This window comes from Melanerpes formicivorus, unplaced genomic scaffold (assembly GCF_026170545.1).
Source record: "Melanerpes formicivorus ecotype bairdi unplaced genomic scaffold, bMelFor1.0.p_v2 SCAF_5, whole genome shotgun sequence".
Lineage (NCBI taxonomy): Eukaryota > Metazoa > Chordata > Aves > Piciformes > Picidae > Melanerpes > Melanerpes formicivorus.
The window spans coordinates 27149504-27221592 of NW_027142357.1; the positions used below are offsets into that span (position 1 = coordinate 27149504).

The following is a 72089-nucleotide window of genomic DNA, read 5'->3' on the forward strand; positions in this document are numbered from 1 at the left end:
AATTGAAACTTTGCCTCAATTTTATTTTTTGTGAGGACCTAGAGCCAAGATTCCCATCTTTCAGTGTGCTAATGTTCAGGGATAGACTCCAGAGCAGAAATCCATGATTGCTTTGCTAATGCAGTGAGGTGTCCTATGAGAACTCACCTGTCAGTCCTAGACTGCCAGAAAAATAAACTATCTTGTCATGGATCCTCACAGTTTAAAAGTTATCATAGTCAATATTGAATTAATTCTGAGACTTAATAATTCCATCACTAGGAGGACTCTGCTTGGAGGAAGGTTTTGACCTCAGACATGAGCAGGATATGCATATTCTGGCATGCACTAAGTCCAGAACTCACATTTCCAGAAAACAGAGCCCTAAATGCCAATAAAACTTTGTAAACAGTTGGGGTGTTATTGAGAAACCAACTGAACCTATCTGTCACACAGTGGTGTTTATTGAGCCATTAAGCCTATGTTATGAAAAGGCAGGTCATTAGCAGAGCGGGTGCCCTGCCGATAAAAGAAAATGCGTGAGAGGTGGTAATGGCTGGGGAGCAAAGCTACATTTTGGGTTATTTTTCCTGTCCTAAACAGAAAAAAAAAAAAGTGTTTAATTAATTGTTTGCTCTGCATTTAACAACTTTCCATTAGTTCATTTGCTTAAGTGCAGCAGCAATCAAGAACACATTAGCTAATGTTGCAGCTCAGCAAGGGAGGAGGCTAAAGGCAGGTGCTGGGGTCAGTGTATGCAGAATCAAAGGACCATTACTCTCCTCCAGCTTTAATTTGTCTGCAGGAGCTTTCTAGAGTCAGAGTAGCACAGCTGGAATCACCAGCCATTTCCAGCTGGAGCTTTGAGGTTTTTTATGAGTAGATTCAGCTGTAAAAGGTCTGTAGTCAAAGCAATGGATATAGATGACTGACACATTGCACTGCTGTTCCGTGAGCCTCTCTTAATTCTGTTGATCTCTTCATCCCCTGCCATGAAGGATGGTAAAGAAATGATGGCACTGAGCAGGAGCCATGGAGACTTGAATTCATTTATTTCTCCTTCCCAAACTCTATTGAACAAATCATTCATGACAAGATTTGAGAAAGAACGTGAAGCTATGGGTTTGAATTTTCAAAAGGCTTTAAGAGAAGTCATTGCATTGTTTTACATTGGCTTCACTTGGACCAAGGTTCACAGTCTCACACAGTTTTCAGATGAATAATGTGAGATATTGGAACCCAGTATGGCTCTGTCAGATGCATTGCAAACTACATTTACAAGAACTCAATGAAAAGGAACCTTTAATAGAGGTCTGTGAAGCCATATGTGTCAAGGGAGTTTCTGAGAGATTTTCTTCTGGTTTATTTTGCTTTTGTCAGAGCAGTGAGGAAGATTTTGGATTTCTTGGACAACGTCTGCTCCAGGTACCTCTACTGCTGAGAGAACTGGGGAGAAGCTGACACCTGCCCATGTCTTTACTCCCGTCATCCATATCATGAGCTACAGTGAAAATTTAAGATCTTATTTAAGAGCAATGAGACATAAGTGAGTGATGAGGAATAAACTTATTACCACACATCAACCATACTGCAGTAACCAACTACATAGACACTTCCATTTGATTGTGAATGAGGTAAAGTGCCTTGACTTGAACCATCTTAAATGAGGCTTTACATGACTTTTGCTGTGTATTGGAAGAAAGCAACTAGTCAGTGTAGTAACACTAAGATGAAATTAGCACTCTGTATTTTTGTCCAGCTGTCTCCATAGTGGAACTTCTTGCCAAATACCAGTTTGTTCTGACATTTTATAGCTTGCAATTTAGTTACTAATTTGTCCTTGGTTTGAGTGAAAGTAACCAAAAGCAGTATCCCAAGGCTATGACTGGGAACCAATCAGAAGAGACCCTGGAAGAGGGGCATGGGTTAAACTACCGAGACAGAGCACCTAAATGATAGAGTGTACTGCTTCAATGCAGAAAACAAATGTCATAGTCAGAAACCTCTTTTTTGTTTTTTGTTTTTGTTTTTTTTTTCCCCTCTCCTTCGTGAGTAGCTTAGTCCTTGGGTAAAATGTGCAATTTGGGCTCTGGTTTGTCCTTTCACAGGTGAGTCCCTGGCATACAGCGGGTAAATAGCCAAGTAGGAGAATTGATCTTTGAAAGGACTGTACGGCCCCATTCCTGGTTTGGTTCAGTGTTTAAATCACTGTGATCCAGCTCAGGCATCCTACTGCTGCCTGAGGGTAACCAGAGGTTCATCAGATCAGCAGAAATTACCTTACTTGTCTCCCGAATGGCCAGAACTGGTGTTTACAGCAACACTCAGGATAGCAAATTAACAACAAGGACAGCATTTTTACAGTGAAGTTTAGAACCTCAGTCAAAAATAATGGACCATAATATTGCAGACTGCCCATTGGTTCAAATAAAGGGTGGGCAGTAAAAATGTTTTCTAGTGTCCTGTGTACATCAGACCTATACACTAGTAACTCCATAAAAAGGAAGCATTCAATACTGAGTGTTCATAAAACAGGTGAATAAAGGGCTTATCCAGCACCCATGGAAGTCAGTGGGAAAAAAAATCCCCTTCATATCAGTGAGCCCTGAATCTTCATCTTTGTCCCATGATATCACAAAGAATAAACCTTTATTAGAATAAACCTTTATTAGAATAAACCAAACCAGGTTGGAAGAGACCTTCAAGATCATCGTGTCCAACCCATCAACCAATCCAACCCACCCAAACAGCTAACCCATGGCACCAAGCACCCCGTCAAGTCTCCTTCTGAACACCTTCAATGACGGCGACTCCACCACCTCCCCGGGCAACCCATTCCATAGCGCAATCACTCTTTCTGTATAGAACTTCTTCCTAACATCCAACCTGAACCTCCCCTGGCGCAGCTTGAGACTGTGTCCTCTTGTTCTGGTACTGGGTGCCTGGGAGAAGAGACCATCATCAGCCTGTCTACAACCTCCCTTCAGGTAGTTGTAGAGAGTGATAAGGTCACCCCTAAGTCTCCTCTTCTCCAGGCTAAAGGACCATGCAGTACTTGATCCCAGAGGCAGATGCGGTTTTCAGTAAGGGTAACAATAATTTTTCTATTTCCTCAAAGGTGCCAGGCCATAAAATAAACAATGTGCACCAAAGATGTAACACAGTTTAAGGTGAAAGGATTTCTCTGTTTCAGTTATGGTACATGGGTGTGTTACCTGCTGCCAGAGGAGGAGACTGTGAAAATCTTCCTTCCCTAACTGTGCCTCAGTATCTTTCCACAGCTTTGAGGAGATCAGTTTTTGTTTTTGCTCCAGGTCACACAAAGTTTGATGTTATGAACCAGACCTGGGACAGACGAAGACAACAAATGAAATGTCTTTCAGGAACTCAGGGGTTCTTTCTCAGAAATCCTGTATGTGCTCTCTATGGGCAATTCCTTACCTAGATTTTATTATTTTATCAAAGCCTATGATGAGTAACTAACTCTTCCATGGTGCTTCCTGCTTGCTCTGCTTGCTTTCTGTTACAGACTAAATAATGATGGCACTACATCCAGAGCTGGAGCATTTGTTCTCATTTTGTAAGGACAGTTCAGATAACCCTGAGTAACTGCTGTGTCATGACAACAGTAGCTGTACTCTTAATTAACACACAAGTGTCAGAGGCACACACAGAGCATAATGCCTGAGATCTCTAGGTTTGATACAGTGCATTGCTGCTTTCAGTAGTTGAATGAGATGCTTTGATGTAGCACTTTGCAGCAAGTCCCAAATAGTGCATCAGAAAATCTTTCCAGTGTAGTTGTTCAAGACAGCATTGTGCACCTTCCATTCCTCTCTTGAGGAAGATCTGAACCCTGAAAGGTTCCATCCATCAGCAGAACAGGGAAGCAAGTTAATTTACAACACTGTAATTTACTATGACACTCACCTTTAGGTATTTATAAGCATTAAAGAGATCCTTGCTCAGTTTCCTCTAAGCTCACTGAATTCTCTCAGCCTTTCCTCCTAAGGTAGATGTTCCAGTCCCCTAATCATAGTGGTTTCCTTCTGGACTCTCTCCAGTTTCTTGTCCTGGGGAGCCCAGAACTGGACATAGTATTTCAGATGAGGCCTCAGCAGGGCAGAGTAAAGGGGAAGGATAACCTTCTCTGACCTGCTGGACACGTCTTCTTACACATCCCAGCATGTTGTCCACCAGCACTCCCAGTTCCTTTGCACCAGGCTGCTCTTGAGCAAGAGAGAAGGAGCTCCAGGGAGGAAACCTCCAGACACAGGTGGCAGCTTTACAGCGGAGGATTGTGTGTAAAAATATAGAAGATGTAATCAAAACATCCCTTGAGCTCAAATACACTTAAACAAAACCAGATGAAAACCAAAACAACAAATTCTCGGAAATGTGCAGGATAGCAATGAATATTATGCATCAAAGAGCTCAGGATACTGTCTCCCTGTGTTTGACAGAATTTGCCTGCTGACTTACAGGCCCTATTCGTGGCAGCTGAGGAAGTACTCCAAAGAAATAGCAGCACAAGTTTGAGAGTTCCCAGTAATGACTTGTGCCCACATATTGTAGTTATTGGGAAATAAATGGTGCCAAATTACTAAACTTTTCAGTTTCAGCCTGATGCATTCAATTCTAATGCAGACCAAACCATGCAGGCTAGAAATAACCTGGAAAATTCAGCAGCAGCAACTTCTGTGCTAACATAGAGCAGTGCGGGAGATTAAATTATTCTATGACACCCTGTGCCAGATGAGAAGATGAAGCATGACACGCACTAATTATTATCCTCCACAAAGCACTACAATTTTTATGGAAACCATTTGTTTTTTTTTTAATGGAAAAGGGCAAAGCTGGTGTTTGGGTTATTTTGTTGTGTTTTGTTACATCAAGAAGTCAATTTTATATTTAAGCAAAGCCATTATTTTACTTCTAAAAGATTTTTTAATTGGATATTTTCCCTATATTATTTATGAATCATCTCAGATGAAAGAATCAAAATCAGACTCCTCTTTCCTAAGCTCATACTGCTTTAACTTTTACTAAATCTCAAACTGTAAGCCAGAGAGTGACAACCAACTCAGTACATGCTTCTTCTGGGCTCATCTACAAACAACTTAGAGAGGTGCTTAGAGAACACCAAGAGTAATACACACACACACACACGCACACACACATATATATATAAAAATAGAACAAAATATAAGATATAATAAGATAGGAAAGCAGCATCTCTCTTCTCTGATAGAACATGAGGGTCTCTTCAGATGAGCAGAGGCTCTCTTGTATATCTCTGCTAGGTTTCACTCTGTTAGAACTTTACCCACTCACAACATCTCTGATTTTGTTTGTTTGTCTGGGAAGGATAACTACACTTTGAATGATAACAATCCCATTATAGAATCAGCAAGCTTTCTTGAGGGAGGCAAAACCAGTGCAAACCCTGCCAGGCAAGGAAGAATAAATCTCAAAGTTTCCAAGTTTCGCCTCCCAGTCTGTGGCATTCTGCTGCTGGCTCCAGTTATCCTCTCTGCCTTTCCCTCAAGAGGTTCAATCGCTTTCATCCTTGCATTTGTGGATCTTGTGATGACCTGTCACAACATGAGCTCCCAACAGCAAAAGGAAAGAAGTTGATTTTGGGTTGGGGGGTAGCTAAAAGCTCGCTCCTTTTATTCTACTTTCTAAGTCCTATTGAAAAGGATTTAGAGTTTTCAGAGAGAGAGGTAAGACCTCCTGGGCCTTGCCAAAATCCAACTGTTTGTAGCTGTGTACTGCAGAGCATTTAATCTGTGTTTTACCAATTATGTCACAATCACAAGTGCATTATGGATAATAAATGGAAGCAATGCTACTGTACTTGACCAAAACTTATACTTATGTCTCAGGAAATTGTATTTAATTCCATTGCAAATATATATATGACATTAAATGCAGCCATCCCCAATGTCTGCAATTCTGTACTCATTATGTTGATGAACGTAGCGTATGCTTTTCTTATCACCCTTCAGTCATTGAGACTCTTGGTAGTCCAATATTCATCAAACCACACCAAGAAAAATAGAAACATACTTGTTGCAAGTTCAGATGGAAGGCTGAAAAAAAATCACCCTAGAAGCTGTGGTTCTGTTTGCACTCACATGGAACAAAATAACCCCCACAGCTACCAAGAGGAGGTATAGAAATCCCTAATGTCACCTTAAATTTTCTATAATGTGTGGTGAAACCTCATTTTTTTTGTAAGACTAGGAAACTAGGCAGGAGGTGGGGAGGAGAGGAGAATCTTGTGATATATTCAGTGCACAAATCAGATGAGAGGCACAAAATCTAGAAATACATTAATAGAAGCATTTATGATAAGAATTCATATGAGAAAGTAAGGCAGTATGATCATTTCAAAGCATTAGAATTCAGCTCAGTTTTATTTATTTTGCTAAAAAAAAAAGTAATCAAAATAGGTAATTTCAATGCACACGAAAATACATTTCAATACACATAATTTCACTGCACATCAAAACAGGTGACTTCAGTATTTTTTAACTGAAACTCTGTTTCTTACAAGAGAGTCATCTAGATGGACTTATTCCTGCTAAAAGTTTCATTTCCAAAGAAAGCAGCATTTCTTTTGAATGGGAAAAAATGTTTGCTTAATAGAATTTCCAGCTGTCTTTAAAACACTAAAAAGCTTTGGAGATGAGCATCTCAGCAGTGTTGCTAGAGGTGAAATGCAAGAGTGGAGGTAATATGCATAAAAGGGTTATCCTGTCTGGTCTGTCACAACTACTTATGCTGAGTCCCCTGAGAAGTGCTGTGAATTAATCTTTGGAAAAATGTTGAAACAGCAGTAAAATCACACAGAGTACATGCTATGTTCTTAGTTCCTGTGCTTCAGCTCCAGCTCTCTAGACTTTGTGGACATATGTTCATTTCCATTAAAGCACTTCTGAATTTTTCAGAGCTGTACCTTGACTAATTTGGCATGAAGGAAATCCTTTAAAGAACAATGTGTGCAATATGCCTATTTTCTTTCTGCCTACACCAAAATTTGCAGAAACTAATGAAAGGTTTTCTGTTGACTTCAGTGGGCTCTGGAGCAGCTGTATAGAGGGGTGGCATAGTTGGGAACAGTGATGTTTGAAAGATTGGGAGAAGGAAAACGAATTTGGTAGAGATGTGCAAGATGGGAAGTAATTTCATTGGGCAATGGAGTTATGAAGCAGCAACAGAGAGGTCTTGCTCATTTATGAATTGTAAATCTATGTACTTTGCTGTGAGGACCCACTCTTCTGATACCTATTAACTTATACTGTTTGATTTGCATACAGAGAGACACACATGGAAGTTATTTTGGACATGTTGCTTTCTGATTGGTATAGCAAATAGAGGCTGAAGAGTGCATGAAGAATTCCTTGGACAACTGTATGTAAGCTTTTTAAAACGGTCTGCCTTCAGACATGCAGATGGCTGGGTGTCATGTCAAGGAATGGATGAGATTTACAACATTTATTTTAGAGGGATTTGCTCACAAAAAAAATATATATCCTTTTTTGGAGCTTGCAAATCACTTTCTCACCTTGAAGTTCTGATGCAAAATGTGTGAGAGTTCAGTGCAAAATTGGGGAAAACCTTCTGCCCAACAGTGTAGAAGTTTTATTCCTCTTTCTACAGAAGCTACACAGCCCTCCCCTTGCAAAGAAGAATTTCCTTAGTTTCCCACACCATTTGCCTATGGCTTTACACTTTTTAGATTATCATGCTCTGTGAATGAATGCAATGTGAGGGATGGACATACTTCCATGGAGGTGCTGTCCTTTCCATGATGACATTTTAAGTGTTCATTCAGATTCCACTTAGTGACTTCATCTGCTTGTCAAGATCCCCTCATTACATTTTGACTGTCTAATTTCTTTGCTGTGTTTGCAGTTGGATGTAACTTCTCAGATTTGCAGTGTGGACTACATCCTGAAGAAGAGTCACAGTTTGTTGCACTCTGAACTGGACCATTTTTTCCCTTGCTGTCAGTCAATACTGTCCCTGTGTCAACGTGTATGGCTACTTAACTGTAAAAAGCACACAAAAAACCAGGAAAATATTTATTCTTTAGGTGTCTTAAAGCAAAATTAGCTTCCTGAAACCAAGAAAAACAAGCCAGTCTCTCAGAATGAAGTATCCTTGGAGCATCATAGACTTCATTTGGTGCCTATGCTATGGTATGAGTTTTGGAAGAGCCTCAGCCACAAGGAAGCCAAATACTGTCCTTGAAGACCAGATGGCTATGGTAATAATCTGTGTTGTTCCAAGTAAATGGATCTTACTTGCTTATCAGAGGGAGAGCATAAGCAAGATGTGCTGTAGATGAAAGGACTATGGTCCCAACAATGAACGCAGAACTTGGAAAAAAGATGAAACAAATTTCAGACCCCTGTGTCACCTCCTTTCCCAGCTAACTAGGATTATTCTGTCCTTCTTCAGCTGTGAAATGAGGTCCACACTGCCTTCTTTCAGTGATTCTGCTACACAGCACAATATCTCACTGCCCACAAATTGTCATTATGACCGCCTAAATTTCCCCCTACTCAGCTTGATTTTAATAACCTTCTCTGTCAATTCCCTCACCAACAGTTAGGCCTGTAATTCATAATTTTTCTAGTATTTTCTTAAAGAAGCTTAAAATAATATTAATATAAATATTCACATTAATAATAATAATCCTTTAAACATTTTCCTCCATTGATATATATTTATTGACAAAAAATCTTACCTAGGCAGAGTTTGAGGATGTAGGGCATTTGCACAAAATTTCTGCTTGTTCCAGACATAGGTATGTGCTCAAATGTTCCAAACCAGCTTGTGTTTCAGAGTTTCTTCTTTATGTTACCTATTTATAGCTTGGAAATCTTATCTTGAAAGTTGTGAGTCCTGTTCATCCAACATAATCTCCCATATATAGTTTGCTTGTTACCTGAGTAAGCAGTCCAGCTCAGACAGAGTAGAATTTCTCAGCTTTGAGGTGGTCCTCAAGAGTAAACATAAGTGGTCTTTAGGACAGGGCTTTAGAACAAGCCATTCTGTTGGCAACAAGGAAAAGACTGCTTTCAGGGAGGAAAGGGATCCAAGATAGAGAGCTAATTTGGACAGGTGAACTGTGAAGTATAGTATCTAGGACAGATTGAGACAAGTATTATTCACATCAGCCTCTACACCTGTACTTTTGGTGAATTCTCAGCGATAGGACTACTTACTAATTTATTTCTTTCATCACCCCATTCGTCATTCCCAATTCCCTTCTCTACTGACTTAATTTAAGCAAACAGCAGCATCTGAAGCATGTGGGGAGAAATTACAGAATTCATCTTTAAACTGACCTGCTTTTTATTTTAAGCAACGTCTATGCCCTACCCAGGCTTTGGAAGTTCACTGCTGGATAATGTAAAATGACTCTGACTGGGCTATTTATATCACTGTAAAGTGACTACACGATGGGATAATTAGGAGTGCTATATCTACTGGACTGAGCGATAACACTGTAACATATTTTTGTGTTAAACAATACAAACAACAATGCCTTCAGGTTAAACAACACCTGAGCAGCTGATAGACCTCCTGCACTGTTATTTCCAGGAGGCAATATCTACTGGCTTCATTCATGCATGAGACACAGCTGTAATGCTGGTTTTTATTACCTCTTGCAGTACTTGCTCTCTGTGCAAGTAAATGATTTTTGCAAGTAAGTTTGCTTTGGGCAAGTATGGGTATTCACATCATTTTTAGAATAAGTAAGGTTCTGTAGAAATGTAGATCTGCTAACTAATGACCCTTGGATGAAAAAGTCAAAGTTCTTGGCCAATCAGTTTCACACTGTTATCACTGGATAGAATCCAACAGCTTGTGTTGTGCTTTGACTTTCATATTACTTCAGAAAACACAACCAGTCTTGACTTGAAGCCATAAAAGTGAGTGTGATCCATTTAGCCCACATTTAGGTAAAAAGATTCTAGCTTGCTGATGAGATCCTTAGCTTCTTTTAAGCACAGGCACAGCTGCAGTAAGGAAGAACTAATGTATTTCAATGGTTAATCACACTCATTAAAAATCTTTAATATGAATTTTCTCAATTTTCATAAATTGTCTATTATGCTTTTCTCTGTGAGATTGAAAGATTATTTTGTATATGCTATTTTCTACCCAGGAAGGTTACCAGTGCAGTAATCGTGGCTGTCTCGAGTCTTCTTTGAGATAAGATCAAATGGTTTTCCATAAATACTTTTTTTCCCATCGCCTGAGCTATATTTGTGTCCCTTCCCTATATACTCTGTAGTTTTTCAACATCCCCTTTAAAATGTCAACAGTAGAATTAGACATGCCATTGCTGTATGCAGGGAATGTGCCAGCATCAGGTGAGCAGTGCCAGATTGTTAACAAAGATTGTGTCTGCTAGTGCATCTAAGGCCCGTGTTTGTTCACCCAGTATCACCCTTTGCAAAATTTGTTGACTTGTGTCTGTGTTATGAACTATAAATATGACTCACAGGTTAGCAGAGTTCACTTTCTCACTCCTTTCTGCATTTCACTTAGCTAACATGTATTTTATTTGAATGGGCCAAACTTTCAAAGCAAAATCTCTAATTACCTTATTGATTTTGTTTATCATGTCACCCTTTCTGAGAGCAGCAATTCTACACTTACCTACGACACACCCCGTAGGAAAGTGGACTAGGAAATCAACATCTCAGGTTTGCTGTTTCCTGGTTCTTGTGGGGACCTCCAACTTACCTACGACACACCCCATAGGAAAGTGGACTAAGAAATCAACATCTCAGGTTTGCTGTTTCCTGGTTCTTGTGGGGAACTGTCTTGTGTTTTATGAAAAGACAAGAGAAGTCCTTGGTAAAGAATAGCATTATGACTGCGAAAAGAAACTGGACAGTGAGGTGTAGGTGAAACATTCTGGTAATGTTCCCATGCTGTCAGCTAGTGTGACATGCACCACCTCCATGACTAGAATTTATCAAATCTGCAGCCTGCAGCTGCTTTGTGTTAGCAGAAATTCCTGCCACCAGTTTATCTGGACAAGCAAGTCCATACAAACTAAGACAAGCTTTGTGCTCAAGCCTGGTAGATATCCATCAGAAGTTTGTCTTGCAAATGTTCATAACTAGGTCAAACAAATTCTGACACAACAGCTCATTATTGGGGGAAGAGAACAGTTTTTCACGAAGCAGTAAACAAATACCCATTTATTTTTTAAATAGCAAAGCTCCACCTGAAGACAGTCCTGAAAACCCTCAAGTAGTCACTAGACACGAAGGTTAAAACGTTGCATGTTTCATAGAAGCCATGGATTGCAGTGTTACCTTCTCAAAGGTGCTGCCGCAAAGGTAGTACCCTGGCAACTGTATAATGCAGAGAATAGGTGTCAAGCTTTAGAAGTCATTTAACAGAAGATGAGAACCATAAGAAATGCATTTCAGGAATGCAATCTTCTAGCTAGTTTACTCTCACATCTTTTGAAAGTGCTGCTATATTTTTTCCCTCATACAGGTCAGGCTGTGTTACTGTAGCTGTTTTAAGTGGCTACTCAGAAGCCAGTCAGGGTTTCCAAGTTACACCTAGGAAATAAATGGAAATAATTGTTGGTCATCTGTTCTGATGAAATTACTATTAGGGCTTGTGGTAGTTTTAGGCTATGCCTTTATTTTTATTATTATTTGTTTTCCCCCCACAGATCTTGAGCAGAAAATTTGCTTCCAACTGAGCTGTACTGGCAAAGATATTGCTGGGGGGAGGGGGGAGAAGAGAGAATTTCAACCCATCACATTAAAAAATAATAGAGATCAGGAGAGAACTCTGCTGAGAAACCATCAGGACAGGTTCAGAACAAAGAAAAGGAAGTACTGCTTTATTAAATGTGTTGTTGAGCTGCATAGCTTCTTGCTTCAGCATGTCTGAGACAATATAAATGATATAAATTCAAAACATTACACTATAGTTAATGGGAGAAAAAAACTTGCAATCTGAGAATGCAATGATCTGCCTCTGATATAGGATGTCTCTAGACCACAAATCTTCAGCCTATATTTTAGAGAAACTGCGCCATAAGCTTCCTCATTTTGTGTTCTTCCCTTAAAAATCTCAACTGGTAAGGGTTTGGAGATAGGGTGCTAGGTTACAGGGACCTGTCTTCTGTCCTGATAGAGCTCTTTTATGTTATGCTTACCTACTTATAGAGCTATACGTCTTCTCCTTGACACGCTTAACTAAGCATCACTGTATTTTCACACTACACTTTTTCCTCAAACTTTTCACCATACTTATATTTGGTTACAACTACATTCTGAAACTTGAACATAAACCACTCTATTTTTCACTCCTCTAGCCAATTCAGAGGACTGACTGAGAAACATAAAAATTTCTCCTCAGCTGTGGCTATTTACTAAATTAGCTTCTTGGTGGAAGCTGACACAGAAAGTACCTCCGTGCTGTGTTAGATTGCAAACCCTAGGTGACTGGCTAAGATTCTTGGATAATAGCAGTGTTTTGGGGAATGAAATCCAGGTGTGCAAAGATTGAGTCAGTGTCAAGAAGCAAGGTATCCTGGGAGTTCTTGTGTCATTGATAAAAAGCTTCTGGTCACTGAAGCCTAAAATAACTTTGGTAAAATATGAGTTGGGGCTGCAATGAGCTCGAGTGCTGTTGTCAGTCTTAGTAGCAATGCATAAATAAAGTCTTTGTTATTATTGACCTTACTAGGCAGTAAATATAGGCTTTCTGAGATACTTCAAATGCACAGGTCTAGCTCTCAAAGGCATCTGTTAAATTTTCTGTTAGGTCTAAAGGATCCAGCTGTGTATCTCTATTTTTGCTGTGAAGGTCTTACTGATAGGAATGCTGCTTCTGAAGATAGGGTTCAACTCTGACTTAAAAACTCTAATCAAGCCAGGGGTCTTCAGGCGGATTCTGTTACCAGTTATCTCTGTGGAAATTGAGTATCTTTATCAAAACCATGTATGAGAGCAGAGTGGTGGATAGCTTATGCTCTATGCAACTTTGTCTTCTAAATAACCTTTCTTGTGCTGCTACTAAATCACAATATTCCTTTTCAAGGAATATCTGAGATCACTTCCCTGCAGAACCAGAGGAGCTGCAAAATTTAGAATATTCCTCTATTTCTATTTTATGTAGTCTTGCACTTAACTGAAACCAGGGAAAAAAAATTAAGAACTGTTTTTGTGAACTTTGAACATTCACCCAGTTCTCCGTCTCAAGGAGTAAGAGAAGGAAGTTGTTCTTCCTGTTATTTTATACTTCAGGTTTAAGGTGATGTCTGTTCTTTACAAAGTGCTTGGATTATGGATGATAGTAGAACAAATTCTATTAGTAATCTTCTTATCTGTGACTAACTTGAAATTTTACCCTCCTTACCTCTCTATGATAGTTTCTGGCTGCCATATGAACAGGATAGCCCATTTTAAGCATTATAGATCCAGCAGTAATTCCCAGATCTCCGGGAATTCTGAATCAGTGACCTATATTTTATGTGCCCTTTTAACATTAATGGCAGCTTAAATTTTGTTGGTTCTTTATGTACATATAAAAATTAATGATTTTCCATAAATTTTGCTCAAAAGTAATTACACTTATCAAATTCTTTTTTTTCCATCTATTTCAATTTCTCACCATTACCTTAAGCTGTTGCTATCCACAGAAAATGTGCACAAGAGTGTGCCTTCTTGAGAGCTTCTTCAGCTTACACCCAGTGCAAGATCTCATGCAAGAAGTGAAAATCAATTAAAAATTGTTTCTGTTTTTTATGTCTCTAAGATGTTACATGCTTACAAGGGAGGACTTTCAAATTTTCTCCTTGTTCTGAATATCCCTGTGAGGTAACTAACTTTGGACAGGCCCATAATAGTAAACTATCGTCAGTAAGTCTTCCTTTTCAAGTGAACAGAAAAACGTATTTAAAGCACCTTCCATCTTTGAAAGCATTTTCCCCTTCATAAACCTCAAAGTGCTACAGCAAGCTGGAGCTATCTGCATATGGAAGCTTGCCTGTCACTTATGGTAAATTCAGATTTCATATATCAAGGGCTTGTGTGAAAACTGCTTTGAGTGTTAATTGCCCAAATGATTCAGCTTTATAAGAGCCTCTCTTATATACTCAAGTATGTCTCATAGCACACTGAGAGCCAAGCTCCAATAGAGAGCCAGCTGTGCTCTGCTCCCAGATGTTTGAAGAAGATAATTCTTGCCCATCATTTCAGTTCCCCTCCCAAAATCCTGAGAAATTTGTTAAATGAAGTTATTAATGCACAATAGCATATTTCTTCATTTTCTGTATTAAAAAAAATATATACTCTTCCTAGAAAGTATGCAAGTTTGTTTTGACTTTCAATTACAGTAACACATTGTTGGATTAACTGTGCTGAGAAGATAAAACAAAAGCCATCAGTTCTGCAAAATTAAGACTCTGTCAATATAATTTAGAAGGACTGGATCTCCATGCTTTCAAAGATTCTTTGCTATTTCTTTGGTGTGTTTGTCATTTACATTCTCCTGTTTACCTGTTGCAACACGAATTGTTGTTGGAAACCCAATAGAAAATATACTCAGTCTTAAGTCTTGAATTTAAGTCTTTTCATAGCTATTCCTCATCTGGATCTCAATTTTCAACACATTTGTGATTCAGATGCTTGACCAATTTTAAATTAAGGTAGTTACAGTAAAGTCAAAGGATCTGTGTTTGTACCAGCTGCCTGAGCTAAACCCCTGGATCTAAACAACAAGAAAATGGCCTTTTAGAGGAAGATCCCACCTTGACTTTGCCTATGAATGTGCAGGTGCAAAGGACAGGTTTTCTGTGCTATATAGCAATAAAATATTTGTGAGATCCACACTTTGAGCTTCACAGTGAGTGACTACCATCAATTCCTGTTCATATCTGAGTTGGCTGTCAGAACAGATTTCTCTCAAACTATGCTGTAGCTGTGTTCCAACAACCACAGATAGATGTTGGGTTAATTTAGCTTGTCTTTGTGGACAGGCTGCTCTTGAATCACAAGTATACAGCTGTATTTACACAACACAGGTGCTAGGCAATACAAATTCACTTTCCACAGTTCTCAAGGTACCATGGTGTAGTATATCTGTTTTCTCAGTTCTATGTATCTGTGTAGTCACCCTCCAACACAGCATTTTGAGCCCACAGGTTGCTCTGGTTTCACAGTATCTGAATCAGCTGCTGTTGTATGTTATGGATTCTGTCCAGCATCTGTAGCCTCTTTCAGGATTTGTTAGTTGTTGCAAAGCCCACTTTTGCTGCTTTAATCAGAGGTGATAAGACCCTATAAAACACTTTGTAGAGGATGGCCCTCACAAGCTGGTGGCAGCTGTTAATGTGAAGGTCATTGAAGCTGCACACGATCTGAGATGTGTGGCAGTGGATCTCCATGTGGTAAGGGTGGGATGAAGCAGCTGCTCTGAAACAGAACCACAGCCACAAAAAGCTGCACTAGTCTGGGGCAACCAGCGGAACAACAAATGCTTTTCCTCTTTAAGTAAATGGGGGATTTGCTTGTATCTCTATCAAATGATCCATCCAAAATTAGGACATACACACCCCGGGATACAAATCTCCCTGATATGGTTCCCACTAGTGTTACTGAGTATGGGGGTGCAAAGATTAACTTTCTTTATATAGGCTTAGGCAAAGACATTAAGAAATATGATTTGTATTGTTCTATTGTTCTGTTAGCTGAAATACGAAATTCTGTGGACTGCAGGATTGTTTCAGTGAGGTTCAGTGCAGACAGGGTAGGATGTTCAGAACAAACATTTGAGACATATTTCTAAGACTAATGGACTATCTCATTCTGGCTTTCCCAGTTCTTGTAGACTCCATTGCCTTTTTGGTTGGAAATACCAACTTGCCTGAGTCACCTTGGATAACTCATCTCATAGACTTCTTGAGCTGACTGCTTTTGTCCTTGATTTCTTTACAGACTTCCCCTGTTCTAGTGCCCTTAACTGGAAGAACACATGACATGACAACAATCTAAATGTGCCTGAAAGTCAGTTGATCTTATGGCTCCAAGTGATACCTTCAGAAAATTGTGTGCCTTAGCAAGGGGCCTGTCACCTGCTTTTAACTAATGTTTTTTTTTTTTCATATGGGAAGTAGTTTTAATGGGAGTGCTGGCTTCTTGTTACTCCAGAAACTGCTAGAAAAATAAACCAATGCTTAACTATTTCATTATTAATTTTCTGCAGATGGGTATTTCAAATGCTCATTCTTTTCTTTGTAGTTCTCATGAAATACAGCATTTTTATTCTGACAGGCTTTGCTAAGCAAATAAAATATAGTATGCAACTGCTCTCTTGAAGAAGTGTTTTTCTACATCTTAACTCATGGAAAGGTTGTGGTCCTCCTATATTGTCTACAAGGTACCATATAGCTGAAGGGACCCTCCTAAAAGATGATTTTCTAGCTGCCATTGGACAAAATATCCATGCTAACAACTGTGCCATTACCTTCCTTATGAAAATGCCTTACAGAGCAGGGTTTGATAAAACTGTCTGGTCAAGTTTTAGTGGTTTTGTTTTGTTTTGTTTTGTTTTGTTTTGTTTTGTTTTGTTTTGTTTATTTGTTTGTTTGTTTTATTGTATGGGAAAGCAAACATCCCATAACTAAAACAGCAACAATCCCCTCCCTCCCCTGAAGACTGGATCTATGAAAAAGTCAGCCAGAACGTAATAAGAAACTTCCTGATTCTACAGCAGGAAACAGCACAAGCTGGACTGGAGGGCTAAGGCAAAATAAAGAATGTTTGGACAGGTCTTCAAAGTCTGTGTAACTTATACTTCTGAGTGGGGCACAGAGTAGGCTGTCTTGGCAGGTCAGATAAGGTTTAAAGTATTCTTATCCTGAACTATTTGCTCTTCTACTTGGGCCTGTAATTAATTTTTCTTTGCAATAAGTAAAGCTGCAGAGATGAGTGATCTGGTTAAACACAGCTGCCAGATGTTTTTGGGGAAGAAGAAGGGAAGAGAGATGTTATATGCCAGGACTAAGAAAAGAATTCTTTGGGGGCTGGGCACAAGCCTCTATGACTAATACTTGTAGCTTAACTTTTGGCAAGTGTTCAGCACCTTCCTGTTCATGGGAATCAGCTGTTCCTTGTTCTGCACTGTACTTTCATTTTTCATTCTTCTTTCCTATTTCCCAGTGTCAGAAGCATCACTGATGTCATGCAAGAAGAAAGACTGAGAGATTCCTGAGCTGCCTTCATGGAACAGCAGTCTTCATCCCTTTACCAGAAAACTGAGAAATGTAATAATCTCTCTGATTCTTCAACTTGTGCTCTGGTAGGTGGCTTGTGTAGTTGCTGAGCAGAAGGGAATGGAGATATTTCAGCTCTAGAGATGAATTTCTGAATATAAGGCTGCATATATGCATAACATCACAGAAATATTAGAAAAGAGACGGAGAGCCCTGAGGGTCACACATGCATTCATGGGGGGAAAAAAAAAGAAAAAAGAAAAAAAAAGAATTATGAATGGAAAGGAAAACAGAAACTGACAGTAAAGAATGGCAGAAAGTGTAATTTAATTGAAATACAATATAACATCATATTTGAGTTAAATGTGACTTACAGCAGGCTTTATTAAAATGCTATTGACCACTTCATTAGGCGTTAGAATGAATAAAGATGATCGTTCCCAGTAACCAAGAATGTGATGCTGAGTTGCATTTTATCATTATATCCATATGTCACACAGAGAAGGGCTTTCAAGTGAAGATCCTAGCAATCACTTGGAGAGATTAAATACTTTCTTTCCAATGTACTGGTAACTGAGTGACCACTCAGGTCGTCCTGCTTGTTAACCAATCACCAGAAATTAGGCAACCTCTCTATGTGTAGCTGTAGCAAGACTGGCTGCAAAAGGCTTAAGTCTTACTCTTTCTTTTTTTTATTTTTTTTTCTTTTTGATTTTCGTTTTCTTTTGTTTTATTTTTCTTCTTTTTATTTTTCTCTTTTTCTTTTTCTTTTTCTTTTTCTTTTTCTTTTTCTTTTTCTTTTTCTTTTTCTTTTTCTTTTTCTTTTTCTTTTTCTTTTTCTTTTTCTTTTTCTTTTTCTTTTTCTTTTTCTTTTTCTTTTTCTTTTTTTTCTTTTTCTTTTTCTTTTTCTTTTTCTTTTTCTCTTTATTTTTCTTTTTCTTTTTCTCTTTATTTTTCTTTTTCTTTTTCTCTTTATTTTTCTTTTTCTTCCTTTTCCTTTTCCTTTTCCTTTTCCTTTTCCTTTTCCTTTTCCTTTTCCTTTTCCTTTTCCTTTTCCTTTTCCTTTTCCTTTTCCTTTTCCTTTTCCTTTTCCTTTTCCTTTTCCTTTTTTTTTTCCAAAGATGAAATAGAAATGCTAATCACAAATCTTGCTGGGAAGGAGGCTCATTACTTCAAGGTTTCTTAGTGAGTCAAAATATCCTTTACTGAGGCTTCACATTTAGCACCAGTGACAGAAAGTTGTGAAGCAAATCATATGTACATGTAAGATACAGATATGTGATGGCACATGTTGCTGAAAAGACTCATTTTCATGTATTTGCCTTTATCTGGTCATTTTTCATTTACTCTGCAATTTTTTTCTGCTGTAAGCTTGTCAACTACTTATCATCTCCAAAGGATGAATTTGGTCCCACACAGTTTCATTGTTTCTCAGCAAACAACCTATGGTGAGTCTCCATGGAATTACATGCCATGGTAACAGTAAAAGCCATCACAGATTTTGGCTGCCTATGCACCTCCAGTAACATTGAATCCCATTGTCAGATGTGGTGTGAAATCAAGGCCAATCTTCCAAAATATGCTAAGTAATAACGGAGGATCCAGTGTGTAGCCTTCAGCAGTCTTACCTCTCTGCTTGTCATCCCCGCAGGAACGTCGCTAATGACCTAATGGCTGTTGCTGGCCTCCAAACATTCCTATGCACCATGACCTATTGGAAGAGATTTCTCACAGCTTTTTTATTTATGGATATTAAAACTGAGATGACACACTGTCTTTCTAGTTTCTTCCAAGTTTTCACTATTTTGAAGCAAAATACCCCCAAAATACATCCCTTTAAAGACCTACTGTGTTGGGCTTTTGCCCATGGATAACAATGCTCTTTGAAAAGAAGGAGTGGCAGTGGCAAGATTGCCATACATATTATACTAAACATAGCCTCTAAATATTCTTTAATTTGGAACATGTTGAAAGAAAAGATCAATCATATGGAAAGCATAACAAAAAAAAAAAAAAAAGAGGAATATTCACATGTAGTAACAATTGGGTGGAAGGCAGACCATCCACCAGTAAACACCAACTAGATGTTTTTAAACCTGCCTTGGACAATAGACTGGTGTACAGGTCCACACTGACAACTACAGGGTCTTCCCTCAGGAAGAATTATTGTTTGATTTATTGGAAGCTTGATTCCCTCTTAAATATACCAAAATCCTCTCTCTCTCTCTCTCTCTCTCTTTTTTTTCAGTGCAAACACCACTACTGTATCTTTTAGGGTTTATATATTCTATTGAGAAAATTTCTAGCCCCCTATTATTTTTTGATCTCCATTCTTATGAAAACAACATAATTGGAAATTCTAAAAGTTCTTGGTATTTTAAAAGAGGACAAAAATATGAGAACAGTCTTGTAAATGCTGAAAACAACAAGTTTAATTATAAAATTATTTGTTTCTGTGCTTTTTCTCACCTCCCAATTCAAAATATAATAGATTTAGACTACCAATGTATTAATAGCTTTGGTAAATACAAATACTATAGTCAGTTTAAACATATAGTGAGCACTAAGCTTTGAATGCTCTATTTTCTCTACTCTTGTCATATCAATGCTTCAGTTCATATAAACTTTAATACAATATATAAGATACTTTCCATCATACATACAGTTTGAAACAACAGAAAAATGAGGAGAAGGCAAGAGGCCTTCTGAAAGATCAGCATTTATGAACATGTCTACTTTAATTTAGTGTGTTTGTTTCTGAGATGGATGGTAAGGATAAACATATTCAGTGATATTCTTGTCTTGCTGAATTGAGTGGGATTTTTTCCCCCAGCCGCACAGGGAACAGTTCTACAGAATAAGTATTCCTTATCTGCAGCCACTGACAATATCACCTTTTGAACTACAAAAGTCCTTTTGCTGCTACAAGTGTTTCCTACCCTTGTAATATGGTGGGAATTTTCACTCACCATGCATGTTTTTCTTTTATACCTTTAGATTCCTTTATTAACTATTTGCATTTTCAGACATCAGATGGGTGTTCCTTGCTTGTTCAGGGATTTGTTAGTTTTCTTTCTTATATGAACTGCTGCTATGAAGCTTCTTCATTTTTTAAATGTACAAAGCTTTCTTATGCGAAGAACTGAGATGTTCTAGAAAATACAATAAACACCTCTTAATATATTTAATGTGAGTACTCTTTTGGTGTGCATTTATCATTTTTTGATGGGACTTGCACACACTTGGAATTCAAACACCTCACATAATTCAAAGAAATTTGTTGTCAGCAGTTACCTTCAGCAAATAAACTTTGATTTCTCCAAACAAATGTCTATTTGTTTGATGAAAAGCTGTTCTCCATCTCTATTGGCATCTAATTGCCTTCTCCTACTCTGTATCATTTTACTGATTTACATCTTGTCTTAGCGTTTCCTGTATTCTGTGAGGAATACTTGCAGGCTGCAGCTAGTGGTGCCATAATACTTATCCTGCAGCTATAAATGTTTCAGCACCTCGTCGGCATTCCTTCTGAAAGGGAGCAGTCCTTTTTGCTTTCATGACATGGTGTTCCCCCAGTGATCCCTAGATTTGATTTAAAATCAAAATCAATGTCAATGTTCTGAGGGATTCTACAGTACTATTTTTAATAGTCCCCTGAAGTGATTTGGTCCTGTTGTTCTAAAAAGAAAAAAATATAGAGAGTTAGCTTGGCTAGGGGCTGACTCAATCCTCTTGCATTAATGTGCAGCTGCACACTGGACCTCAGGAAAACCTGGAATGATTCAGGCCATGCTCTAGAAAAAGATGTTTGTTAAGTCCAGTAATGGGTGGTCAGATACAAATTTAGGACTGACTGCTTTTGGACAGAATTACTCTGCTGAGCTGTAATGCTTCTACAGGGGCTGATGTTGGCAAGTAGTCATTTTTGTGTGGAGGAGGACTGTACAGATATACTCAAAAATTAGAAGAAATTAAGTTCTGGATGTTAAGGCAGAATGGTAGAACATTAAATCTGTCCAGAATGGTTTCAAAGCTTGAGAAAAAAAGATAGCTTAAAAGGAGATTAATTTCCCTTTGCAAACAATCACTTTTGTGGGTTTTATTTGTTTGGGGTGGTGGTTTTGTTTTTTTTTTTTGGTGCGTGTGTGTTTGTTGGGTTTTTTTCAAGTGAAAAAGATTTGAAAACTCCATGGACCCAGTCTAAAAGTTCACCCACGTAATCAGAAATAGTGTGTTTAACTGTTGTTACTTCCATTTATGTTTAAGAAAATCTCTTGTGTTCCTACAAGATCAGATTTATCTTCTCTTTTTCAGCTGCAGCAAATAATGGTAATTTTGATGCACATCTTTCTTGTACATCATTGAAAAAAGACTTTGGTGTTCTAGATATGGACCTGTGGCTTTCTCTGCAGAATGGGACTCAACAAACTTTCACAGGGCACTAAGGCATCAAGACAATAATGATTTGTTTGAGGGATCATCACACTTCTCCCTCATTTAGTAAACACTGGAGATTTATAGCACTAAGTTTAGCTAACTATAGAGCTTACAGTACTATTTTTAGGCCTGTTTTCTATGAAAATGTGGCACATGTAATCACTTTGCAAGCAAGACTCCATCAGGTCGGTCAGGTTTAATCAAATTTGACGCAGGATTGGCAATCTGAAGCTAACACTTTTTGGTTCTTAACTGGCAGAGAGGGACAGAGTATCTTAACTGACAAAAAGAGGTAAATAAATACATAAGTAAATGGCCAATCCTTTCCCATGGGGAAGGCTGCATGGATTCAATGGGAGCCTGGGGAACTGTAAGTGAAAATGGCAGCCATGGTTGGGGAAATGAGGTACTTGAGAACAGGCCATTGCAGTGTAGGAGTTTGGGAAAAAAGTATATGAGGGGGGGAAAGAAACTATTTCCTTAGTTCTCATCTTCAGGAAGCAAATTGTAAAAAAATCATTTAATCATCAATGGTGAAAAGCTATGGATGCCAACTGAGATGTCTTGGCATTGTAAATAATGCTTGTTTAGCACTGCTTGTTTCTTTCAGAAGGATGCTTTGTAATTAGTCCTAGAAGTTACACAAAGCTTGTAATGCACTTGTTTTACAACTAAATTGAATTACTCAAGACAGTAGAGTTATTGTATGAGTGAAAAATAGCTGGATGAGGCCATTAGAGTCTGCCAGTCATTTGATGTCATGAGATTTCTTAATTGCAAAGCAAAATTTGTTCTGAAAAAAACAAACGCAAATAAGCAGAAAATCTCTGCAAACCATCTCTTCTCTCTGTTGAGTGTGTTTGAGTCATTTCTAAGTGCACAAAGCCCTGGAATCCAAAAGGACGCTGTAAAAAATAAACTAACTGAAAGCATAGCTCTTGCCAGAGTCATTGCTCTGCAAATATTCAAAGTGTCTCATTACTGACAGGGAAGCTGTTGCTGTACACTTGGGCTGTTTGACAGCCTAATTGAATAGGGAAAATGGGAAAAATAGATTTAATTAAGCTACTAAGAGGGGATATAATCAAAGACCAGTACTTGCATTCAGTTCAGTTTTACGGGAAGCAATCACACAAAGTCTGATGTTGACTGAACTGCTAAGAATTGGCTGAGCTCAACTGAACTCATGTTGTACCATCAGAAAGCCTGGCCTTTGTAGTTCCAGTGCAGACAGCTGCTGTGTCTCAGTCCACTTCATAATTAAAAAAACACCTCAGGCCCCTACTCCCCCAAAACAGGCTCTAATACAAGTTCTCTTGTGTATCAGGTATGACATAGTTGTCTAATGATAATCAGCAGGCTTGAGTTGCAAAAAATAGAATTTAATGTCTGGAGAGGAAGGCAGAAATTTATTCTCCACATTCCTCACACCACCCTCTAAAGTCAATTTTCTTTAAAAGCCATATGAACATTACTTTGTTCTGAGTATATGAAAGAGGACAAAAGGCTGGTAGCCTTCTGTACAACCTGCTTGCACTGGATAAAATTTTTTTGGGGCTCCCATGCCTTGTGTGGGAGATACAGCAAAGCTCAAGTCACCACATTTGCACTCTCCTCAAAGGAAGTATTTACATTTTATTGAATTGGAGGGTCAGGAGTCTTTAGCTTTACAAACTTAGCCCTACAGCTAGGATTAGTGAATTTCTCCCATGCTTGTCCTTGTGAAATAAAACGAGATTCCTTTTTCAAAATTAATAACAGAAGATTGAACTAGTAATGTATTTCAGAAGGAAAGAATCAGATACCAAAGCAGGTATCATAGTTTCATAGTTTCATAGTTTCATTCAGGGTTGGAAGGGACCACAAGGATCATCTAGTTCCAACCCCCCTGCCATGGGCAGGGACACCCCACACTAGATCAGGCTGGACAGAGCCTCAAAATACTTGCTCTGCTAGCACTGGTTTTTCTGCATTTTATATTGTATTAGCCACCGGATACAATGTGTTTGTGCAATGGCATGTTACAAAAAATATCTTAAGCCTTTAATAAATTTGGTATGATTCTGATATTCTTTGGTTAAAATTCAAACACACAGAGATTTAAGTCTCGAAATTGAAAGTATGAGGATTCTAAGAATAACGCAGAGTCTGTCTCCTTCAGATACTAAGAAAAGACTGAGATTGTGATTCCAAGACAAAAATATTCCATTTCTTCACTTGAGTCCTGATAGTCTTTTCTTGCTCAAATCTGTCTTCTCTTACAGCATTTTTGTGGCAAATGTCAATAATGGAGTTCAGGAGTTTACCAAGCTTTGGTGCCAAGGAGTGAGCAAAAAGGATCAGATACTGTTTTGAAAGCAGAGTGACTTTATACATATATACACACATATATGACTGAAGCACAGGAAAAAACATGCTTAGCTGTGCAGAGTTCATCACTGTTTTATTTGTTATTGTGTATTTCTTCTCTATTTTCAGTAGTTCAGGGCACCATTGGAGCTGGAGATGAGCAGGTGCAGAAAACAATTATCCTGTTTCTGGGGGTAATAGTGGGCTTCAATTAGAAAGCACACTTACTGGGGTAAAGAAACTCATTGCCATCTATTCCTCGGTGAGGAATAAGATCTTTTCATGTGATCCACCATGACTACTCTATTCATTTATTTATTATAAAGCATCAGTAATCGGTGTAATTCTCTAGCAAAATGTAAGGGATACAGAGGCCTTACAGAAGGAGACATCAATGAAAGCTGGTGGGATACAGATGATCAAGCTTCTTTATAGTGTCAGCTTTATAACTGCATTTGTATACAATCTATCAGTATCTACACCGGAACAGAATTCTCTCCCTGCAAAAATTCAAAATCCTGCTGACAGGCACGCCAAAGAATTTTCCAATGCAAAATAAATAAATAAATAGTCAGGTAAAAATCTTACATGAAAAAAAGTCTAGCTGAGCTCCATTGTTTCTAAGGCCTGCTCAAACCAATATGCTTTACCTTTCAATATCTATTTATGCATGTGGGCAGGGAATCCAGCAACTAATTGGAATCATATTTGTAAGTCAAGTCTACGGACTATTATATACTACATTGTAAATTCCAACATTTTGCACTTCTCAAGCTGCCATGCAGATCAAGTTAAAAGTTCATCCTCATTCTTACATTTCCTGTGTTTTCCAACAATTTTGTTTTCTTGAAATGTCTTTAATTTTTATATATATATATAAAATTTAAAAACCCAAACCCAATCTAAATCCCCAAACAAACAAAACTAACTCCCTTGTGCAATAGAATTGCACATTTAAAAGGAGTGGGGGTGGGGGGGGATATCTGGGCTACAAAGCTATTTTTGCTCCAGCAGTATCAGCTTTATCTAGTTTAATGTTTGTTCTGTGACCATTTGAAATTCAATTTCAGTTAGGTCTGTATCATATCAGCATAGGATGCATCATTAACTCTAAGAGGATGCTTTCCACTGACATCTGCTATTTTCACCAAATGTCAAGGCCTGACATTTGCTGTCTTTATCTAGTTTTGGTATATCACTCATACTGAGATTTTGTTTCTTCTTATCTGATATTGATTTCAACTGTGACCAGCTGTGTTGCTAATAAAATCAACAGGCAAGTATCTGGCATTTAGTTCTTCACTGGCAGAGGAAATGGAACAAGCCAGTGACAAAAAAAAAAAACCAACAAAAACGTAGAGATATTTTTCAATTGGGATGCTCGCCTGTATCCTCATATTATCCATTGCTTAGCACTTCTGATGATGTAGCACTTCTGATTCACTCCCTTGGTAAAGTCTCCATGGAAATCCTTGCTTCTCAAATGAAATATTCCTTTTTGCTCTCATCCACTGCTTCCTGGAGAGCAGGGTCATTTTTCAAAGCAGCATCTGCGCTTTCAGCAAACTCAGTTCCTTTTGCCTCATTGGTGTGGTAGGTGCCCTTATGCCTGTACATGTACCGGACCATCACCACCAGCAAGCAAATGAGGACAAAGACCACTGCAGCAATCACACCTAGAGGAAAGAAACCCATTAAATATATTGCCAGTAATAAAACATGAGCAGTATCTCACAGCCAGACATCACAACCTAAGTTACTTGATAGGGAAAAACCCATGTATTATAAAATGTTCCATGTTGCACTGGCCAGAATCGGAGCAGTCTGACACTGAAAAAAATAAGCCCCAACAACAAAAAACCCCAACAACAACAAACAACAAAACCAAACCCAACAAAACCTAACCAAACAAACAGAAGAAAGTGCAGGAATGTAGGTCATATTCTCACTAGTTTTCATTCAAATCAATATCTTGATTTGACTGAAATTGTTGGAGCTGAAAGTTCACTACAAAATAAAGAGAAATAAGAGAATGTGAAGGAAAACCAATAGCCTTCTTTCATCCTTCCGGTAACAAATATCCAGGGGAGTTAGCAGGCAAGCCTCCACAAGCGTACTCAGTTTCAGAACAAGTACAGGGCACTCAGGATTTCTTAGAAGACATTCAACAAATAGCAAGAGCCATGTGACTGCACTACTGCTATGTGTTTGCAAGTAACCATTTCATGCTGTGCTCTAATTAAGAAAGTCTGGTTGTAATGAATGTGGAAGTGACACTTGGGATGTGAAAGGGATTCTGGCTATATCTTTCCTGTCTCCTGGATTAAGGCTAATTACTAGCAATTGGTTGACTGGACAAAAATTTCAATAGGTAACCTACGTGCACATAGGAATGGGAGGACTTGCACAGGCATGATGAATTGGTAGCACTGCTGGTGAAGGAAAGTAAATTCAAGTTGCACAGAGAAAAATGTGAGCCCTTGCTTCAAAAAACCCTTTTTTTCTTTTTTCTTTTCTTCTCCATTTCCACTGTGAGAAGTCCATACAAGAGAGGCACCCCTGACAAATCCATTGTTGAAAAATTAAAAGCTGTACCCTTTTCTTCCCAGATCAAATTGTTCACTTAAGACTTCTGAGAATAAATTAAGTATTTTGAAGTTTATTCAACTTGTATGATTTTTATTTTAAAAATGAAACAAACTTTCTACATAGAAATGAGATGTGCTTATAAATGTTTTACCTGCGATTCTGTACCAAGCTGATTGTTTATTCACATGACTCCAGGAGTAAACCAAGCATTAGAGAAATTCGTGACAAAATGCACCAGAGCAGGACATTCCAAGGAAAATCACATATGTGGAGCATGAAGCTGCTCTGAGGAGGCAGTAGGCAGGAATTCATGTGACTCATTGTAGTCTTCTACAGTTCAGGAGGCCCCATCAGAGTTTGCCTCATTGGGCTTCCTCAACTGTCATTGGAGGGTGGGTGCAGTGGGGAAGTGTGTGATTGCTCTTCTAGAACTGAATTTCTAGATCAGATTAATTGCTGGCTGGAAATGTCTACTATTCTGCAGAGACATTGAAGGTTATGTAGACAGTATCTCTCTTCTGTCTCCTGTGTCCAAGATATATGGGAGGAGTGAATATCTCCAAAGCTCTAGATTTCTCAGCATCACTAAAGTGATTAGGGATATTTTATTGGGAATGGACAGAATATTAGCAGGGTAAATAAAAATGATAACTCTGTCATTAAAAAATATGTCTGCAGTGTTATGCCACAGATTTTATGGTACCTGGCCTGGAAAGTAAAGTTACTGCTGGCAGAAATAAAATTGCCCTTAAAGGGAACTTTAGGTTTATAATAATATCATAGTTGCAGTGGAGGCTTCATCAATTTTTAGGACCTCACTGGTATCCCTTGACACAAGAGGGTCTAATAGGCTTTGGATGTAGCACAATATTAATAAGCCTAAGGGACTAAGTACAAATCAATTTACCTGCTAGTTGCTCATAGAAAGCTGAAATTAAAGTTACGCAAGATGGGACCTGAGGGAAATATAGCAGAACCTCACCAGTTTGCACTAATGATTGGTGCACCCCCTTGTGAATGACTGAAATTAGTGTGTTAGCATGGAAATGAGCAAACACAATAAAAATAAAAAGACAGGTTCTCTCCATGAACATAGCTTTGCTCATTTATTCTGACAAGTGTATTTAGTTTGAATGCATGAGAGAGCTTTAACGCAACACCAGGAAATGCACTATGGTATACTCTGTAAAAGTAAAAGGTCAGCTGGTATGAGCTAGCATGGCTCAAATCAAAGGTACTACAACATTTATGTATTAAATGACAGTTTTGGCCCAGTGAATAATGAAGAATATGAGATACTAGCTTTGCTACTGGACTGCCAGGTATTATGCTCTAAAATGAGGGATGGATTAGGGTGGTACTGCTCACTATATGATTTATGCTCATTACCTCATCTCGTTATCTTGCCAATAGTCCCTCTGGGAGCAGATTTCCCACTAGCCTAATTAACTCTAATTGTGTTGCTCCTGTTGTCTTGTCAGCAAAGTAGGGGTTTTGCAAAATGCAAGAAATCAACCAGCCCGCTGTTTTAATTTTGATGGTGCTGCTTTGTACAGTCTGCTAACATACCTCCAATAACAGCCACATCTGCTTCAGCTGTGGGGCTCTCAATGTCTCCATCTATAAATAGATTAGAACAAAAAGAAGTTAATTAAAGAAGAAGGAATTGGATCATATGTAACAGCAGTGACCATACTGTTGATGCTGTTATTATTTTAACCTCTGAAATTCAAAACTTAAACAAGATCTCTTGCTAGGGAAAGACATTTATGAAACTCCTCATTAGACTTAGCTGTACTGTAACAGTTTGCTGTCACCATAATACTGGAAAATAAATAACTAGCACATTATGCAAACTAACATGGCCCTCGGGGAAACACCTACTGTTTATTATGAGCACTTACCTGTAACATCCTCTAGTGAATGATTAAATTAAGAGCATTTAGATACTGTGATTACTCTCAGAAAGGTAGTTTTGAGGAATAAAAATGTTACTGCCTATTTATTTTCCTGATTTCAGCTCCATTTTATGGTCTGGATCTAGATCTATTGATTTATATTAGTATTTATTTATCTGTAATATCCTGCACTTAATCTTAGCATTTGTTTCTTTTAAACTTGTATTTGAATTCAAGGCAAGCCTATTATGTGTGTGGCATAAAACACAATCCCCACTTAGACTAAGTCTGAATTTGGTACTCATAAACCAAATTACATATTTTGCTGGGTTATAATTTATAAACCCAGATAACTTCACAATGTAAATGCAAAAGAGAACTACCTGACTGTGAAGAAATTGCTATGAAAAATTGTAACCTCCTGAAGAAGCATTTAGAATCTGAACTATATTTTGATATAGCACTTAATAAGAATATCCAAAACCAATTAATGAATAGCCAGTGTTTTAAAGGAGAAAGGAAAAAAATCCTAAAACAGAGTGAGGATTTTTCTCTCCTTACTGTTTGATACAGACATTAAGGGAAAATTAGTTCATATGCACATGCTTTTCTTCACTAGCTTCCCCTTAGCTGATCAGGGTAAAATTCTGTTCTTGATTTCTGCTTGTATCACACTACTAGCTTCTTTAGTCCTGAATTATGTGGATGTCTGAGAAGGAGATGAACTGTTGAGTTCTTTCCATGCTAGGTTTATGACAGGACACTTCTCTCTTTGTTTATAACCATACTATCTATACAGTTCCAAATTGTATTGGTTTCCAAACAAGGCAAATATCTTTATGTGAGGATTTGGGATTTGTGTTTGTGGGTTTTGGTTGTGTGGGTTTTTTTGTTTGTTTGTTTTAATTTCCCTTTGGTAAATACAATGGGTAGAAAAGTATTTTTGAAAAGGTAAAAACAGTAATTCCAAGTCCTTTTATAAGTTCAACAGTGCCACTATGGCTCATAATGATCTCTGCTTATGCTAAATTTATGAAATATTATGTGAGGATAAAACACTGTAAGCAGCTTTCTTCTTACTTGTGTCTAACCTCTGATATCAAATTGCATCAAACTGAAGAAAGTTGAGGCTCAAAGGATCTCCCCCTTCCCAAACAGGGGAGATGATTTTTCTGGAAAGTAGGAGTACCTTCCTCACCCTGAGAGATGCCTCCCACATTTTCTGACAGCTATATACGGATGGAGAGATTGAGCACACCTTGTGTAATTTAAAAACTCTAATTATATCTATGTCCGTTCAAAACCCATGTGCCTCAGAAGAGATTAATTGCTTCAAGGTCAAACTGTTCTGTATTTCTTTATACACCAAATATAAGCTGCATGCTGAAGAAGCAGGCTCCTCCATAGCAATCAAATACTTGAAGGTGTGAATTCTAAAGTACTTCCCTAGCCACACAGCTTGCTTCCAAACATTAATTCCAGATCAAATCATTATCTGTTTAATTATAAAAAGGTATGCAAGCAACTCTCTGCTCTTTCCTGTCATTCCCAGGTGCCTCTCAGATTAAGATAACAAGCAGGTGCCTTATCTCTAGTGCTTGCCACCACAGTGCTTTTTGATAATGGATTACAGTACCATCACTTTGCAGAAAAGTTTCATTTCCATACTCTATTTTCTAAGTTTTCATAAGAATACTGGATCCATCTTGAGCTATTGTGTAGCCAGCACTGATCTGTTAACCTGATGAGGCTGTGCCATTCAGGAACCAGCTAAGATAATGATGCATTTTCACTCACCACAATTCCCATTTTACTGCAAGCATGAATATATAACTTCTGCTTTGTGTGTTGACTTTTGACCTTACTGTCCTCCCAGATGGCCTTTGGTTCCATCATCTGAAGTTCCAAGACACTGCAGATACAACCAAGGACCAGAAATTTTCCAGGTTTGCTCCCCAGAATAGTTTTGGAGCAACAATGATAGAGGAGGGAGAGGGACCCTCTATCCTCATCCCACAGTATCTGAAATTTCACTTTGTCCCAAAATAGATATGTGATTTATAGCAATATCACAATATTGCTGGCAAGGAGGGAAGGTATCGGTGTCATGCAAGATTCAAGCAGTATCATCCTTCATGAAATATGAATGAGGAAAATGCAAGGCATGGGCTCATGAAACGAAACTGCCTTCCCAGAGCAGGGTTTGACAACAGGCACTATACTGACAGGAATCCATGCTTGGCCAGTAACCTCAGCATAGCCTTTCTAAACTTTGGCTCAGTCTATGAGAGACCTACATTGCATTACTGTAGGTCTGAATCCTCACTTTCTGAGGCAGCAAAGATATCCAACATACTGGAGGAATTTTCAGCTGAGCAGTGGCTGTAAACGTTCTTTATTATGTTCTTCACAAGCAGAACACTCTGAGGTCTGTGTTTCAGTAACTGCTATTGCACCTGATTTGGTTGTTTTCCTTTGTTTTAAGGATCTCTTTTGTGTTATCTGCTGCTAAATTGCCCTTGAAAAACTTCCTCTTACTGTTACACTGGCGCTTGTCCATAGCTATACTCTGGTAGCAAAAGTGTTTAGACAGTGTTGTTATTTAGTGCCATTGGTTACCATGACACACAGAATTCCAGAGATTGTGGGGAAACTTGTTTTTCATAAAGGCTCTGGCCATCAGAATGAGTTGTCTCAATCAAGAATAGAACATACAAATCAAATTGTCTGTTGTTGGAACATATGTTTCTAGAAGCCCAAATGAAAGGAAAGAAATGTCTTTGTGCCATGACCTGAAATTCATCAATTCCCAGTTCTACCCAGAAACTTACAGATAAGGAATTTTGCAATAGAACCACAATTGCTACCTGTCTCATTCTCATCAGTCAAATAATACTGAGGAGGTGACAGACTCTGAAAGCCCCAGGAATATTCTTGACTTAAATATTGCAAACAGAACTTTGGTTTTGTGTTCCAAAGGTGAGAAGTCAGTACAGCTAACTTTTATGCAGGCAATAGTGAGTTTTTCCTACTAAATTTGTCAGTAAATTTGTTAAACTATTTATTTCAGGTGTAAATTTTTTTTTTTCCAATAAAACTTTAATTATTTTTTTCTGTTTATTTGTTTAAGCAGATCTGATTTTGTTTTGGCTAAGGTGAACTTATTTCAAAGAGGTGGGTCCAGCAGCAAAAATGTTTGTTTGATGTTCAGCACATTCCTTGTTTTCCTACGCACTTCTCCTGGTGTTCATGATACAATTTTTTCTTTATAATACAAATCCAAACCACTAAAAGCTGTAAGTCACTTTCTGCTCAAAAATTATGGCGCTAGGTTTAAAATAATCCAAAATTTACTTTATTCACCCTTTCTTTCATATGTGAGCTTCATTTAGGTGTCACTTTCCAGCCCTTCTCTAAAATATCCAGGACAAAATGTGCTTTGTATGTGAAAACTGAGGTTATAATTGGCATGTCTTTGTGACATTGGGAAACAGGTCTTTAAAGAAAACACAATGTATCATGAGACTACTGATAAAGATGCAAAACTTACCAGTGATCTGCTTTAGAAGCATAACCATGTTAAGACATCCAAACTGACCAGCCTTTCAACTTACATGGTGATGGGGACATATTTGTTTCCAAACTTCTGTCTCTCTATGTTTCAGCATAGAAATACAGATTTTAGATACTTGCCTTAATGTGCTTCTACGGATACTGTCAGTGACACATGAGATAAACTTGCAGAGGGGTTCAAGCTTTCTAATTTTTCAGGCATTATGTTCACCTCCACAAGGACTTTCCAGAAAAAAATCCGCTGCTTTCACCCTTACTGGTTTTCTACTCAGCACTGTAGTTATCAGTGTAGGTATCTACATGTTTGATTGTTATGTATTTATACATCAAAGAATAATTGCACCTTCAGAGGGATCCCCATATAGGATATTTGATATGAATGCACAGGAACCACCAAATCTCTGCTGTGTAATACACAAGGACAGTTGGGATAGCATAAGGCCTTACCCCAAACTTCCGTGTCTCTCTCATTTCCAAAGATAAAGCTCCAAACTAAACCTGGACAAGTGCTTACTGCTAAGTACTGTTGAATATAGAAATAAAAGCTGAGAATACAGCTCACATTGTAATGATTTCCTTGCAGCTGTGGGTGATACGTGCCTTTTTGAAGTGGTGAGTAAGGCTGAATGAGAATGCAGGTAACTGTGTGAAATAAGGGGCTTTTACAACACAGTTTTCAAAGTGACTCTTGACCAGTCAGGCAGCACTGCTCCTGTGTTTCAGGATTTTCCTACCCACAAGCTTATGCTTTTTATTCTTAGCAGCCTTAGCCATGTCTTATCATGATGCTTCATTGCTGCCTGCTTAAGGTTACAATCTCAGACAAAGCCTTGTCTGCTTCTTGATCAACCCATTTCCCCTCTTGATGTGCCTGTTCATTGCATAAGAAATGCTTGAAAATCATTCAGTCCCTGTCAATAATGAGTTGGGTCCTTAGGGCAATCATTTCCTTCTTAGAGCTTTCCTAGATGTGCAGACTAGGAAATGTACTGTAAAATTCAATCTTCAGTCAGCTCACCTGATCACCTTATGAAAAACATTGCTGCTTCTGGGACTTTTCCAGGTGAGGAGCAACCCAACCTTTACATGGCATTTCCATGGATGTGCTTTGCAGAACCACCCCAAATATTGATTATGATGTTGCAGGATTAAGTGGTGTGCAAGAAGTCTGTAGGAGGAAATGTTTCTTTAGAAGTCAACTATTAAACGTTTTAAGGGTTTTGCTTAAATATTAGTGCTATCTGTGCACATCCAGTAAACAAGGGAGATGTTAAAACATAACAACACCCAGTTCAGGAATCAGGAGAGATGTCAATGGAATTCAAAGAAGGGAAGGATTTTGCCTCTGTTTTGTTTGTTCTTTCAGAAAATAAAAGATATGAGACTACTACTACATTAAACGTAAGTGGAGACTAATGAAACATGCTCAGTCTCTTTGTTTTTTGCATCAACTAACCAAGTCCAACAAACCATAGTAGTTTTGCATTATTTTTTTTTTTTTAAATAGCTGTAAATGTAAAAGAAGGTTGCATTTTTATGTAGAGAATTTAAGTGAGGTTTCAAAAGCACTCACTCATTCCTCATCTAATTGTTTCCACTGAATATAATAGTAAGGTATTTGATTTGGTTCAGTAAAACATTTACTTCTGAAAGTATTGAGGGAAACAGAAAGTCTAAAAGGAAGCATTTGCAACATTGTGTTTTTTAATATTGTGTGTATAAAAATGTATTTACTATAACTATTCCTTTCTCAAGGGCTCTTTTTGTTCCTTGTGTGTTCTTCTGCAGTAATTTTTCTTCTTGACTCTAAAAGCAGGTCTTAATATGTCCCTATTATCACCACTAAGGCAAGATTTTCCTTACCACACATTTAGTATAGGGGAACAAATGAAGTCTTAACACCTCCATTGTTTATGCAACTGTGGTATGTCCTCCTTGCCCTTTGGTTTATGTTTGTGCCTTGCCAACACATTGCATTCATGAGAAAATCATTAATCTATTAACCTTAGCACACCAATTTAATTTACAAGTTATAGTTAGAACTGCTTCACTGCAGCTGCATGTGTAAAAATGAATTGAATCAACTTCTTAAAACTTCATGTGAAAAATATGTTAATTGCTCAATCCACTCTTGGGTCTGTGTTATGATATCAGACACACTGCACTGAGGCCATTCTGGATTAAAAAGAAAGCAAAAAAAGGAAAGTAAGGAAGGAAAGGAAAGGAAAGGAAAGGAAAGGAAAGGAAAAGGAAAGGAAAGGAAAGGAAAGGAAAGGAAAGGAAAGGAAAGGAAAGGAAAGGAAAGGAAAGGAAAGGAAAGGAAAGGAAAGGAAAGGAAAGGAAAGGAAAGGAAAGGAAAAGGAAAGGAAAGGAAAGGAAAGGAAAGGAAAGGAAAGGAAAGGAAAGGAAAGGAAAGGAAAGGAAAGGAAAGGAAAGGAAAGGAAAGGAAAGGAAAAGGAAAGGAAAGGAAAGGAAAGGAAAGGAAAGGAAAGGAAAGGAAAGGAAAGGAAAGGAAAGGAAGGAAAGGAAAGGAAAGGAAAGGAAAGGAAAGGAGGAAGGGAAGAAAGAAGTCATTGCCTATTTTAATATTTGCCAGTAAGCATGCAGTGCCCTGCCAGAACTGGCATCTCTTATTCCAAAATGTCATCAGCCTGAAACCATCAATTTGAAATATTCTGCTGAAAAAAAGCCATCACCATCTCCCATTAGATAATGAAACACATCAAAGCTGTTCTTTCAAAATTAAGAAACATTTTCTCATCTGTCAATGTGGAATAGAGACAGAATTATCTGGCTTCCATTTATATACTAAATTATTGTAGGGACAATAATGGTAACATAAAACAACCACATAATCTTTTGGGTAAGTAAATGGACTGTACTCCAAATGTAAGCTAAATAATGCAGACTAAAAACATCTACAAAATTAAAATGCTCCTATGGGAAAGCTGCTTGATATTTGAAGAGCCAACATTGTCATCTTATCATATGAAGGGTGCATGAAACGAGTAGGCCTCGAAGAAAGTCTAAACTTATTCAAAAACTGCTGCATGTGGCAACTTGCAAGTTGTACCCTGTTTTGTCTGCTGCATGCTTATAGTCCTATCACTGAGGAATGTTCCTTACTGTCCAACTGTCAAAGTTGGCTCACATTCTGAACCTGCAACATCTTGCTGTAGAATATAAATTGACCTGGTATTGCTTCATTAAAGGAGGAGTGATATATGAGGTATGAAAAAGTCTATAAGGTATAGCCCATGATCAGGATGTTTTTTCTAACCCCCTGCCCCTGCTTCATCAAAACAGAATACTCCTTTTAAGGGTTTTTAAACTGGGAATGTTTTGAATGAAACACTAAATATCCAGTGAATCTGTCAAATAATTTCTGCTTGACTTTAGTCCAAAGTCAACAATTTCAAGCTCTAGTAATTTTTTTCATGAATCAAAATGGGAACAAACCAGCCATTTCTTCACTCATTGAGATCAATGCCAGATGGAAAGGAGTCACTGGCTTAACTGATTAACCATTGCAAATGTTGCAAACGACTGCAGGTAGTCAAAGCAACTGACTGTGGACATAATGAAAGCCCATCTGACAACCTGTAACAGATAGTTGTAATTCTTGAGAAACAGTGCATGAAAGAAGCACACCCCCTTGACCTAAACTTTGTGTGTTAGAAGCACAAGCATAAAAATTCGAGCCAGAACCCTTCAGTGGAAAGTCAGAGGCTAAGAGGTCTTGGACAATATGATAATTCCTTCCCAACCTCTTACGTAAATGGTTATGTGATGCAGTAAGACAATTTGACTGTTAAACTGCTTGTAATCATTTACAAAGATGTGCTTTTAATTTGTACCTAACAGCTCTGCCAGCCTCAGTCCTGACCCTCAGGCTTTTTGACTGTGTCATGAGAGGATAAGGTGATGTCTGTGTTTCTTGATATTGCTGTGCTTGATTTTATGACCCTTATAACTTTTTAAGATCAGGTCTTAGTTTACATTTGAAACATACACTTTTTTATGGATATAACACTGTTCAAGACAAACACTAGTTCAAATTTGTCTGCCTAACTAAGACAGACTGAATTGTTTGTTAGCATGTGAAATATTTCCACTGGAATATACTTGGTAGCATTTTTCCATTGATTTTTCTCTGTTCCTGCTGTGTGCCTGACTATCCTTGTAACCTTTGAAAGTTTGGAATCCATTATTCAGCTTCAACTGTTTTTAAAGGAAGAGCAGGCAAACACAAGCACTTTGCCTCCATTTTAATGAAAACTGTTGGCTGGAGATATAAAAGAGGGACAAGAGTAGTCCCGCAGTGAAGGAAATGTGCCAAGGACTCAGGAATTTTAGGCTCTGTTTAGCAGAAGGCAGTTCTCTAGCCACCAAGTGCTTTCCAGTCATCATGCACATAGGTCCAGAGAAGCTACAGCAAGGTGCTTCCCCCACTCATGGGGAGCTGCTGTGGGAGGGAGCAAGTGTATGTTGGGAGTGTGATTTAAGGGGCAGAGACATAAATCCAAATGCAAGAGTGTTTCACTGGTTCTGTTGCTGACAGAAAACCTGTTTTAATCAATGCTGTCATGCAAGGAAAGAAATATGACCATTAGTTCATTGCGGGTGACAAATGTCTGTTTCTCATTTTGAGATGAAAAATCTTGGCCTTGTGCTTAAATCACAGGTCATATGACCAAATGACAGGTGATGTCATCTAGAAATTACCTGGAACCTGGAGAAAGTCTGTAGTTATGCACAAAGATACTCTCCTGACCAGTCAAAGGATGTAGTACCAGCTATTATGTTTAGAGAAGTAAAATAATTTTCCCAACATGGGCAGATTTCTTCCTTTATATCTCATTTCAATATTACCAATATTTTGTGGCAAAGTTGTTAACAAGTGACAGTTTTTGGAAACAGGAGCTTTCTGTGCTCCATCCCCTACCTTATTGATATGAATTGTATTCAGCTATATCCAGCTCATACACCAGAGCTTGCCTAAGGCATCGTCTACTAAGCATTGCAAGTGGAAATGTCAGGATGTTTAGCATACGCTCTTCAGGGACACAGAGATGTTTCCTGGAGCACTGATGAGGTTAATATTATTAAGGGAGATATCTGTAGTGGAAATAATCTTCCAAATGCTTTAAATATTGAGCATATTAAACAAAGAAAATAAAACATATTGAAATGCCTTAGAAACTTGCAAGGCAAATAATAGCTCAGGGCAAAAACATTTCTTGTTTTCCAAGGTTTCTGCAATGAATATGCAGATTTCTTTTGCATACCTGCTCAATTTAGAAATACAAAATCTGTTTCATTATCTGAAAAGAATTTAAGTATCAGTCCAAGCTGCCTGAATTGAGCTGAGCAATCTTACCAAAATATTTTACCACCCACCATTCATCTGAGCAATTCTAGAGAGATTGTGCAATAATTGTTAAAAAAAAAGCAGAAAGAAAAAGAAAAAGTAAAAGAAAAAATAAAGAAAAAAGATGTGTTGTTTGTCTATTATTTTTAGACAGTTGTCCAGTATTAGTTGACAAATTGTATATTTAGTATACTGACTACATTAACAAAGCTGAGCATGAAATAGCATTTGTTGAATCCATAACTGAAGTGTTTTTTTTCAATGTGGGTCTTATATTGTTGTGAAATTAATTAACAAATCATTATTAATGTTCCTCTCTTCTAATGAAACATGAATGGTAAGTACTGTGTAGATGGAGAGCTAATAACCAGCCTGGCAAGATATTTGACTACTGGAAGGGAGTTTGTTATCTAAATTATTTTCACAGGTGTTTCAGAGAGGACATTAGCTGATAGTTGGCCTAGCTACCTTCCAGCTGGAACTATTCTATTCTATTCTATTCTATTCTATTCTATTCTATTCTATTCTATTCTATTCTATTCTATTCTATTCTATTCTATTCTATTCTATTCTATTCTATTCTATTCTATTCTATTCTATTCATTGTCTTGTCTAGTCTAATCTAGTCTAGTCTAATCTATTCTGAAATGTCTTCTTGCAAGGACATCCATTCAGCTCCAACAGAGGTGTGATGAGTCCAGGGGAATAGGGTGGGAATTTTTCTTCCCATCAAGCAAACATCAAACCTAGAAGAATAGCTTAGATTACAAGACTAGCATTCTGGAGTTTATAATTAGGGAAAATTAATCCTAACCATTACTGTTAGCATTGCTTAAATGTCCTTTTCCAAAGCCTGTGCTGAGTGATTTGCCCTTCTATAAGGCAGTCAGAGACTTTTTTTGCAGAGCTTTCAACATGACTTTGTCCTACAGGTGCTTAAGTAACACTGTTCACTGCATTTGTCTATTAAGTTGCAGTCAGTTGTGTTTTTGGAAGCAAACTTATTGTCACAAAATTTGATGATACTTACATTTCTAATTAGGAAAGCAATCAATTTAGTTTAGTCTCCTAATAAGGAGTGCTTTTTGGGTTACTCTACACTTGAATAATTTCTGTAGAAAAACGTTGACTTTCATACAACTTGAGAAATAACAATAATAATTTCTGGGACTTTTGCTTCCCTTTCAAATCTGGCTGGAACTGGTCAATGGATCCCAAAGTTCTTGATGGTAATTGACAGATGGAAGAACAGATGATTAAGCAGACAGATAGCAGGAACACATAAGACTCACTTAATTAGGAAACTGGACTGGAAACTGAAGTAGCTGGGGGTACTTGGATAATACTCATAATTTGTTCACTAGTTTAAAAAATGCCATGTTTTTGTGATCATTTCAAAGCTTACAAGATGATGCCTTTAGTGGTTTAAATGGCAAAGCAAAAAACCAAAGGGACATTGCTGATTCTTTTCAGCTCCATGTATGGTCAGAATACAACATTTTTATGTTCAGAATATATTTTAATCCTTTAAAGAGAGATTTGGCTTGGACCGCCCTAGCAATCTCATTGAAGGATTAATGTGTGCCATTAAGCAAAGACATATGGTCTGGTACATTTCAATAGCAACAAATAGTTGTCATGGCACTTTTCTGATCAATGTATTTTTGACATACTGTAAAGCCTTTGGGCTGCTCCTTTCCTAGATGATCTCGAAGGTCTCCTCCAACCTGGTCTGGTCTATTCTATTCTATTCTAGTCTAGTCTAGTCTAGTCTAGTCTAAATATACATGAAGGAAAGCTGAGTGTGGATTGTTGTGATTTGAGCTGGCTGCTACATTCCAAATGAAAATGACATGCTTGTTCCTAACCCTTTTCCTTTCCAGCTGATCCAGTGGAAAAACAGACCGCTAAAAGTAAAGAGGTGGGGACTATTTACTTAAAGGCAAACTGATCCAAGTCACTATGTGGTCTAATCATCCATTGATCTTTTAACAAGGAGGGGCTTGCTAGATGTAGACAGAGGGCAAATGGCTGGAATGATGTTTTGGGTGGATGAAATACATTATAAATCTATACTCAGAAAAAAAAACAAGTCCTTGGAAAGAGAAGCATAACAAGAAAAATATCTGGATACAGCTGGTGATTTCCTTGCTGGATTGCTCTAAACAGAACAGAAAACTCCAATTTTCACAGCTAAGTGACTCCTTTGAAATACAGTAAGTCTAGAAGGCCATAGAAAAAGTTGGGCTTGGCATCCCCTTTGTAAGAATACATTTGAATGGGTTAAGAAGTAAGAACCCTGTCTCAGCTGTCAAAATAGAGATCTTAGGGCAGAGCTGTTATTCTGTACTTCTCTCCCTGCCTGGAGGGCTGTTGCTCTTCTACAGCAGAATCAGAGGCAATAACACTGCAACTGAGCAGCAGCAGTCATTGCTATCCCATTTAGACTTGTATCAAATAAGCGCACTGTTCCAAACACAAAGTGAAATCCAAGTGGTATACATACAAGAGTGAATTTGCAAAAGCAAAAGCACTTTCTGTTAAACTGCTTCTTCTGCCTTTGAAGCTGGTGGCAGCTTCATTCCCACACATTCCAACTAGTCATTTGGGGCAAAAGTGAAAGTTTTAAAAACCTCTATTTTTTATGAATACTCCAAACATCCAGAACCAAGGATTCATAGTCAAGGTCATCATATATAGTTTTTGTCCATTCTCCCTTCTCCAGCTTCCCAGATTAATTCACCAGCTGATGCTGCTTAACAGGCTGTAAAAATCTACCTTCTTGAGTAATTTTGAGAGAGCCTGTAAATGTCTCAAATCCTTTTCATAAAATACCCAAACTATTTACCATTGCCTCCAGAGAAGTCTGCTTTGGAACAGTATTGTAAGGTCAAGTTATCCCACTGAAACACCTCTTACTATAGAGAGAATAAAAAAAAAAAAGAAAGAAAAAGAAAAAGAAAAAAAATAAACCAAGAACACTAGCACAGCCCTGGAAAATATGAAGTCATAAGTAGAGTTCAGCCAGAGCAGACTCTCATTAAACTTTGTTCAAGAGCCAAGTTCCTCCCCGAGATATGTGTGAACTGCAGTTTATTTCAGGGAGAGCTGTGCTGTACTTCATGTCAGGGAAAGGCTTGCACAGAGGTATGTATCTGTTACACATCAGAGAGGAGTAAAGCCCATTTCTCTTTAGCTTTTCTTGGATGGGATAGGAAACTGAATAGTGGACAAAACAGCCCACACTTTTACAGGGCCTGTTTGTCAAACTTAATTTCACCTTCCACAAGACCCATATTTCTAAATCCACTAAGCTAACTGCATAATACATGGCAGCCTTTTCTCATGCCCCTGCCACACACAGAGAAACTCCAAAGCTTGTTTTTCTAGCTTCCTTGCTCTTGGGAGTCCCTTTAGAAGACAGTCAGCAAGAGATGTTCACTAGGATACACACATGCTTTATAAAGAAGACATGTACATAGCCTGTACTTCCTTAAAGCCTTCCACTGAACTGTTTTTTTGCCTGATAAACAGGAGCTTCCCTGAATAAGGAGGGAAGGAGAGGCAGAGAATTTCCCTGTCCTGTTTACATTCCTAGACAAGGGCTAGGCACGTCAGCAGCATGGACAGTTTCAGCCAACAGCCTTTATCACTGCTGGATTCAGGTCCTGCTGCTCAGCTGGCTATTAGAGGATAAAGCCATGGCTACATGCATTTCTTCCTGGCTCCTGGAGGCACTAGTTCCTGGCAGAGCAAGAAATGGTCCCTGCCATGAGCTGTGCCTTCAGTAATGGTGAGCTTCCAAGGCTGAATTCCTTCAACTACAAGTTAAAAGTGATCATTCAAGAAGAGAGAAGAGGGGGAGGTAAGATTCAGTCCTGCCAAGTGCTGAGCCTGGATGTGAGCAGGAGGTTAAGTATTTCATATGTGAAACTGGTAAATACAGAAGCTTTTATACTCCAGTGCAATCCTTTATACACTGAAGTTCTCACTCTGGCTCAAGAATTTTCCATGCCTTAGATGCTTGCCCTGTGCTTTAACTCTCCATTAGGCATCTGATACTGGCTCTAATGGGCAAGATGAACCACCAGCTCCATGCTCTCTACAGCCCTTTCATGTCAAAGCTGAATAAGTGTTTAAGGCCTGTTCTTAAGGCAAGAACACCCAGCACTATCAGGATGAAACCTCCATTGGCAATCACTTGTTAAGGATATTGTAATAGTTGGGAAGACATAAATTTCCTGGGAAATTTACCTTTTCTCCATACTTGTGTAACTTAACAGACAAAGGAAAATGTGAGGGCCAAGGGAAACACATGGACAGCTCTGGTAATGTCACAACATTGTTCAATGGCAGTGAAACAATGGATAGGAAAAATCCATGTCAAATCCCACTAGCTAGAAGATGGACTAGAAATAACCTAGCTAGGTTGGGGAATAGGAGAGACAGGTATGTGTTCCCTGGGAGGTGATACAGCCATCAGCCACAGCTGGCATGCCATGGCTTTGCACCTGTCAATGAATTGGGTTTACATTTCTTGCTACATACCCCTCACACAGGATTATGTTCAGTGTGAAGGAAAAGTACTCTCCTTTAGGGATAGGGATGTTCATGCCTATAGTGAGCAAGATGTTACATCATTGTGCCAAATAGTGGCAAACAAAATCAATTGCAAAATTGGACATCCACATTTATCAATATCTCCCCTCCAGAATTCCCTTAGCTGCCTACAAGTCCTAGACCTTGCTGTGTGCTGCAGGCAGCAGGGCATGATTGAGGAGGGTTAATCTCTTAGGATTTGAGAGCCTTTTCTCAGATGTGAGCTTTAAACAGAGCCACTTAGATGGAAACCAGCATGTGCTAGATGTTCCATTTTCAAGCCTATTTTCCTCATTCAGTTGTGAAAATACATCCTTGTCCTCTGGAATGTCTCACAGACACAATTTTTAATTACAGAGCATGTGCTCCTCTCCCTCCCAATGACAAAAGTAGGTGATCAGACCTCTGAAGGGAGTAGCTTGTATTTCCTACTTTGGCTACCTTCAGCAGCTGCCAGAATCTTCAAGGTCCTGGGGCTAGGCTACACCGCGTTTGAAAGGGAAGGAGATTTACCCATTGATTCAGTACTAAGGTCACTTTTAAACAGCATAAGGGAAGCAGCAATGTGGAAGTCATGCTCTCATCTGCTCCACCACCAGCCTCTGGAGAAAACAGGACATAGGACACATTTCCTGCTTGGGGAAAGCTTAGAGCAGCCCCAGAGAAAAGGCATGACCTTTTCCTTAAAGGAAATGCAAGTCATGGAATGGAGCAGGGGGTAAAAAACCAGGCTGCACTTTATCTTAAAAACAGTGTCATGTGATTGTACCTCCTCATGCTTTCTTCCCCTGTGCTTAAAGCTGATCCTCACTTATTTAGCAATGACACATTTTAAATAGTTTAATCTGTCTCTGTCACCCCATTGTTACTCCAGTCATTTATGAACCTTCTGACACAAGTCAGATGCTGTTGAAATGAAAGGTTTCATCCATCACAACAAAGGAAATCAGAGAAGGTACCTCAAGTGAGGGGCTTGGCTCGTACTCTGCTTCCAGCTCACAAGTGCAGGATGCAGAGATTAAGCATCTCACACAGAATGTGGGAGGAGGAAGAAGAATATTTGTCTGAGATTCACAGATTTTAATGGATTCCAGAAGGGGAAATCTTTTACTGAGGAGCAACAGCAAAGTTCAGAGAAATGCAAAACCATTTATCTCCCCAGTCACATTCCTGCCTGCCAAAAGTGGGAGGAGTGATTTACTCCTCCTTGGTACAAGAAGTCCCTTATGGATCATTAATCCACAGGGAGAATGAGCTCAGGAGCCATAGAAATTTTTTTATTATTGTTTTTCTAATGTGCAAGAGCCTTGAATCAGCAGGAATTATTCTTCTTTGGGAGCATACAGGATCATTTTATTTTTATTTGCTCCCCAGTACCCCTTGCCTTCAGTAGTAGTTCCTACAAGAGCTCCAGTTACTTTGCCCTCATTACCACCTCTGATGATAGTAGATGAGGCTGCCATGAACTAAATCAATGCATTTGAAGCAGAATAATATTAAAAAGTGAAGATGAAAATCAGGAAACTAAATCAATATAAGCAATCTCATGTTCTAGAGGACAAGTATCTCAACACCACGGACTTTGGCAGTGCAATGATAACTTGCACAGAGTAAGGCATTTCCTGAGAAGCTCTGCAGGACCATAAAGGAGAAAAAATAAAAGGTCAATTATTTGTGTACATGCCAGGACCTCAGGTGATGAAACATTCTGTCTGCAGCTAGAACTGACCAGAAAAAATGCATCAAAAGTCATGGTAGGAAAGGGGTAGATCTGGTGGACAAATCTTGTCATTATGTAATGAGAATAAAAAGAATCTAATTTTGTCTCACTTTGACTCTTTGAAACCCCCTGAAAATACTTCAACAGTGCTTCAGTTGCTAAGAGAGAAACATGAAAGACATGAACATGAACATGAAAGTTATATCTATGGGCAACAAAGCTGGTGAGGGGTTTGGAGCACAAACCCTGTGAAGAGAGGCTGAGGGAGCTGGGGTTGCTTAGCCTGGAAAAGAGGAGGCTCAGAGGAGACCTTATTGCTGTCTAGAACTACCTGAAGGGAAGTTGTAGCCAGGTGGGGTTGGTCTCTTCGCCCAGGCAACTACCAACAGAACAAGTGGACACAGTCTCAAGCTGTGCCAGGGGAAGTTTAGGCTGTATGTTAGGAAGAAGTTCTTCACAGAAAGAGTGGCCATTGGAATGTGCTGCCCAGGGAGGTGGTGGAGTCACCATCACTGGAGGTGTTTAAGAAGAGACTGGATGGGAGCTTGGTGCCATGGTTTAGTTGATAAGATAGTGTTGGATGGTAGGTTGGACTCCATGATCTTGAAGGTCTTTTCCAATGCTATTCTATTCTATTCTATTCTATTCTATTCTATTCTATTCTATTCTATTCTATTCTATTCTATTCTATTCTATTCTATTCTAATCCATTCCATTCCTATCCTATCCTATCCTATCCTATCCTATCCTATCCTATCCTATCCTATCCTATCCTATCCTATCCTATCCTATCCACAATACACAACCATTTATGAAATCACAGAATCATAGAATCAATAAAGTTGAAAAAGACCTCAAATATCATCAAGTCTACCTGTCACCCAAGACCTCATGACTACTAAACCATGGCACTAAGTGCCACATCCAATACCCTCTTGAACACCTCCAGGGACGGTGACTCCACCACCTCCCTGGGCAGCCCATTCCAATGGCTAACAACTCTCTCTGTGAAGAACTTTCTCCTCACCTCAAGCCTAAACTTCCCCTGGCACAGCTTGAGACTGTGTCCTCTAAATGCCACCAGTCTGTAGTGGATGACATTTTATACTCTCTAGCTCTTGAACTTTGCAACAGTTTTGTAAAATATAGAACTACAATTTCTGTATTCAGATCTCCCAGGAAAAACTCACTCCATGATCAGATTTGCCAGGTTCCATCTAAGTCTGATAAATCCACATCTTTATTGCTGTAAATGGCTTTACGGATCAGAAATATGGCTGAAAGAAAAACCCCGAAGCTGACTGGTGTCCTCAGGTTTCACCATCTCCCGTGTGTGCATGCAGCATCCTTTTTTTTTTGCTTTTTATCAAACATTGTGTCACAGAGTTAGTCTTTGACAAACTCTAAAGTATGAAGATTAGAACAATCATGTTTACATGTATTACCACCTGCTACTTCATTTCTTCCATGGCACTTAAATGTTCAGGCATGTGGCTTTGAAGCATGCTACCTTCAATGCACTTAAAATCTCCACTGGATTTCCAGCTCCCTTTGATCTCCACAGTCTGGAGACTATCTGAGAGAATACAAATAAATGCATTTAAGGGAAAAATATTTTCAAGGAGAAAATCCTACAGTCCTTACAACATGCTATGTTTTACCAGCTAATGTCATACCTAAGGTTGTTTTTTGCATTTTATCTTTAGGATTCAGGAGGCCTAAATCTCTGCCCAGAATAAGCAACTTGATGAAGTAACTTGGGAAGTGAGATGTGGTCAGTGCCCTTTATCATACGCACTGAAGTGGAAAACAGTTGTTTGGTGATTTTTGTTTGCAAAGAAGATGGAAGGAGAGACATTTCTGTCCTGTGAAATTTACAGACTAAACAAAGTCAAAGGGATATATTTATGCAATAGAGAAGGGTATATTTTGTTAAGAAGGAGTGGGAAGGATGTTATTGATAAGATGGTAAGGCCTTGCTATTACTTATGAGTGAGAAGGAGACACTGACTGGAGAACTAGAAAGAGAGGAAAAATGTGGCTAACCCAGGCTTCTTTCTGGTGTTACACAACAACACCTTTTTCTTCTCTCTGAATTACTACCTTTGTGCTAACAGCTTAGACTTTATGTACTCTGAAATTGTCCACTGTACAGCAAGCAAGTACAAATGAGAGACAGGTTCTTGGGTAAGAGCGTGGTTAACTTGAGAAAGAGGAAGCATAAACTGGGGAGATAGGGTGAGGCAAGCAGCATGGGAGAGGTATTTGGAGGGACCAGATCCACCCCACTCTACAAAAGGTGAGACAGAAAATTTTTCATCTTTTAAAGAGTAATCAAGAGCCTTGCCACTAACTGGTGCTTGAGCGCTAAGTGTGGAGAAGACGCCTCTTAGTGGAAGACCAAAAGATGTCAAAAGCAATCACCAGAATAGAAAAATGAGTCCCTTTCCATTAGGTGGAGGCAGCCTGCACAGGTGGGACCTACAAAGCTTCCTCTTCTTTCCTGATCTGATGCTGTCCTTGGCTGTGGTGATGTTAGCAGAAGCCGTTCAATCATTATCACTGGACCAGGGATAGAATGAGTAATAAAGGAAGTGAGAGAGTGCAGAGAACACTGAGTGGTTTTAAAACAGAGTGAAAAAATAATAACTTCCCCTTTTCCCAAAGCAAATGGGAAGCTGAAAAGGAAGCATGGCTCTCAGCAATTTTCTTTGCTGGTCTGCTCTGCTGAACACCTTGTGCAGGGTGTTCTGTAGAGATGCAGCCTAATATCCTCCTGTTTCCATCAAGTGTTTAATTGTTCTTTGTTTAATTGTTCTTAGTAACTAGTAGTATAAGGTTCATTAAACTAAAAATGTCACAATGAGTTCAGTTAGGGGAAAACTGAATTTCTAGGCATCAGAGTCCAAAAATTACAGTCTACTGATATAATTACAGCGATTCAAGAGAGACAGAAAATAATAAACTCTCCCAATGTGTGATCCAGGATATGAAAAATGTGTCTCAGGTTGTCTCCTGTCCTATGTGGTGACAGGAAAGATGTTTCAGAGTAAGTTGTGAAGATGAGCGAGCAAAGGGAAACCAATGGAGAAGAAAAGAGGGAGGGAGATGGAAAAGGGAGTGACTCCCAAAGGAAACAAGTCCTCAGCTCAGAGAATGACATGAGATTTACGTCTTCCTTACTTGTGATTTTCTTCCTTCCCACTGTCAGGACTGTGAAAGATCCTTTAAAGGAGGGAGGAAATGGCATTTAACAACTGGGATCCGTGTATCTCTCCTATGCTGAGATATGAGCATTTACTCCCAGGAAAATGTAAAGGTTCTCACCTGAGAAAGGGACTGACAGGAAGGATTGGGAGGTGCAGAAGATATCTGAACTAGACAGCTTGAGAGGGCAGGTGTGAGAGACAGGTAATGATAGAGATTGGCCCTGTCTTTGAGAGCATCCTGGAATCACAGATACCCCAGGAACTTAATTTTCTGTTCTCTGTATTAGATTGCACAGGGCCTGCGCTCATGGCACTTGAAAGAACCATCAATAGAAGAGTAACCCCTGCTAGCTCATGAATGCTGGTTATTTAAACCTCAGGAAACAACAGACTCTTCTAAAAATGTAACTTTATGATAAATTGGTAGATTTCTAACTCTAATACATGCTTAGAAAACCTTGAAAGCGGAATTCAACGATATATCCACACAGACTCCAGAAGATACAAACAACAGATAAAAATCCAGAGTGCAATTTTAAACATACTTCAGAATTTTTGGAAATACACATGTGGTGATTACATTTATACGGTAACTCTTCATAGACCACTAGAAATATGTTTTTTCCTTCTGCTCATTCACACACATAATTCTTTGATCACCTGTGGTTAAGCCATTCATGGGCTATTTATTTTATCTAAGGGTTATTTGGTTTAGCTAAAGGTGGTTGTCAAAAGCTGTTTTTTCATTATTATGTAACTGACATTTTTGAAACACAAAGTTAACAGATGAGAGGTGCCTTACTTTTGTCTTAGTAAGAATGTTTTTTCAAAGAAAGCAACCTTACGTTTCTTGTGTACAGAGAACAAATTTGCCTTCACCTGGAGTGAAAGCTATTTCAGTATAAATTCATTTTCCCAGAACTCTTTGAGGTGGACACAGGATTACATAATATGATTGAATTGGTTCTTGAATAAGTATTCTGCTTCTAAAGAGGGGCAGATATCCTTTGAAGAATTACTTTTATTTCAGCATTAATAGGCTAAAATTATTGGTTTTCCTGGATAATGAACCTGAAGATGCAACTACCAAATTCTCCCAAAACAGATGAGGTAGTGGAGGAACACAAACCTAACAAAATCTTCTGCTGGCTTGAGTTTTAAACTTGCACCTTTCCCTGCCTGAAGAACACAGAGTTAATTTTTCCTTATCTGGATTCTCCCCTTTTAAAGATTTTGTCCAATAATCTACTTGTTTCTTGTGTCATTATCATTGCTTTCCTCTAGATCTTTGCTTATGTGGACATGGATTCTGTAACAGTCTTCGAGATGGATTCAGGCAAATAATATATATATTCTTAAATTCCAAACATGAAATGACTCAATGTCTGTACCATTGTGTACGATCAGCAGAAAGACACTTGAATCTGCCATCTGCAGGGGATAGTTTGCATAAGGCCATTCTACTGAAGTTTTACTATAATGCGTGGGTATTCTGTAATGGTTTCCTGCTTCGTATATATAAACCTCTTGCTTGCTTCCTTTTTACTCAGTCTAAACCTCTTCTAAGCCATGAAAAATCTACTATTTTTTTTTCTCTGCTACTTTTGAAGGTATCTATCTAATAGAAAGGGAAACATAAGCTTCTGGGTATTCATCTGTGAATAGAGATGTCAGGAAAATAAAACTCTTCATACCCAGATGTCTGGCTATCAAAAAGCCATACAAGTAGTGAAAAGGATGATGTGCATATGTATGTATGTGTGTACATATGTATGCATACAGATATAGAGTATATTATGTATATATACACACTGTGTGTGTATAGATGCACATGTATAAAGTTTTCAAATCCATTTTCTAGGTTTGATGATAATAAAGTAGTCTGCTTGCCAATTTAAATGCCTAAACATACGTAAAAGACTTGACGTCTGATTCTGCGTTGCTGTGACCTTGTCACACATGCTCTTCATAATGTCAACTGCCTCATAAAACTGGATATTTTAAACATGCAGTCCCTAGTAAAATAGGCATTTTTCACTCATGATAACATGGAGCTGTCTCAGGGTGTGTTCAAAAGGCCCCCTGCAACTTACTGATAAAAAGCTTAACTCCGTTTCAGGGCTTATCTGAAGAAGAAAGAGGTAGACCCTCATGAAATAGCTAAATTTACTTTTATTTATTTATTTATTTATTTTCCACTAAGATGAAAAAGAAAGGGAGAGGAAAAGGAAAAAATAACAAACTGCAGACAAAAGACATACAAACCACTTTAAAACTTCAATGCAGTAGAATAAGTTTAACCCATTGAGATTTTAAGTGAAGTTTTCTGCTTCATCAGGAAGAACCCTGTGGTGAAACATATGTCAGAATAGAAGAAGATATGAGAAATTGGCCTCCTTTGCAGATGAGAAGATTAATTAAGAGGAAAATCACTTAGCCAGATGTCTCATTGGTTAAGCTACACATGCAAGGTACATCTAAAATAATGGAGTAACATAGCACAGAGAGTGAATTTGATTTGCTAATGTTGAAGAGATAGGAATCTGGTGTGAATTAGATCATGCTGACTCTTAGAGAAACAGAGGAGCACAGATCTTATTTCAGCTACAAATTCTGAGCTGCATGTCTGTTGTTATAATGTTCAGTATCGTTACTTGATGCAGTTGAGTTATAGGTTACAAATAAATTATCCAGAGAAGACAGTCCTTTTCTCCATTCGTGTTCATAAATTGTTGGCAAACCAAACCTGATTTCTCCAAGTGCCACTTTTCTTCATTCACCACGTAGTTTTTCAGAATGCTTAGCAGCTGATGAATTTTTCATCAGCTCATTACTGGTGTAACACTGTCAAATTCGTTTGACTTAGGAATGTAAGTCTTTCAGAAGTAAGTAAAACATAGTCTGTCTGCTGTCCAAATACTTGCCCAACTAAGGTGCTCACGTATTCGTGTCACTGTGCATCTCTGTGTCCCCTCAATTTTTCATGAATTTCCTGTTACAACTTGGATGTGAAGAAAGAAAAATGTAAACAAAGATCCTACTAGAGCCAAATGTCATGTTTAAAAGTTTTCTCTGGGAAGAAAACAGACCAGTTGCTAAATGACTTCTGAGCTAGTAATTCTTACTAAGAATGCCTTACAAAATTAAGAGTGGGAAGCAGAGAACTCTTGCCCCAGTGGATCTACTAGAACTAACTCCTACCTCCTCATTGCTATAAATACCTTCCTATAGCCAAAAACTGCCCTTCCCAGTAGTGCCCCTGGAAAGCAGTCATTTCTGTCCTACCTGTAATCTCTCCTCTCTATGTAGTCTACCAATCTTTGGATGAAAGGGTGCCTGTACAGCACCTAGCACAATCAGATCCCTCTGTTGGCTTGAATTTCACTATGCTATAGGAATACTAATCCCTCCACAACAATAGAGACAGGCATTCTACTGAGCAGACACACAAACAGACTTTCATGAGAGAATGCAGTCCCAAAAGCCTGTTTTACAAAAGGCTTTGCTGATTGGACTCAGTCATTTGAACAGTGATGGATGCAAGGCATATGCCACAAGAGCCTAGAAAGAAAGGTGCAGCACTATCAGCAATGAGATGTAAAGACCACACAATTCAGCAATATTAACAGGATAAAGCACATAACCAGCCATAACCTAAAGCTTTAACCTCTAATGTATAAATCATTGGCTTTTAAAATTTGTTAAAATTCTTTGGGTTGCTTGGTTGGGGTTTTTTAGTTTCCTGGTTGGTAGGGGTTTTTGTTGTGTTTTTTTGTTTGGTTGGTTTTGGTTTTGGGTGGGAGTTTTATTTAGGTTGCTGTTTCCTCTCCAGCTTAGCACTTTGGCAATATCTCTGCTGTTTATTAGTGAAATTTCAGGTGTATTCTGAGCCTTTCAATTTGTGGACTTCCACACATACATCTCAGACAATGAGGGAGAACCCTGGGTATAAAGCCAAATTTTCCATTTCATATGCATCACAGTGGTTGGAGACAAGTGTACAACACACAGACTCACAGAATTAACCAGGCTGGAAAAGACCTTTGAGATCAATAAGTCCAACCTATCAGAAGCAGAGGTATTGCCATTTACATAAATGCTTGTGGGACGTATTTTGAGGCTTCTGTGCTAAAACGGAAAAGTTATTATTATCTTTAGGTTTTCATTGCTTATAAATTCTCACAAGTTTACTAGTGAAGACCAACATTTTCATAATCAATAGCCTTCATTTTTGTTTATTAGTTACTGTCACAGAAAAGTAATTCTGTTGATTAAGGACAATTAAATCAAATCTGTTGCCAAGGCAGTGAAATAACATGATTAAAAGCTTACAGAGATCATTTGTGCCTTTTCATAGGGCCTGTGTGTAAAGTAAGTAGTACATCTCCAGGAACATTTAAAGGACCAGTTTGCAGCCCCAAAATATATCTTATAATGAGTTAAATCTAGAGCAAGGCTACTCTCCGAACAAGACTCACCATTCATAGCTGTAAGTCACTTTGTCCTCACTGGGGGCCACTGTTGCCATGTTCTTATGCCTCCTCCTCTTTCCGGAGGAGACAGCCCACACATACCTGACTCTTTTTGCCAGAAGTTTTAGCTGCCATTGCAGCAGTTGGAGAAGCTAGGCATGATAGCACTAGACTCTGCTCCTCCTTGTGCTAGTAGGGTTTGAATCTGGGCTACTGCTGAAATGCAGCTGGCAGGGCAGATGGCAACCATACAGCTCACAAAGCTTGCTTCGCTTCATCCTCTTCCTGACCCTCTTCCTCTCTGAAGCTGAGGCACAGCCTAAGGTCCAATCTTGCCTCCTGGTTTCATGTTAGGCCAGTTCTTCTACATAGCACAGACTGCACTGCTTCTCTATCCCAGAAGGAAGACATTATCTACTGGTAGATATAAAAGATGCCTGCCTGCAGGAAGAGAGGCCTCCATGAATTTATCTTTTTAATCACTAACTCCTTTAACAGCTACATCTGGAGTACAAGGGGCCCCAAATAAACCATTCTGAACATGCTGAGTACATATTAAATCCTGTAAGGTGCATCACACTTTCCCCATGGGGAGGAATGCCTTAGACCCGAACAAATAGCTTTGCATAGATCACTGCCTCCCCAGACTGAGCCTTCAACCTTTATTTGTGTGGATCCTTCACCTCATTTGAGCTGTCCCATTGCCTTGGAACTGGGTCACTACAGTGTAAAAAGAAGAGGGCAAAAGCAGCAGTCTGAACAGAGACTGCTGAACGTGTGGAATTTCTCAGATTTTGTAATAAGTCAGGCACTTACTGCCTGTACATCTGAGCAGTGGTGGGAGGAAGCAAAATTTATAAGTGATGCATTTAAAACTCAGGAAGTTCACATTCCTGCAGTCAGGCTACATCTCTTTTATATCATACTAGTACTACTACCACCACCTTTACTAGGAAGAAGAAAAAGAAAAGGAAAGAAACTGGAGATATATTCACAGCACAACACTGTATTGAATCCAAGCCAACAAAATTCAAGACCAACTCCATTTTTAGCTTTGATATCAGGCATCTTAGATACTTCACTTTATCCCAGCTATATACAAATGTTCATTAACAAAGAATGATAGAGAAAATATACACACACTGTCTAACATCAGCAGGCTGAATTACTGTCTCTCTTGCCTCTCTGTTGACTATACTGAGAGCCCACTCCAACTGATGGGTTATCTGAGCTGGAAATGGGAAGAGCCCAAGGTTAGATGGTGTATGTGTTGTGGCATCCCTGTATAAAAGCAGAGTTCATTTGCAGGATTCACAGACTTGATTATTTTAAATCTGAAACAGTAGTCTGCTCCTACCTGGATTGCCCAGATTTTACTGCTTTTATATCATAGTATCATAGTACCAGTCAGGGTTGGAAGGGACCACAAGGATCATCTAGTTCCAATCCCCCTGCCATGGGCAGGGACACCCCACACTAGATCAGGCTGGCCAGAGCCTCATCCAGCCAGGAGATAGGCAAAGAATATGACCAATTAGATAACTTAATCCTGTACAGTTTACATCAGTAGGCAGCTGCTCTGTGGTCTCACCTTCAGGCACTCAGCAAAGGATTAGTATGTTCAGTATAGTCAAAAGGTTTTGTTTGTTCTTTATGCTTTTTCACACCCATTTCTAAGATTTTCACTGTGATTATGTAGCAAAATTATTTTTCCAATTACTCTGCCTCTCTGGCAAACATCTGCTGTCCATGCTGTGCAGTGCCTTTCAACATGCTGATCTTTCAATATCATGTTTTCTTGCAAATATTGTGGGAATTTTGCTATGAAATAAGACCCTTTTTGTCAAGACCTACCTCAAAAACTATTATAAAAACAGGAGTATAAACTATTGTACTTCCTTCTAATTTAATTTTGTTCTTAATTTATATATTTGATCCATGAAATTAAAAAAATTAATAAAATAAATAACGATGGTTTGAAAGAGAATACAGGAGCATTCCATCTGGATCAGTAGAAGACATTATGAGAGCAATGAAAGAATAGTTAGCCACTATTTTTTTCAGTCAGAACATTTCTTCTAGCTAGATGGAAAGCCATTTATTTTCACTGGCAATCATATGATGTCAAAATATTTCAAGCCTAGAATTCCTGTCTAGATGTTGGAAGAAAAAAACCCAAGAGAACCTGATGCATCAGCCTTTTTTTCATAATGAAAAGACAAAAGGCCCCACGAGGTACTGACATCTCATGCAGATTCACCCTCACGCCTTCTCAATGGTCCTCTGACAGCCTGGGTCTGCCAGAGAAGTGATTCGTAATATATCAGAACTGAAGATCTAGTTCTGGACTTGTTGTCTGGCCAGGCCATCTCTAAAAATACCTGATTGGGTCTGGACCCTTGTTAATATTATGTAACGAGCAAAATGCCCCTCAGTGAGTCATGACCACCCTCTTGCACATGCAGTAATTTGCTCAAGCTTTTCAGAACCCAAACTCTCAGAATCCTGAATTAGTCTGCATGTTTCTTTCCCATCAATAATAGAAGGCAAGCTGCAATAAAAACAATAAAAAATAAGCTATCATACTCTAAACAGCCAAGTAAAAGAAAAAACAATATAATATAGCAGTAGTATTTAATTCTTCTCATTGGTTAGAACTTGCAGAAATGACTAAAGGGTAAACAGAAATTGCTGGATGGGATTCCAGAGATGCTGCTCACAGTGTCATTTCTGCTGGATCAGCCTGCCTCATTCAACATGGAAACATTGTCAGTGTCAACATCCATACAGAACAAATTTCAGGCGGCTCCCAGCAGTGCTGTCTGCACTTCCTCACTTCATTACTGATATCACAGTATGATAAACAATTCTGCTATTGGCAGTTTGTTTGTTAAAAATAATATAAAACTACTGTTGAATTAAACCAGGGAAAAGCCATAAAAGAGAGATGGTGTTATTGCAGCACTGAAAACTCAAGAGTTTTCACATTGACTTTTTTCAGCTTATCAAACCAATATTCAACTCCTTCCTGACCGTTTTCTTTTTAGTACTGTCCCAAAACAACACTGCCATGCTGCAGCTGATCCTCTGTGCTCGCTTGAGTGTTCAGGCAACTTATGTCTTTTCAAATTTACTGAAATATGCCAAGTCACAACAGCAAAGGACTTCCCCTCCTGTACCCTCTCTTGCTGCAAAACTAATTTGTTTGTCCTTTAGCTCACATTTATAAATTTCCAGGAGCAAAAACATACTGTGGCTTTAAATATAGACTGTCAGTTTGTGGCTTGTGTCTCATATTACACGCAGACAGCTTGAGACTCTGAACGCAAGTTGGGCAACAGCATTAATAGCTTAGAAAAGCGTCAGTATGCTTTCAAAATGCTCTATCTTTTCATTCCTGGAGGTGGGGGGAGGGAAAAGCATTCAAATGAAACTTTTCTAAGCAGGCGTTTAGGTGGAAATGTTGCTAACTTTTCTGGGTCCTCTTCGGGAGCCAGAGTTTGCAGAGCCCATTTCAGTTCTTCACACACACCCACAAGTGCACAAACACAAAGAATAAAAAAGGAAAACAGTTTCACCACAACTTTTTTTCTTCAAGATTAATTTCAGGCTTTTTTTTGTTTTTAGGTAGATGAGACATTAAACAATCTTTCCCTGAAGTGGAAGACTGATAAATCCACTCTTATTGAGAGGGGGGGGAGGGAGAGGGTAAGGGTACTCACGTGGTTGAGATGTCGTATTGTTTGGGTAACTCATAATTTACGCCTTTGAAAAATGCCTTATTTGTGTTGACAAACGCTCTTCCCTGCTCAGAACCGACGGCACGACTGAACAGAACAGCTGGAAGAGCCCAGGAAAATGCTTCTCTTGTTTGGGCTCTCCTTGCCTGGCTCCTGACCCCTTTACAACTGGAAAAGGAAACAGCACATGTGTCATTCTCTTTTGCCTGTGTAGCTCACATGAGCGGGGAGGGGCACACAGTTGCAGATAGAAGTAACTGTATTCGAGTTTTGCAAGTTGGATGTTTTCCATCCCTGTGCTTTCACTAGCCAGCAACCAGTGGAAAAAAAACAACCCACTCTTTTAATTCCTAGCCAAATCTAGATGCACCTATTAGATTCACTCCCCTAACCCCTACCCGCCCCTGTTGCAATTATTTCTTTTAAGTGAAAAACTTGCTGCCCCTTTCCCAAAACGTCTGTCATCAGAGAGTGATATTGAAAGTAGGGCTTTCAAGTTACACTGCCCAGCAGCATCCTTAACACTCACAATCTACCTTATTCTGTCCTTTTAATGGATGAAAATTGAGAAAAATAATTACTGGATCAGAACAGTTATATCAGCATATAGCATGAATCTGCACTGTGCTCAGATCAAGGAGGAACCTGTGGCTATGGCACAGGCTAGGGGGACAGGTAGCTCCAGTCTTGTCTCTGACATGGGCTTTTTATATCACCTTGGGCGAAGCATTTAACCTGTGTCTCAATTTGTAGAATAAAGATAATACAACTGATTTCCTCCCAGTGTTGTATTTTTATTTTAAACTGCAGGCAGGCATCTTTTGTAAACAGGATATGCTTTTTAGTTTGTATGGATTAATTTACTCAGGCTTCACAGAAAGTTTTTTATCCTGGACTAGGCTGCTAGCTCCCTCGTTTTTCTTACTACAATTTCAAGTGATCTGCTTGGCTATCTGCATGCTATATTGCATTCAGCAATATGTACTTGGTTTAAGTGTTCATGAACAGAAATCAGTGGCTAGGACTTTGATGTCATATCAAAACACAAGCAATTGCTAACTCATATGTCTTAGGCACTAAGAGAAGTGGACAAAGTTTCCATTTTCCTGGTTTCTGTGAGTCAGGATGAATTAACTGCCTGCCTGTGACAGCAAAAACACAGTAACCACTGGATTGAAAATGGGAAAAAACAGTGTCATGAAATTCAGGCTGAGATCCATCCTGTTTTGCAAAACTGTCACAGGATATTTGTGGGAAATAATCTCAGTGACCTCCTACAAGAAATCATTGTTAGTTTGCAGTATTTAACAGCTATGGGATGGAAAGACAGTGACTTATTTACATGCCAACGACAAATAACAGCCTGTTTGTGAGCATGGATACAGTAAATTACTTCAGTCAGCATTTTCCACATTCTGGGCTCATGGTAGAGAGCCCTGGAACATTCAGTGATAGAGCAAAGCAAGGCAAAAAAAAACAAAGAGGGAAAATAATAGCAAAACCTCTTGACATTGCTCCACTGGCTTCATCTTTTAGCACAACATTGTTTTACGCTAGATAGCTTCTCTATGAAAATACTAATGGGCATATTAACTATTACTTCTATGTTTGAAATCACAATGTACACAGGTACATTTGGGGCTTTCTGTCACAGTGCATGAAAACTGTTGCTGTATAAGGTTATTACATTTAAAAATCTTTCACCATCCAGATCCCTGAGAAATTTCAGACCTCCTGTTGAGAAAAGGCTTCTCAGCTGCTGCAGCTGAACTGAAGACAGGAAGGTATGGAAGTCTTCATTATATTTCTGCCCATGATCTAGACTCTGCCTCAGAGTTTTGTGGCAGATTGCTCCAAGTGTCATACACACACTCAGGCGGGATGGCCTGAACTGAGCTGTTAGGTCCTGCTGTTTAACATTGCATCTCTGAAACACTTCCTACATCTGTCGTCTTTGTTCCTATTCAGGCTGCTCTCCTACCATCGAAATCACTGGGAAAGCTGTACTGAAGTTTACATAAGAGAATTCCTGCAGAATGAAGTCCACATGGGGAACATCCCCTTTAACACCTCAGTATCTTCGCTTTTCTTTTGACTTCTTTCTTTGCTTATTGATGGACTGGGATTCATAGGAAATCAGAGAGCTATTTCCCAAGGCTGTTGCTTGCCCTCAAGCAGGCCATTAAAGAGAGGCTCCTTGACCTTTCCCACTTGTCATTAATGGGAAATATGTGAGTTCAAAAAGGGAAGTGAGCAAGAAAACTCCATGCAGCCCAGCATGGTTCCAGAGGAGGCTGAGACCAGGGCACAAAACAAAGAGCAGCCCAGTGCTCTCTGCCTGCCTTGACCCCCAGTCTACTGCCCTGAGGGGACAGAAGGCACTGAAAGAACACAGAGCAAATGCTGGAAATGGAGTGGTGGGGGGCAAATTATGTGATTAATCCTTAGTTTCCAGTTCATCTGAATTTTCCCCTAAACTTTAACTGCAGAGGTTGCTTCTGGCAAAAATGCCATGAAAACAAGTGAAAAGGTGAAGAGAAGAAATGGGTAGCTGAAAACATTTATTACCCAATGGTTATGGCATTCATACAGGATCCACTGGATCTGTGGGATAATGTAGGTGTGTTGGGAAGTGTGTCAGCCTGTGACTTTCATCAGCCAATTACTTGGTCTTATGTGGCCACCAGGTTCCCATAAACTTACAGAAGAAGTATTAGTTTCCTGCCCTGGTGAATACTTCTACCGTATCTTCAACCTTTGAAAGCTCAGAGTGCTTTCATCAGAGTAATCAGGCTGTAAAAACTGTGTCAAGATTGAAAGAGGCTGACTGGAAAACTCCTGGTAATGTCCTTCATTGTCCACCATGTGCAAACTCCCAATCTCAGAGACTGGATTTACTACCTGGACCTTTGTAGAGAGGATGTAGCAGCAGCTGAGGCAGCTTTTATCTGGTTGTCAGTTCAGAATGGGCCTCATGCCTTTAATGATGATCACATTTGTATGACCCAGAAGTGTGCTCCACCACGCCACATGCTGTGGTCATCTAGCCAGTTGACATGAAAGAAGGTGATGGCTTTCTCCTCTCCTTTCCTGGCTACACACTTCATGCTGTCTTAAACATGTCAGACTGGTAAGCTATGTGTGGTTAGGATGGATCCCAAACTTTGAAGACTTTCTGTAGGTCAGAGGGAGATAGAGCTATAGTGCAGCAGAAGCTAGGCTGAATCCTGAAGGAGGGATACTTCATATGAGAGATGCTTCAGGAAAGTGTTTGACACTGGACACCTTGTGAAATGTCATTTTCCTGCTGATTACATTTCTGTCCATCTCTGAAAGGAACAATAGTCTATATATTTTTTAGCTTCAGTCCTCTTGTTTCCTTCCTGTTTTCTATTTATTTTTGTGAGGGTAGGGATTACAGGCCATAGACTACCCATCCGCTGTGTATGCCAATTTATGCCTGATGTAATGTCATGGAGAATGGAACCTTTGTGACTGTGGAAAAGGGATCGAAGTAGACTTACTACCCATGATGGGCTAGGATGCTCCTGATTTATGTGGTGCTTATGAGGCAAGTGACTGTGGGTGCTACTAGCTTGTGAAATCCTTGGGGAACAGAGCAGTAAATTTCTGTCTACAGTCATATCAGTAATGGTTAATGAGCAAGTTCTTGGCCTTCACATATGGCCAAAAGAGAAGGATTTACTACAGAGATAAGAGATCAACTCTCCTTCCTACTTGTTATCTTGGGCATACATCTTTACCACCCCTCTGACTGCTGCTCAAACCTTTGGGAGATATTTGTATTCCTGGAACACAACATACCCTCTGCTTTGCCTTATCTCACAATATTTGCAGTTAAAGGGTGTAGTGTGCCTGTTTGTGTTTAAGGCATCCCCACTAAGGCCGTTAATTTGGGGCAAGTTCTTTTCCATTTGTATCTGTGTTCTCAGAGGAACCTCCAGTGTTACTACAATGTAAGTCCTTGTCAAAACATCAAATATAAGGAGAATCTACGTCTTCTCTACATCCCTGTGCTTGGCTTTCCATGAACTGTAGTTCAATTAATGACACTATAGAGGGAAAATGGATTAGGTCAAGAGTTCAGTGGACAAAAATGTTAAATTCTCTGTGACTATATAGAATGTTGCCATGTCCAAAGACCAGGCAGAATGCCTTAGAGCCACTGACTCCTGCCCTCTCCCAAATCTAATGCCTGACACCACTGAAAAGCACATCATTTGCTTGTACTCTAGACTAGTCAACAGGATGTTGACATGCTGTTTGATAGTGCACATTTGGGACAATGGTAACATAAGCTGGGTGTGCATGGAGGAGGTGAATCATACTATTGGCTCTTGCTGAGTTCAAGAAAACTGAGAGCAGGCTTTGGTACATGGATTTCTCATAACAAAAGAACTAGGAGATAAATAAAATAAAGTTAATCATGCTGAATTTTAAAACAAAAGGAAACACAAAACAGAATTAACCACTGGATGTCATCATCCTAGGGGATCTGGCAGAGTGAAACCATTGTTTTGATTGAAAAACATCACTCTTGTTTACATAGTTGGAACTGTATTATCTGTAGCATAATTTAAATCAGTTGTTTTTTCTAGGTCATTGCATAACTGTAAAATGGCCAGCAAATTGAAAGTCAAGAGTCTTCTGATGCCTGTGGAGTCTGGTGTGTTTTTATGCCAAAATGTTAAATAATGCTTTCACTGCTAGTTAAGGGCAGGTCAAAATCCTGTTACAGGCTGCTTGTCCATCACCTGGACTGTCCTTGTATAACATGAACTATAGTCTTATCTCAGCCTGAGCTCTCTGGGAGTTTGAATCCTAAGATCTCTTGCACTTCATCAGGAGCTTCAGAATGTTTTCTAACTATTCAAATGTAGGTGATGAGACACAGATAGGACACATCCAAAGTTGAAATCTTTTTAATCACAGTGTGAAAGTTTTTACCAGTAGCTGGGGTATGTGTGGCTTAAATTCATTCATGAGTCTGCTTCCCACATTGCAGCAACATGGAGCCAAACAGACACAGTCAGATTGGTAGATAATATTTCCTGAAATATAATATCACTGAGGTACTTACTCTCATTTTTAGCTGGCATGTACTATCCTCTCTGCAGAAAATGTCATAAAATTAAGACTATTTCTTTCTATAAGTGCAAAAGCAAAAAATCTCTTGCTTCTCCTCTGTACCTCTGCTCAATACACAGCACCATGCTCATATTGATGTTATAATGACCTTTACTTTGGCTTTCAGGCTGCTTTCCATGACCTTGGATCAATTATATAGAGTGCAGAGTTTAGTGTTTCAACCCACTATCTGAGCACAAAGCTGGCATGTGATAAAGGCATAGCTCCATTGAATGAAACTGTGGCACCATGAAGATATGTGTGATGACCCCGAGATCCTGTCACTTAGCGCTGCTCCTATCACTGGTTTAAAAATAACTCCACAAAATTCCTAGTCCAAGAGGCTTGAACTGCACTTTCCTCATGAGTTTTTGTTTTAAAAGAACTTTAAACTCACACAGTTGGGTTTCTTTGTGTGTTCAATCTGCAGCTCCTCTGAGCAATCGTGAAGATGTTTATGTTTGTAGATGTAGTCAAGTTGCTTCCTATTTTTAAGTGATTACTTAAATAGCTAGAAAATGTAGCCAGCAATCCTGACGGAGTCCATTAGAATTACACCGATGAATCTGCACTGCCATTAAGGCTTACAAGCAGTTAACACAAACCTTGGCCCTCCCAAGCTCCTTCATGGAATGTTTTCTGATCTCCTGCTGGAGTATTTGCAGATCCTTAGGTTTTTGGAGACGTTCCCAAAGTGGCAGGCAGTTACCATATCCTGCATTTAGAACATCCTTTAGGACCACAAAGATGAAGTTTGACAGCTCCCGAAGCAATGAATACTTTCAGCTGACAGTGTTTTTTGTTTGCTTGTTTTGTTGGTATTTTTCTTTGGTTTTGTCCAGTTTTTGCTTGGTTGGTTTCTTTTGCTTTGTTTTTTTTGGTTGCATTCTTTGTGGGTTTTGTTTGTGGTTTTGATGTGTCTTGTTTGGTTGGTTTGTTTATATGTTTTGGTTGGTCGGTGCTTTTCGATTGTTGGGTTTTTAAATATTGTTTTAAATCTTATTCTAAATAATTCCTAAATCAACAGGCACAGGATCCAGGGAGTCCTTGATAAAATCCTGGTGTAAATTTACCAGTGGAAGTAATTCTCCCTTATCTGCTCACTCTTGTCCTCAAAGGAAAAAGCATGGATTTTGACCCCTGCCATGTGAACATGTGTGTCGTCCCTGTGCAGTCATGTGATTGGACTTACTAACATCCTGCAGACAGCTCCTTCTGTTGCTTTCAAAAGACTATTCACAGGAATTAAATGGATGAGAAAGTGACTGTAAACCATAGCTCCAGGGAGGACTCTTCAATACCTTACTGAAAGCCAAAACCATGCCAAAGCAACAGACATGTGATTCCTGCTGTCTCCTAGCAAGACACAAGTGGGTGCCTTATTTTTCCTTTTAATTATAAAAGAGATTTCCCCACCACTGCTTAATGGGTAGCTTGTAGTTCTCTCAAATAGTAAAATACTCATCTCACTAAAGTGAGCCTCCTAAGCCACTGATAAGAGATTTGTTTTATGAGCTTTATGCAGGGAGTAGAAGAGAACAAGTTTCTCACATGCAACTGAATGCACTGAATGTGGCTATCCTTGAAATGCACTCCACAGTGAGTCCAACTAAAGTGGGATATGGTCTTAAAAGTAGCTAATCTGTTGGTCCTTTTTTTATTGTGCAAAGTAAGTTTTTATACAAACATGGGTATACTTGCCTGCTGTGATGGGAGTAACAACTTAGAATGGTCTATTCTAATAATAAATTGCATGCTGATCATTTTTTTACTGAAGCAAAGGCAATTCAGCTGTATCTGATTGGCACTACTTCAGGATTTTTGATGTTCAGCAGGAGAAGAATATACAGCTGCAAAAATCAAAACCAAGCAAAAAGACTCTCAAACTACACATGCTGGAATGGCAACAAGCCCAAGTGCAACAGTTTACCAGACCCACTCACAACTCATCAGGCACTGGGATACACAACAATTTTTTTTTAAATGAAATTGTACAATGAATTTTGTTTTAATGCAGAATCCAAATGTTTCACAGTGACACAGACTCCTTTAAAACTTCTTTAAATGATGTGTATGAAAGTGGTTGAAAATTTCAGCTGTTGATTCTGCAACAGTCCTACAGATCAACTTTTTATCATCCCTATGCCCCTGCTGGATGTACTGAGAGTATGTAGAGATTAGCCCTTGTAGTGAGTTGTAAGACAATTCTACTGATATATGAATACTCCATTATGAAATCTGCAATGCTTTATTTGGAAATAGCTTTCATCCTCACTAAAGCAAAGATCTGCCCAGAAAGTTGTAATTCGGAACAAACATAACTACATGAAAAATATCTGAATAATTTAAGCTTGTATTTTCTTTACCAGGTAAATTAATATGAATTTTTTTGTTGTGAAATCATGCTGAAAGGATGTGACAGGGGATATTCAGGAATGGAACTGATTTAGATCAGGACGTTTTGGTAAGGGTCACAGTTCAGAAATCTCTAGGATCACTGGATCTTGTCAGCTTTTTTTCATACACTGAAATAAGAGCTGGAGCAATTCTGTGTAGCACTGACACAACACTGCTGCTTCCCTGTCTCTGTGAGCTCAAAACCATATTAGGAAAACACTGAAGAATGCCCTTATGGCTGTCTTAAATAAGAAAACACAAAGCATGCTCTTAAATTTAAGTACAAGCTTAGGTTTCCAAATTGAAAGTATGCTTAAAGATTTTCTTGATGACTGACAGGTTCCTATAAATATTCATATATGGACACATCCTCTACCAGATCACCCAAATTAAATTCCCTGATTAGACTCTAGATGAGGCAGTCTACTGAGGAAACTTTTTAAAGCTAAAGGGTTAATGTCATTTTATGTAACTTCGGTGATTAAGACATTAGTCACTTAATCTATTCCAGTCTTTGGCATTCTCTCTGAAGTCAAAGGAGGAGATAAACTTTTCCAGAAGCTGATTAATTCTCTTCCTAAAATTAGGTGCAATGAACTACATCACAAACAAAAAAAGTCTCTCTCCTCTAAGGAAAAAAACCAGCATCTTTCCTTCCTGAGATTCAGACACAGAGGATGTTGCTGTGCTTCTAGGAACATTTCAGTGTGCTGTTTCTAATCTGGTACCATGTCATGCTCCTCACAGAGTTCATCCATCTTGTATTTGTCAAATACAAATAAACAGAGTCCTGCCTTTACTTTGTAAAAGTTCTGGTGTGCAATAGTGGGCAATCAAACTCTCATTTAGTAAATGTTACTGATTATATGCACCGTGTAGCACGAATAACCACCCTGTGTTAATTAACACCCTATCAATATTCCATAATTTGAAATTTCTCCTGCCATCATCTTCTGTTGTTTTCACAACTTCAAAAAATAGTTTTCAAAGATCCTCTGTAATGCCCTGCTTATAGTTTAAATAAATTTAAATGAAGTGGCAGTATTGCATACTATGCATAATGCCACAAAAGCTTTAATTGCTTGAAAAGTACAGTAATTACAAACAAACAAATTTTGACTTACTTTGTTCCTTTTACTGTTCATTAGGGGGTTTTATATTAATTAAAAACTTGAACTTTCTTTGAAAATCTTCACTGGTTTGTACCTTTACTGGTTAATATTTGCTTCAGAGAGAATGGTTTAATGCATCCTGAAATTTACTCAGCAACATTGTATTATTTCTGTGTTAGTAAATATTTAGAATACTACTTCCACTTTAAGACTATCTTCTTTCAAGTTTAGAACTGAGAATAACCCCTTGAAAACTGAATTTAACTTGATGCATAACACTATTACAACACTTTTTGTTTCTTTTGTCTGCAGTACCTTTAATTTTTTTGGCATTTTGCTATATGTAGTAGCTTAAAATAATTAATCTTTGGGATGTAAGATCACACATTTGATATCTGTACAAATATTGCTGTGTACTTTTTCTAGGTTCAGAAATAAAGGAGAGAAAGAGAACCTTAATACATCTAGGGAATCTGGGCCCAATTCCCATATAAATTATCCAGCTTAGAGTATCTCAGCTAAAATATAAAATGAAAAATATAATGGCAGAGTCTTCCTGGTAGCTGACCTCACTTAAACAAGGTACTTAGATATCTTCTATGTATAAAACCATCGTGGTTCACAGTGGTTATGATGATATTTTGTCCTTCTACAGTATTTTAAATGTGCAATTCACTTGAAAAAAAATCAGAAATACCTCCACCAATTAACGCTGTACTCCTCTCATGTTACCAGGTACTTCTTTTGCTGCTAGCTCTGGCTTGTTAATCTTCCTACCTAACTTCTCCTGAATTGCTGGTGATCCAGCACAGCTGCCCTGCTGTTACCACAGCCCAGACACTAAGTGTATTGATAGCTACATCCAGGTATCTGTACCTAGTAACAAATTAGCTGTGCATGCATATGAGCAATCTAATTCTATTGTTAGCATTTTTAGATTGTTCTATTATTAACATTTTGTATTGTCATTGTATTTAGTAGCCAATGCAATGACAAATTAAATATGTGTGGGCAATATCTGGACATTAGTTCCACAGACAGACAGACACACACACAAAAGGGAAAAAAAAAAGAAAGAATGGAAGAAAAAAAAAGAAAGAAGTATTATGCTTATAATATTTTTTTAAATAGTGTCAGGTTAATGTCTTTCAAGTGTTAGAAGATACATGGGGAAATTCAGTAATTCAGTTCATGGGTTTATACTAATAGCAGGAGACTGGATGTTTCTAGAGATTCTCCATACTCTTCTGTTGAGCTGATATTGCAGAATTACAGTTTGCTGTCAGAGAGATAAGAATTGTTTGGATTCCTTAGAGGAATAGAAGATCACCTACAGTGTACTGACAGGAAAGGTTGGAAATGTTGAGTTCTTTGATCATTGGGAAGAAAGAGATTTAAAATCATCCTGCACTGCAAATATTTTTCTGGGAAGAGAAACACACCTATAATATTGAAGCATGAAGAGCTTTTCTTAATTTAGAAGTTATATTAGTTTAACATGGATTACACTGAAGGTGAAAATATAGAGAAATCCATCAGACTAAAAATTACATCAGCATAATCTAGAATAGAATAGAATTAGAATAGAATTAGAATAGAATATAATTAACCAGGTTGGAAAAGATCTTTGAGCTCATTGAGTCCAACCTATCATCCAACGCTATCAAATCAACTAAACCATGGCACCAAGAGCCCCATCCACTCTATTCCTAAACACCTCCAGTGATGGTGACTCCAGCACCTCCCTGGGCAAAACACTATCCTTGTAAAATGCACACAAACTAAATGAGAAATGACTGTATATCCACTTTATTGTTAACTGAAGTCTTTGCCACAGGTAGACATTGATAACTTGACATTTTTAGCTCTTGGCTTTGCTGAGGAGATATATTCCATTGGATTCATGCATAGCACTGTGGTTAGAGCTCATTGTGGACAAGTAGGAGCATTGATTTCATGCTGCTAGGTTCAAAACCTGTTAGGGCCACTCTGGGTTTCTGGGTGGGAGCTCTGACCACTAAATGTTTTAGGTTCTTCCTTGTTTATTCACTGTTAGGCAATCCTTTTGAATAGCAGATTTGTCATTATGAATGTAGTAGAATGCTTGCAATACAAGACTTAATTAGGTTCACTTTTTTACTTCCCCTGTGCCTTACTATTTCTGTGATATGAGGTCATGTGAGAGCCTACTCAGTGTGAATGGGTCAGACCACCTCACAGAGAAATGGAGGTTATCTGTTGAAACAGAGAAGAAGTGTCTCTTTTAGGCATGCTAGTTCGTCTGTTGGTATAATTTAATTTTCTTCCTCTGACTATACAGGGACTTTTGCCCCTTGCATAGACTATCTGAATCCTGGCAGAAGGCTGTTTGACTGCTTGAAATTAAATGTGTCCTTTAATTTATAAAAAAAAAGAATCTCATCAGATGCAAATCTGTAAGAAGTTTTAGAGGGGAATCCAACAGCTGACTTCAACTCTTCTGGGAACTGTGGTGGCTTGAGATATCTTCGGTGGTCTTCTCAATATTTTGGAAGACAAGAAGCATTATGGAGGAGCTTTTTCTTTACCATTTAGAAAGCATGAAAGATAGATATCTTAAGTATATTTGATTTATGATTTGTACAAGGCCAAGGCCTTGTTGCACAAATACAATTCTTCAGCTTATCAGAAGGATAATATGATACACAAGACAATACGAGATAATACAATTATTGCTTGCAGGTATGTCTATAGGAAGGAAAAATTGGGCACTAGAAAGGGTTTGGAATCTAGTGAGGTAAAGTTTAATGAAAGTTAACAATAGCACATTTACTCTGACACCATGCAAATGGGAAAAAGAAGACGATATTGTAGCTATCAAGATTTGGAACAAAGTACTGACATAAAGTAAACATTTTTCTACTTCTTGGAGTCTTACATACATCTTGCTAGAAGAGTTATAAGTCAAACAAGTTTAGTTCAGTATTACTCTGTGGCCTCAGTGGCCTTGAGGATACTAATCTGTGAACTAGTCAATGAAAATCTTTGGCCAGTAAAGGGTAGAGGATTGGCCAGCATGGTCATGATGTCTCTTCTGTCCCTACAGGCTGGAGGCTGATGAAACCTTCTGTATTAGCTTGCTCCAGAGTTTGTTGTTTTATCACTGCTCAAGAAATTCACTGTAAACCACCTCCTTGGTTCTACATTTATGTGTATGTAAGTGGGATCGAGACCTGAAAATTAAGTCATGAGCACAGAGGATGGAGAGTGTCACCAAGCAAGCTATGGATGTGACATTTTAAAGCTGCTGGCTGACTGCAGAGTGATATGCAGGCTTATACATGAACGATATCAGGAGGCAGGAGACATATATCAGACAGCAGCTGGCATATCAAGTCTGGGATAGCTTCTAGCAGGAGATGAAAACAGATTGCAATTCCAGGCAGAGTATGGAGTCTCTTCTCTCCTTGCCTATAGAGATTTTTCTTTCTTGTATTTATACAATTCAAATAATGTATTTCCAAGATTGGTCCTTTTACTGTATATTCCTTCTGGTCTTAATGTACTGAAGCACAGTTTATTTTCTGTTATCTCACTGTAAAAGTGGGATAAACCTATTTGATTTGGATCAGTATTTTGAACTCAGAAGAGCAGAGTAACTTCAGATTTATCACCACGCAACCGAGAATGATATTAGGTATTAAATTTAATACATTCCTCCCCTGCACAAAAGAGAGAGGGCCAAATTCTCTGCTGATGTAAACTGACAGGGCTCAGTTGGAGATAAAAGAGATTCTGACCTGAATTTCAGAATACTTAAAAACTACCTAGAGAGAACAACTGAATAGGAGGATATATTGTTTTTTACTTTATTCCATGACTTCAGCACAACTACTTTTCTCAGCATGAGCCCAAGTCATCAAAGTTTTTCACTGCAGAGTCATTCACTACAGGCTTTCTCTGCTGTCCTGCTGTGGATGTTAGTGCAATGCCATGAGCTCTCTTGCACCTGCATTTATGGCTTCTAAACAGATTTGTGTCCGCTGGAAATCAGGAAATACTTGTCCTTGTGAGGTAACCCCTTCTTCCTTGGTGTGACAAATTGTGTTCTACCAAAAATAACCTGATCATTGTTACTTTCCTGAAATGTTCCCAAAAGGATATGATGTTACCAATAAATGTTGTGCTGACTAGACATACAATAAGCAAAGGGTTCAAGGATGGTTTGGTGTGTGAGAGTGAGAAGTAGGAGGTAATTGTGATTTAGTAATAAGCAACAAATTAAGAAGTGATAATAGTTGATGTGTTGCAGTATGATATATTATAGTAAACAATAGGGAATTAGGTAATATTGCAAACAAAAATGAAGTGGCAAAGTGCTTCAGAAACAGGAATGGGAAAGAAGTTCTCCTTTCTTTTAGAAAGAGACTAAGGAGAAGCAGAGAGAAATAATAATTATTCTTCCTGGAGTAATGATGCAGTAAAGTAAATCAAGCTGTCTTTAAATGATGTGTTTTATCTGCCTGTCATTTGGGGTGTCAGGAAGAAGTGTAGGTGTGCCAATACTCTGTGGACCTCTACTAGAAAGGAAAACAGCCCTGTCAAAGCTCTCTACTTTCACAGTTGTATTACTTCTGGACATAGTGCTAGTAAATAGGCTAGGTTTTCTTGCACAAAGCAGGTAATTTCTACCTCCCTTGCAAAAGGTCACCCATGAGGTTCAAGCTGTTCATCCTCCTGAATATGGTTTGAGTATATTAAACGTTTAATCAGAAAGCCAGTTTTGTTTTGGAACCAATTTTTATGGATAGTCATGCACTAAGCTAACAATCTCAATTCTTCTCAGCAGTGTGAACTGCAGTCCTTCTCTGTTCTGACTCCAAGGAATGAAAAAGATACTTCTATTTCCTCCCCCCTGCCCCCTTCTCCTTCTTTTTATCTAAAATTTGTACACTTCATACTCTGTGTCTGGTCTGTCTTGCAAATTGTTGACAACTCAAGTTTCAACACAATTAGAAATGTTTATCTCATTAGAAGGACTGGGAAAGTGGTGCAATAAAATAAAATTAAATTACCACAGTATCTTGGGTATTAGTGACAATTTAGAAAATTATAGGAACAAGAATAGCTGAGGAAGTTTTACAGCTCCCCAATGCCTAACACTGTAGCAACTATTCAAAACAACTGTTATGTCTTTTTGATGTGTGCTTTTCATAACATTTTTTTTGGTGCCAGATTTCTCCAAACCATGTATTAACGTTCCTTCTTTTTATGCTTGTGAAGTCCTCAAGAGTCCTTGTGTGTTCTAATATCTGGATGCTATTTATGAGGCATCTGTTTTCAAAGCTGAGGGCACCTGTTACTAAATTCACTCCATATGAATTGTATGATGCTTGATTGTACTGAAATTTCTGGAAGGAGCTTGTATCAAAATGGTCCCACATGCCCCAGGATGGAGCTGCAGACTCTGAAACCAAATGCTACCCGGTTGGAAAACTCTTGATAATATATGCAGGTGGCGATTTCCTAGCAGCTTCAAAGGTCTGTGCTATACATATGCATTTCACCAGAAAAGAAATATACCCCTGAGAGACAATGAAGAAAAAGATGGAGACCAGTGCAGCTGAACCACCTTAGAAAGGAGGCTTCCAAACCAGCAATATCAATAACAAATCTTGGCATTAATTTTCTAGATTGCTGCATGTTGGATGTCTGTATGCATTTTCTGGTTCATAGTTCTAAACAAGTTTCACCAATGTCTAATGCACAAAGCTGAGTCATGGGGGCTTATAAAAGTGATCCAGTCTTGGACTCCCTTGAGGCCATATCTAGGCAAAGACTACTCATGGAGTGATGTCTGTGCTGAAATATCTGAAGACAAAAGAAATAAAGAGCAAGACCTCAAATGACTGTAAATATTGAGGACATGGTTATGTCTGCAGCTATGACAAAAAATTAATAATCTTATCTTTAGGGTTTGGTCATACAATAAATAAAGATATAATGTGCAAAGAAAGTTAACCTAATTGCACATCTTATATAGGTATATGGATCACACAACTATTTCACCTAATTTTCTTTATATGTAGGTATCATGGATAGAGTTGAACCTGCTGCTGTTATTCACTGTGCGGCAGACATGCCAGCTTCAAACACAAAAGTGCAACATGGGAGGCTTCCTGTTCCAGTTGTTGCTTCTGGGTCCCAGCTTCTTCTGGGGTGTTGGTCTTTTCCTCTGGGATGGCACTGGGACAAGGAGGGATAGGGGAGTAGTTTTCTGGCTTGGGCTTGCTTCTGCTTGCTTCTGCTTTGCATTGTGCTTTTTCTGCAAATAGGCTAAGGTAATTATGCATTTTGTACCATGTTTACCTGATTTTTGATCAGTAAACTCTATTCTCACTCTTTTTTTCCCTTTTTTTTTTCTTTTTTCTTTGATCTCAATCCCAAGTTTTTGTATATTACTTTTCCCTCTCTTCTGTGTTGGGAAAATAGTTCAGGTTGAGCCATTTTGTTCTGATTCAAACCATCACAGTAAGTTCACACATCACATCCAGTTATGGGAGACTTGTTTTTTCTTGTGGTATCATAATCTAGAGGCCAAATGAGTGCTGAGGATCTCTTAGAATATATTATACAGTTCAATCCCTCTAAGTACTGAAAATTGATGTGTAATCTGCCTACACATATCTCACCTGATTGGCTGCAAATAAGGCATGTTTGTGGTCATTCATTTGCATGCCAATATCCATTAAAATTTACGAAAGCTAAGGACTTAGCTTAATGCCCTCCAGTATAATAGAGTATGCAGCCACTTAAATATCTGGTCAAAAAGATACACAAAGGAAATGCCCCAGAATAAAAGGAGTGATGAATCTTTTATTAATGTTTCTTCTGGATTTTCTAATATGTTGTCCATTTGGTGAAGTAAGCCAAGTGCATAGTGCAGGCTTTCAAGATGTCCTTGAAAATAAGAGATGATCTCATTGTTTTTTCCTGTTGCAGTAGATAAACTTTACAAACAGCAGATATTTGCTTCCTGTACTTTTGTTTTGGAGATGATCCACAAAAGGAAGGACCAATATTCAAGTGGATCCCCAGAGGCAAACCAGCTTGGTCACTCTAATGAACTGCACTTTCCATTTACGTATCTGAAATAGTGGTCAAATCACCTAGCAGTTTCCTTCCTAAATTCACAATGTTTATTTTCCTGATTTTGGAGCCTTTCCTCCATGTCAGACCATAAGTCTGTTCTTCCTTTGTCCATTCATCATGGTCTGTTAGTTATAGGGACATGACTCTCTGTTGGATGATGTTAATGGTTTGTCATACAAGTAACACACACAAAAATGAGTAGCATGTAGTTAACATGTTGCTTGTTCAAATCCTTGCCAGTTCCTTTGAAGGAAACTGAGGGGGTTTCTCGGTTGAGGGCTCGTTTTTTTTCTGCTTCCTCCCTATTGCTGTATTCTTTCTGAAACCTTGGGAATCTGTCTCTTCAAGTTTTTGTTGTTCCCCCAGCTAGCAAGCACCATTTGCAATGATCTCATATTTTAATTGTTTCAACTAGTATGGTTGGCTTCTCCAAACTGAGCACCTGATCCTGCATGTCAAATCCCCCCCTTTGTACTGATCCTGAATCACATGTAAGAAAAGGATTCACATTTTTTTCTGAATCCTCGTGCTGTCTTCACTAGAAATGATTTCCATATACTTGCAGTGCTTAAATATTACTTCTTCAGAGGTCTGTGTACTACACTCTTTGTCTTTTCCCCTGTCTTAACTAAACTTGTTTGCAACCTGCCTCTGCATCATGATAAATTAAAGATCCTGATGATGTCTGTGCAAGCCACATCCACTCCCCTGCACTTCCAAGTATGCTTCAAAGTAATGCATTACATTATTTCAAGTAATGTGCTCTTAAAGATCCTTGACTGATAAATTACTTCAACTTAAGTTAGCAGCTCAGAACGTTTCTTCTTAGAGAAAAGTTAGTCACAAGAACTGACTGTTTTGTCTTCTGTCATCAGGTTTTGAAAGTTGAAATGATTGCATTATACAGCTGGGTCTCACCCCTCTACTCAGATTTAGCACAAAGGGAAGGGGCTTGAGCTTTTAATATAGCCTCCAGATCCTAAAGGGCTGTGTTTATTCTTGTCAGGTCAGCAAAGAAAAGCAGGACAAGACATGACAATAACTTGGATACAACTTTTAATTCTGTCTGTGGACTGTCTAAGATATG

The 72089-nt window shown here is 38.6% G+C and overlaps 1 protein-coding gene across 1 annotated transcript; it reads right to left on the minus strand.

The window, feature by feature from the left end:
• Positions 1–24118: 24118 nt before the first annotated feature.
• GYPC (glycophorin C (Gerbich blood group)) lies at positions 24119–55414 on the minus strand. The gene is made up of 3 exons (XM_068138942.1): positions 55197–55414; positions 28202–28252; positions 24119–25719 (listed from the first exon to the last, which is right to left on the minus strand). The coding sequence occupies exons 1-3, from the start codon at positions 55228–55230 to the stop codon at positions 25523–25525; spliced, it is 282 nt and encodes a 93-aa protein (XP_067995043.1). The 5' UTR covers positions 55231–55414; the 3' UTR covers positions 24119–25522.
• Positions 55415–72089: the final 16675 nt, after the last annotated feature.

Coding starts and splice junctions, on each gene's coding strand:
- GYPC (XM_068138942.1), bottom strand. CDS start 55,230: ATGAGTTACCCAAACAATACGACATCTCAACCAC. Junction 28,253..55,196: donor CAATACGACATCTCAACCAC/GTGAGTACCCTT, acceptor ATCTATTTATAG/ATGGAGACATTGAGAGCCCC. Junction 25,720..28,201: donor AGATGTGGCTGTTATTGGAG/GTATGTTAGCAG, acceptor TCTTTCCTCTAG/GTGTGATTGCTGCAGTGGTC.